A 71,833-nucleotide genomic window follows, 5' to 3' on the forward strand; every position below is an offset into this window, starting at 1 on the left:
TACGAGACGGAATCGTGCTTGGGCCCAGGATTTTGGGAAAATGAATTGAAGTTGACAGAACAAAAATCAAAGTCATGACCAGCCTACAACCACCCACAAACGTGAAAGGAATTCGTAGTTTCTTAGGTCACGCAGGGTTCTATAGGCGCTTCATTAAAGATTTTTCTCAAATAGCTAGACCTCTTACGCGTTTGCTTTGCAAGGAAACAAACTTCGAGTTCGATGATGAGTGCTTAGGCGCGTTTCATAAATCAAAGAAGCCATTGTCTCCGCTCCTGTCGTGCAAGCACCTGATTGGGAACTCCCATTCAGAATCATGTGTGTTGCAAGTGACTATGCAGTCGGAGCAGTTCTTGGCCAACGAAAAGATAAGAAAGTGCACATAATCTACTACACAAGCAGAACTCTAGATGAAGCGCAATGCAATAATGCAACAACCGAGAAAAAACTTCTAGCTTTTGTATTTTCATTTGAGAAATTCCGTTCTTATCTCGTAAGATCTAAGGTTATAGTTCATACTGATCATGCGGAAATTAAGTATTTGATGTCTAAGAATGACGCTAAACTGAGGTTGATTAGATGGATCCTCCGACTGCAAGAATTCGACATTGAAATTTGAGATCAGAAAGGAGCAGATAATGGAGTTACAGACCATCTTTTACGAATTCGAGTTGAAGATAGATTGCCTTTAAATGATAGTTTGCCAGAAGAAAATATCTATGCAATAGATACAACCCCCACCAATACCAATACCGCACCACCAAGGAAACTCATGCGAAGATCAGATGCTTTCAACACACCATGTTTATGCACATAGCAAATTACCTAGCAGCTGATGTAGAACCACCACAATTTTTTGGTTATAGGAAGAAAAAGTTTCTGAAGGATGTAAGACATTATTTTTGGGATGAACCTTATCTCTACAAAAGATGTGCTGATGGTCTATTCCGAAGATGCGCGGCTAAAGAAGAGATGGAAGGAATCTTATTCGGATGCCATGGCTCGTCTTACGCAGGACATTTTACAACCTTCAAAACAGTTTCAAAGATCTTACAAGAAGGTTTCTGGTGGCCTACTTTGTTCAAAGATACTCAAGCTTATATATCGCGATGCGATAAATGCCAAATGATGGGTAACATAAGCAAAAGGAATGAGATACCTCAAAATTTTATTCTCGAAGTCGAAATTTTTGATGTCTGAGGAATGGATTTTATAGGACCATTTCCTACTACTTTTGGAAACCAATACATCTTGGTAGCAGTAGACTACGTCTCTAAGTGAATTGAGGCAGTTGCTAGCCCCACCAATGATGCGAAAGTCATCATGAAGCTGGTATTTGTGATGTCTAGGTTAATGCATTCGACTTCAAATGTTTTAGTATAAATATGTACATAATTTCTCTCTAATTCTCTCACACCCTTTCTAAATTGTTTAACTCTTCCTTTTTCTTCAAATGAGTCATACGGTACTTCAAACTACGTCTTAAATACATAAAACAGTGATCACAAGATTTTAAACTATTTAAACTAAATTATTTGGATAGTAATATGTTGTTATCTACATTTTTCTATACTATTTTCACAATCGTGTCGTCAAATATTAAAATGTAAAGAAATCTAATAAACGAATATACTCAATAATAGAAAAAATGATTTCAAACTACTATTAAGTTTTCAAACAATAAAATGGAAAATTATATCAACCCACGCAAGGCGTGGACAAGTTCACTAGTTTGTATTAAAAACGAGTTATAATTAATGAAACAAATTCAGATTTCGTTTGGTGATGTAAACCATTTTAAAATTTTTTGGTATATTTGAAATCGGATTCTCGGTTTGATTTAAGTGAAAACGACATGAGATTTTTATCAAAGAAAGGTCTAATCTCGAATTCAACTGTTTTACTCAAATTAAACTGAATTAAAACTTATATTAAAAACCAGTTGGTTAGTTGTAATTATCGAAACAAAATCAGAATTCATTTGGTCAGGTAAACCATTTGAAATCATTTTTAAAAAATCTTGGTATATATATTCAAAATAGGATTTTTGGTTTGATTTAAGTAAAAATTCTCAGTTTGATTTAAGTGAAAATGGTTTGATTTAAGTGAAAATTTTTGGTTTGATTTAAGTAAAAACGACAAGTAAGTAAGTTAGACGAATAATAATATGACACTTCATCATTTTTACCAAGAATCACTGTGAGCGCAACACATCAGATTAATATTTCACCTATAACGGTTTGATTTAAATGAAAATTTTCGGTTTGATTTAAGTGAAAACGACACGTCATCAAGTTAGACGAATAATAATAAGACACGTCATCATTTTTTCCAAGAATCACTGTGAGCGCAACACATTAGATTAAAACTTCACCTATCTATATACTTATTTATGTAGTGATTTGCTTACGTGTCGCGCTCACAGTGATTTTCACAAGCTTTCGCTTACGTGTTAGCTCTAGAATGAGTTTCAGCTGCAAAAAGACCGTTTAGTCCTATTTTGCAGTTACGTGTCATTTTTATTGGTTCTCATTTGATGACGTGTCAAAAAAAACTTAAAACAAACCGGACTAAATTATTATGGTTAAATGCTTAATTTCATACTCAATCAAACCGTTTTTAAAATTAGATTAAACCAAAATTTAGGAAAAAAAACCAAAAACGTTTTTAAAAACAAAAATTAGAAATTTACCATTTCTAATGTCTTCGAAATAAACAAAAAATCTTACTAAAATGTTAACTAAAATATTAACTAAAATCTAGACATCGATTTCTTATGGTTTAGTATAAAAATAAGCCACTTCTCACTACTTCTTCCACAACTTTTATTGGTTCTTAACTGATGATGTGTAAAAAAAAATCAAAACAAACCTGTCTACATTTTTATGATTTAATGTTTAAATTTGTAGCCAACCAAACCGTTTTTAAAATTGTATAAAACCGAAATTTAGAAAAAATTAAACAAATATGTTTAAAAAAAAAGAAAAAAAAGGAATCTATATCTCTTAGTGTTTATCATTTCTTATGTTTCCCTAATTTATAAAAAAATCTAACAAAAATGTTAAAAAAACAAAAAAATAGAGTCTATTTAAAAAGTTATAGAATGTCATTTCAAAAAAAATGATAGAATATCACTAATTATTATAATGTTTACGATTTTTTATACTTATTTGTGTAGTGATTTGTTTATGTGTCATGCTCACAGCGATTTTCATACCCTTTCGCTTACGTGTCAGCTCTAAAATAAAATTTGGTTGTAAAAAGACCGTTTAGTCCTATTTTGCAATTACATGTCATTTTTATATTGGTTCTTATTTGATGATATATAAAAACCCTTAAAACAAACCGGTCTAAATTATTATGGTTTAATCAAACCATTTTTAAAATTATATATAACTGAAATTTAAAAACAATTTAAGAAAAATTTTTTTATTAAAAAAATGAAATCTATATCTCTTAGTGTTTACTATTTCTTACTAGATTTTGACCCGTGCTGTGCACGGTATTATGTTGTAATCAGTTTAGATATCTAGTTTTAACGTATGTGGACATACTATATTTATAAACTAATGATTTATACTACATTCTATATAATTTAGAGTTAGATTAATAGTTGTGTATAGAGGAATGTTGTATTGTAGTTGTCTTGAACATTTTTTTGTTACTGTGTTATATTATTTTGTTGATTATTTGTTAGTTATTAAATAGTAAAATATTATTCGGTAATTCATATTAGATATTGGTGCGTGTAGACAAAAAAATAACGAATGTGATGTAAAATGGCATACGCATATGAATTCATTATCGATATTAAAAAAATTAAAATCATGGAAATAATAATAGAATTAATTTAATTATGAATTAAGAATAATGTATGAAATAGAAATACATTAAACTTCATAATCCGAATATGAAAAACATGAGTTCATTCCTCTTATTATTACTAATGCAAATTAAAATGTAGAATCGTAGATAAATAATAATAGCAAAACTCTACTAATCCCTCACATCAGAATTTCCAGATGTGTTTTCCGCAGTCCTTCTCTTGTTCCAAAGGCTGTATAAACAAAAGAAAAAATAGTAAGTTACGATATGAGCAAAAATAATATGAAAATATAGATATCCAAATTATTTACTATATTACTCGAGTCTGAAACGGAGGACTTCATCGATCGGTGGTGCAACAATGAAACGGGATAGACTTCCTCCATCGTAATCATAGATAGTCATTTCATCTAAGCAAATATTATATGTTAGGAATATTATTAAAAAGTAATAAAACAATCTAATATGAACTATTATTTAAACGTACTCATATTTCTGTGAACAACCCAATCCGTCAAAACACATATGGCGTATTGTCCTTTCATAAGTTTGCAATCACACTTTTCTTTGATGTCATATGCCAAAACACCACGGGCAACGCAATCAAGCGTGTAATCCCTTAAGAAAGGAATGAATATAAGTTGTATAAATGAAGAAAAAACAATAAACTTTATACTGTCTATGACAGACTTACTCAAGATCTCTTATACGGAAATAAATGGTTGGGACCATTGTTCCATCTGGATGAACAGCAGTGACAATGTTTCCAATTGGTTTATCAAGAACACCTAATAAATCTGTTGGAAAATATATCAGATTTATAAATTTTTATACATGAAAGTAGTTAATAAACAAAAAAGTATAAATAAATGAAGCATGTGTATTTTTTGTATGTTATATAATCAAATATGTACCGATTGGGTAGTAGTGTGTGTATGGCTTATTGTAAACATGACTGAAATCTGTCAACTTAATGAATGGATCTTCTGTCAAAGGTCGAATGGTCGAGGCCTTTGTCTGATTGTTTAGGATTATTTGAAAAGCATGTCGAGTCATTCTTTCTTCCCAGTTGGAATTAATCACACCAAACTTAGAAACTTCAACCCAAGCACCTTCTAAGAAAACACGTTCAATGTATGAAAGTTGAAGGTTGTCAACCGATGCAGCAATTTTAGATCCCTAAATTTTTCATAAAAGTTTGTGTAAGAAAATATGAATATTAAAATACAAAAATTTAATATATAGTGCTTTTATAAAAACTTACATCTTCATCTACCAAAATGAAACTCATTCCTGGGAGACCATTTCCATCAAAGGATTTCCAACGTTTGTAAATCTTCACTTTGATGGTCTGTTTGTACTCTTCACAGGCAGTGACATCCTTAACCATTTGATAGTCAGCCATTTTAAGTAGTACGAAACCTTTAGGTTTAGGTTTCTTTGAATGTGTGATGTAAAAAGTTTAACTGAGAAGGCAATATATTATATAGGGAATCGATTTGACAAAATCAATTTGCGAGGGCTCGAATAAAGACGTTTCCTAACAAAAAGGAAATGAATAAATCACGATATATAGAACATATCTACAATATATTAACCGAATCTTTAAAACTGATTATAGTATTTTAATAAGGCAGTATAAATAATTACGTAAAATCTATAGTAGTTATAATCTACAATATAATAACCGAATCTTTAAAATTGCTTTTTATTAGTGTTCTGATAAGGCAGTATTGATAATTACGTTAAAACAATAGTATATATAATAAGATTCGTAAATGAAGCCGTATTTGATAAGAAAAGGTAGTTTAGATTGTAATATTCTTAAATGAAGATACGGAATACTTCGTAATATAAAGTATGTCTAAATTGCTGATAAATTTATATACACAAAATATATAATTTGTTATATTTCTATATATTAATATGTAAACCATGCAATTTTTATGGTTAGTGTTTTAGCAAAATCATATCATTACTATACAGTGTAAATAAACAGATAATTCAAAAACAAATTTTAATAACGGTTAATCAATATTCATATTTTCCATTAAATGATATAGGAAACATTACTTAAAATTAAAAATAAGACACAAATAATCTAAACTGAAATCATTTCATATCTTAACCATAAATCTAAAGTAGTAAACATTAAATAGGACATCAAATTAGCTAATACATATGGATAAGACAAAAACTAAATTAATAAAGTATATACTACCATTTAATTTAATAGACATCCAGATAATTATCAATTGAGATGCAATAGAGATCAACTATAGTTAGAGTACTGATAATAACGAAAGTAACATAACATAGTATAAGTTTGAATAAAGCCAACATAAAACTTAAGTCTTAACATTGCTGAAAGTAGGAGGACATCACTCCTTTTGATTAACGAAATAAAAAGAAAAAACATAAAGACGAACTGATTTCAGACTGATCCCACACTAAGCATCCCTTGCCCTTAGCTTATCCCAAATCCTGAACCAAATTAGAAATTACAAAAATAAATAAATATGTATATGTATAATATTACATGAAAGAAAGACTAAAATTAGTATAACATTTTATTACTTGCTCCTGAGTATGAAAACTTCATCAAGTGGTGGATAAGCTATGAAACGGGAAAAATTTCCTCCTTCGTAAGCATGTATGACCAGTCAGTCAATACACATATCGCATATGGTCCTTTCATTATGTCACAGTTACACCTTTCCTTGATTTCATAGGCCAAATCACCTTTAGCGACACAGTTAAGTTTGTAGTCCCTTCAAGTAAACAACAAAAAATAGTTAAATACATATAATAATCATTTAGATTTGTTAACTTACTAAAATCCTTACTCAAGATCTCGGATACAAAAATTAAGGGTTGGAACAGCTTTTCCATCAGACTGAACAACATCAACAACATCTCCAATCTCCTTATCCAAAACACCAAGCAAATCTGTATGTAAAACCAAAAAAAATTACTGCATGTCTACATAACTTTACTAAAATTACGTATAAAGATTCCATGAACAACAATAAGAAATTAATGAATTTATTAGTAATTTAAAATAGAAAGTATACTTACCAATAGGATAATAGTGAGTATACGGCTTATTGTAAACCGATGCGAAATCAACAAACTTAAGGAAAGGATCCTCAGTCAATGGTCTGATAGTTGAAACCTTTGTCCTCTGAGTGAGTATGATCTAGTACGCATGTCTGGTGGTTCTTGCATTCCAATTAGAGTTAACTAATCGAAACTGAGAAAGTTTAACCCATCGACCTTCTTGTAAAAGTTCTCCAAAGTAAGACAACCCAGCGTTGCAAACGAAAGCAGCCACTCGGAAGCCCTGAAAGAGTATTATTAATATTCAAACAGATATATGAGAAATGTCCAGACAGACAAAATACAAAAAAAAAAAAAGTTCGATGCTTACATCTTCATCGACCAAGATGAAATCCATTCCAGGGCGGCCTTGTGAATCAGTTGATTCCCATCGTTTGAAAACCTTAACTTGGATAGTTTGTTTGAACTCTTCCCATGGAGTTAAGTCTTTCACCATCTGGTAGTCAGCCATCTTAGTTGTATTACAGATCTTTTGGTAGGGAATGTTTCAATTTATGGTTAAGGATGAAGTAAAAGACGACAGAAGATGGTAATATATAGAGAATATTGAGTAGGTTAAATCGTGATGGTTGGAATAAATGTATTTATTAAAAAGAGTTAAACGGTTTGCTTCTTTTGGTTTGCTATAGGGATATGTTCAACGAATCTAATTGAATCGGTGTCAGATTTGAGAAGAACAATTTTTTGATATTTGAAAGGAAATAAAGGAAGTTACTGATGAAAAGCTGCAAGTGGAATACTATCAAATCAATTGAATATATTTGCTTTCTGATCAGAGACTATAATAAGAATTTGGACTATAAATCAAACGATGCATACTTTGGAAGAATCTAGTGTATTAGTATAATTTTTGAAAAATGGAGACTTTATAATTTTTTTTTTAAAAAAAGAAACTAAATCTTACAAAAAAAGCTGTATAAGATATCGATCAAATCTGTATGAGTATTTTTATTTTGCATGCAGAGAATAGATAAATAATTTCCTTTTATATTTTCATATGTTAATATAAATTAAATATATCTATACAAAATGTGGTACAATAATCTTTTACATATTAAAGATCGATATCAATAATGGAGACTTTCTAGTTTTTGTAAAATAAAAAAATCAAATTTTACTTAAAAGCTGCATAAGATATCGATCAAATCAAATTGACTATTTTTACTTTGCATGCAGAGAATAGAGTAATAAATTCTGTAATATACCAGCCAACAAACAATATTTAATAACGTAAATTCCATTAATATTAAACTTATAAATATAACAAAATAATGAAAGTTCAATGGTAAATCAAAACATTAAAATTATAAAACATAAACTATATATTGTGAATACCGATTAACAATGCCAATAAAAATATCTGATACGTTATAGCTTTATAATGCAGTAATATCAAAGAATATTTGAATAGCATAATAGTAAAGAAGTTGTAATCATCTTATATTTTAAGTTCAATGATAGAAAGAGTTCATAATAAAAAAACATCTCATAGTCTTGAGTGTTTTCCAAACATATATCAATCACACATAACTTATAAATAGAAAAATAATCGAGACAAATAAAGATAGATTATTGGATCAGTTTCTATTCTTCACGGATGATGTACTTGCTTCATCATCGTTCGCACCTAAATCAATAACATCGGTAGGTTTTTGTTGGTTGTTCCAAAACCTGTTAATAATAAAACTATATTAATTTACTGCATTCTAATAAAAAATGATACTATTGTAAAACTCTGAATAATGGCTTACCTTCTAACGAAAGTTTTGGCTTGTGGAAGTTTAGGATAAAATTCGATCCTTGAAATCCCTCCTCTAGACCTAAGATAGTACCCACCTATAACGATAATATATATGTTATAACATATATCTATAAATAAACAAACAAATGTTTAATAATAATCACTACTTAGAAATAACATAAACTAACCTTCTCCATGTTTCACAGACCAGTCGGTCAACAGACAATCAAATGGTAATTGTTTTTCAGTGAAAATTTTGTCATTGAAATCAAGTGCAAGTGATCCTGATGCAACACACGATAATAATAACCCCCTATATAGTAATTACAAATTTTAAGTTAGTGAAAACAATGATAATTAGAATAAGGAAAAAGCATAAAACTTAAAATGGAGTCTTACTTATCATCCTTGATAGTGAAAGAGATGCTGGCGGTTTTCTTATCTTGTCTTTCAGGGTAAGAATCATCAGTAACTGTGACCAGTGGCTCAATATTGACTACAAAACCCATAATATCTACAGAAAAAATTACAAACTTATATGCGACATTAGTATATTATTTTGTATTTGAACAATTTAATTATTCAGATATTTAGAAAAGGAACAAATTATACCGATGGGAAGTCCAGGCTCAGTTTTGCCACCAAGAACATCAGAAAATTTTAGAAAACCATGAGGAGTGTCAACTTCGATAAGATCAATGAGATCAACTTCAGTGTTTTGTAAAAATCTAATACAACTTCCAATTGGAGAATTTGGTTCCTCCGACGTCTCATCAAATACCACAAATTCAGAAAAACAAATCCATTGACCTTCTTCAATTAACATGTCGAAACTCTTGATTAAATCGGGAATATAGAGAAAAGCTTGAATAGTTTCAGCCTGGATAATTTAGGATATTTAGAAACTATTAAATAATGTTTGAATTGTAATTGAAATTTTGATACAATAATACATAATTATGAACAAATACCTCTTCATCCATCAACATAAACTGCAAGGAATGACGTTGGCTAGGATGCTTGACATGCCATTTCTTCAAGACTTTAACTCTTATAGTCCAGTTCGTTTTATCGGGATGCAGATCTGAAATCAGATGATATTCCTCCATTGAATGAAAAATCCCGAGTTTAAACAATTAGAAGCGTTAAGAAGATGAAAATGGAGAGAGATATATGTGAAAGAAATAGTAACTGATGGTTTAAATGAAAGTAGGTTTGTGTGAGATTTTGTAAATCTAGAAATTGATAGTTAAGTTTTATGTTTTTTCATTTATATGAGAGAAGATGGTAAACGATATAGTCGAATATATAAAATATATATATATACGTAACATTTATCAAAGTTCTACAATATTCTAGACTATCGAAACTAACAATTACACAGCCAGTCAAACCCTATTGATTACCAAAAATACAAACAGCTTTCTTGCATTGTGTTTTCAAATCAACAGGAAAAGAAAAGAGAATATTCGATTACAATCGTTATAATCTACCCTGTACAGCTATATAATAGATTTCAGTTTTAAAATCTTCATAATGTATGGTATAAATCTACAATAAATGAAATGTATATTCGCATGTATACATAATATGGAAAAGGTGAAGGTTTATAAGACAGTTGGCTAAATTTTAAGAAGCGGTTAATTTGACCTAAAACATTATAATAATAGATTATTCCAGAAGCCATGATATTTTATTAAATAAGTAGAATGATTGAAATACATAATAGTATTGGCATATAATCGATGAAGACGTAAACATTGAAAGATTTAGGTAGAAATTGAATTACTAATGAAATATAGCCATCAAAATAAGTAGATTCAGAATAATAAAAGTATTGATAGAAGTCGCTTCATAGAGGACTCATCCGATGGAGATTTGACAATAGGAGACCAAGATTGTAATCTGTATAAACATGGTAAAACATTTGTAGATGTTGATAATATTTAATTGTACATCACATATAGACAAATGTTATATAATTAAAGACGAACATAAATTAATAGGAATAAAATATACCTTGGTATGAAAACATTTCAAATAAAACTGCATCTTACACCATTAATACTCGTTCTGCTTACTATATATTGTAATAAAAAGAAAAAGAAGTCAATATGTTAGAGAAATACCATATATACATACCATGAAGTACCAACCTTCAACAATTTTGATCGGTATTACTTGAGTAGAAACAATGAACTGAATGATATAGTTCGAAGTAATCCTGATATCATTAAAGTTGTTTGGAATAACAACAAAGTCACTAATTTCAACCCAATAGCCTTCCTTGAGTACATCAATAAACAAATGATTGTATTTTGGGATTACTCTTCCATGGATTGTATGATCCTAAGAATTAAAGATAAATATAAGATTAGAAATAACACTGTAATTTGAACAGTGTCAACATCAGTATTAGAGTTGTATAAGTAGTTAGAGGAATGATATAATGAACAGGTTCAAAATACAATTCCAAGAAACCTGATCTATTTGAAATTGTAGAAGAGTCATTGACAATTAAGCCTTGTGTTATGTTCTCTTTATTCGAAGGGCGAGCGTAATCTGGAATTGTTAAACAATGTTAGCAAGAAAATATAAAGTTCAATACAAATACAATACTTATGATTACATAAGGAACTACAACTAATTGCGATTAAGTTGTTGTGTCATGGTAGACTGAGAACTCCTTTCCGTGTTGTTTGAGTTCGTGAGATCTCTAAGTATTGTATTAAATGCAACACGAACAGCAGGCTGGTGAGTTGTTTTACTTGATTGCGCATTGTTATTATCATTATTGATGAAATCTGTAATTTTGCATGTAACATACGATTGACAACAAATACAAATGCTAACAAATGAATAGTATAAATATTCTAAAAATAGTATGTTCGTACCAACCAAACTTCTATCTTTCTTTGATTTCTTTGATGATCGTCCGTCTTCGGTAGCTGAATTTTCACCGAGAACACTACTTTTTCTCATATCTCGTTATTTGCTTGAGATACTTGATTCAAACATAGTTATTTCCAATATAGTAGATTATATTGGAAAGAAGATAACAATAGTGGAATGTTTCTCAATTATTGCATATCAAATACTCCATAATTTGTAATCTAGTCTATATACAGGCAATCAAATCAGGGGTAAAACCATTAAATATATTCGATTAACGAATTATTTTTAAAATCATTAGTAGGAGTTTCTTAATATTAAGAATAATTTGAAATTCAGTTACCATAACTAACATTCAAAATATTTGAAAAACTTCATATAATTAATAACAACTTCAATTATTTCAAATTATACCAATAAGCGGGAACTTTTAAAATTTTCGAATCATACATTCAACTTGGTACTAATTAGAGGTAAAACACTTACATATATTCGCTTAACTAATTATCTTCAAAATCATTAGTATGAGTTTCTTAATAGTAGGAATAATTTGAAATTCTGTTACCATAACTAACATTTAAAATATTTGAAAAACTTCATATATTTAATAACAACTTCAATTATTTAAAAATTTACCAATAAGCGGGAACTTTTAAAATTGTCGAATCATACATTCCACTTGATACTAATTAGAGATAAAACACTTACATATATTCGCTTAAGTAATTATATTCAAAATCATTAGTATGAGTTTCTTAATATTTTTCTTAATTTGAAATTCTGTTACCATAACTTACATTCAAAATATTTGGAATAACTTCATATCTTTAATAACAACTTAAATTATTTCAACATATACCAATAAGCGGGCAAATCTAATATTTTTGAATCATACATTCCAATTGGTACTAAAAACAGTATTAATAACAATAAAAAATTTATTATTAACAATCATCTAAAGTCATAAAAATTGCACTAATGTGTTATCGTGTGTCAATAATATCTAAGGTTTAAATGACCGTAAACATTTTAATGGTGTGTAGACATCAGAAATAACAGCCAAAATTTAGATAACCTGCTTTATTAATAATATTGCAAAACATCAAATTATTAAATTGAAACTTATAAAACGAACAGCATAAAATATGAAAAATTCAATTAAGAAAATAAAGGAAACGAAATAGTAGACAAATGCAAGCAGGATGAATAAAGATATCACACTTCTTCAACCATCTGGTTTTTCTTTCTTGACCGGCTTCAGCACAGTATGTTTCGCATCATCTCCATTGTTGAAATCATTTTTGGTTTTCTTTGAAGCTACAGAAAGCTCCCCACTGTCATTTCCGATCTCTTCACTATCATTGCTTTTGCGTTTCGAGGACGGTGTCTTCACATCCTCATAGTCATCTTCAAGCAAGAGTGGAGCCTATAAGTTAAAGAAAATTAATTAAAAATATCTAGTATATTATAAAAAGTATGATCTTCAATATATAGAAGAATATCTTATAAAAAGTATATTATAAAAAGTATGATTATGGATCCGATATCGAGAAGAATACCAACCTCTGTAGTGAGAGATGTCAGAACGTGTTCTTCATGTTTAGCCTCAATAGTGTTCTGTGAGCAGACACAAAATATTTTAGTAATAAGAGATATGCGTTATAAGTTGAACACATATTTGTATGATCTTATGTTCATGATCTGAGACACAGAAATTTCTGAAAACTCCTTCACCAGGTCACTTTGTGTAACGATCTTCATAACCTTGTAAGTGTCACTATTGAAGACAATGTTTGAACTTTCAATAGCAACCTTAAAAAGATAAGTCTTCCCACATATGTTGCTCAGGGACATAGGCAAAACATTCGGATCCTGAATCTATAAAAAAAAAATTATAGAATAACAATTAAGTTAACTGATAATGACAAAAACGGATTGATATATAGACAGTTGATGAGAAAAATATACCTCATCTACCGATTGAGTAAGTTGAGAGGCAGTCTGATTGACAACTTCCATAGCAAGCTTATCAAATAAAAGAAATTTTGTTTCTCCAGTGTTATCCATTACACGAAATATAAGCATGAACCTGCATATTGTAAAATCTAATATAAATACAAATAATATTAATAAATGTTACTAATAAGATGTAACATTATGTACTTACGCTGGAATGACTTCTTCAACATCAGTATTACATTTACCACACTTCCATAACTGTTTCTTGAAAGGTCTACCGGGATATTTCTCCCTCATTGCATCCATATCATGAGGAAAAACTTTTTTTGAACAGGTTTTACAGGACATGTAATACCAACCAAACTCGGTGTCAATTGACATGATTGTAGCCATGGTAACACATTTTCCAACCTAGAAGGTAAAAATATCAGATTTCATTATAGAATCATTTTAAATGGTATAAAACAATTACAAACAATCGAAAATATTTAACCTCAGATGCAGCTATTATCTCACTTATAGTCCTTCGAGGACTATGTAAGAAGAAATCATCACGAACAGAGATAGAACTGACGATTGTCAACTGATTTGGATGTGTGTAGGATAGAGTAACACCATCAGCAGGTAGCCTACATCCAGATTAATAAGGAAACGAATATATTATGTATGCAATGTTATATAAGATGATTTAAAATTTAGGGTCTAGTGCAATACTTTTCTTTGAACGCTAAAACCTCAGGGATATCTGGATTAGTTAAAACAGTTGAACAATTGTAACAATTCCCAACACTCCAAACACCTGGATGACTTATAAAAACAGTTAGTAGATGAGGAAATATTTAAATATCATATGATTTGATGATGTTACCTTGGTAAAGCCTTAGCTTTGAAAACCGCAAGACAATAACAAAAACAGCTTCGGTTGTATTAGTTGTCAAACTCTCCAGATTTGAAGCATAAGGTCCCCATAGCACACAGTTTAGGCGAACATTTCTACACATGTTAAGTTTTAAGGATTTAGTTGTACTAATAAAATCTAAAGTATAAAAACATAGATTCTTACTCAGTGTCTCTGATTTCTATGGTAAGTCTTTTTGTCTGCTTCTTGTTAACATTGAGGATTTCGACCTTCCCAATACTAACAATCTGACCAACAACATCTGTAATTAAACATATTAGAAAAATCGTTATTAGTACGACCATCAATATATAGTTATTACATCAAAAATCTATTAAGAAATCCGGATTGAGTTTGCCCTCATGAATGTCCGAGAATTTGACGAATTTCAATCCAAGGATATTAGGATCAATATCCTCGGCTGGTCGTACAGATGTTGTGCTTGCGAATTGGATCTTGTAGACATGAGGAGTCGTATGAAACTTTCCACCATTGTGTGCAACCTGAAAGTTAGTAATGATCTTACTTAACCCTTCCTCCAACACGTTTTCGTGTTTTTTGATGTACTCTTTCTTTAGAGAAACATGCATAGTTTGATTCTGCAAGATACATAAGATTAAAAACATAATTAATCACTGAATGTTCAATTAGTAATACATAGTAGTTCGAATCTAATACAAAAAGAATACAATACAGATTTGAATGAGAATTTACGTACCATATCATCTACAACCACCATTTCCAATGTCTCGACACCATTCAGATACTGTTTCCACACCTTCGAGATCCGTACGTGGACTCTCCACTGGGTTTTGAAAGGCTTAAGAGAGTATAGGTTTGTTATAGAAGCCATTGGAAAGAACTTTCAAGGCTGTAGGGAGTAGATGTTTTTGGTATATGAAATGACTACAGAAACAATCATGTATTTATAGAGAGACTTTTAGGGCTTCGGAACAGTATTTTTTAGTTTGAGGGAATAGAAAGAAAATATTAGTAACAATAATGTTTTAAAAATATATGGTAAGCGGAAATATAGATGGTGGAAGGTATAATTTAAAATTCATAAATTCAAACAGTGCGACAGTATAAATTCAAAATTTTGTTACTATCTTTGTAGTTTGTGATATTAATTTATAGATTTCAGAATATATTTTAAGAATATGCGAATTTGTTATGGATAGAGAATAAATAAATTGATTTGTTTTTAGATAAATGAGAGATATAGACGGGAAAGTGATAATTACTTTAGGGTTTAGGAACGAAGAATATCTCTATGGTTAGCGCTGATATAGGAGGTAGTGGGTAATTAGGAACGGAAAATATATGGTTAGAGAATCTTAGAATTTATTATGGAGGGAACTTCTTAACTTTTGAAACTATTTCAGAAATTATTTAAATATTCGTCTTTTTAATATTATACTCGTGTGTAGCTTTTACATTTCATGAATTTTATCCTATAATCTATTCGACTCATCTAGTAATATAAATGTGAATAAAACATTTATACTTTCATAAATTTGTATATTCACATAGTAATATAGTATTAGAAAAGTAATATAACTTTGTAAGCAGAAATCCGTTAAATATACAATTTAATAACTATAAAGAATAATTGTAAAGCAAGTTTTACATTATCGTTTAAGGGTATATAGTAATAGATTAATTGTTTTTACTAATTAACAACCAATGAATTATTGTGATGGCTTTATATAATCGTTGGAGACAAATAAGGAAGGCAATATTGTAAAGAATGTATTACCTCTAACATTTTTTGTATTCGAAACAAATGAATTAATAAATTCAGCAAATGCTAACTTTAATTGTGGTGCTGCCAAGTGTAATTTTGTGCTTCCTCTTTAATATACTTTAGATGTTTTTTAAAATTTAGAAAAAATCTAACAAAAATGTTAAAAGAAACAAAAAATAGAAACTATTTAGAAAGTAATAGAATGTCGTTTCAAAAAAAAAATGAAATTAAAAAAAATATATAACAAAAAAGTAAAAAAAAAAGAAAAGAAAAAATATATATATATCTAATTAATGGAATGACTGTATTTGTGATGTTTAAAACATATAGTGATCAAAATCGAATAAGTTCATACGGTACTTCAAAAAATTACGTCTACAATATATAGAACAGTAATCAAAAGATTTCAAAACTATTTAAACTAAATTATTTGGATACTACTATATTTTTATTTACTCTCTTCTATACTATACTGTTTTTAGATCATGTCTTCCAACATTAAAATTGCAAAAAAAACTAACAAAAAAGTATACTCAAGAATAAAAAACAAATGAATCTAAACTACTATTAGATTTTCAAACAATCAAATGTAAATTATATCAGTCCGCGCAAGGCGCTGAAAAGTTAACTAGTAATGATATAATTTTTTCCAAGAATCGTTATTAGGGCAATACATCAGATTAAAACTATACCTATAATGATATAATGATTCCATATCAGTAAGATCAATAACTTTCAATTTAGGTACTAGACCGCTTTTGATCAAATTTCAATCCTGTTACCGTTAAGATCAATAGGGAAAACGGCATATTCCTCCACGAACTTTATGCCTTCTGAAAATCCATACACGAACTATTGAACCATGCTTATAACTACATGAAATATTGAAATGCGGCCAATTTCACCAAAACTGTAAACGGTGTTAATTTTCCGTCAATAATTAATGATGACATGGCTGACACGTGGCATGCCGGTTGTCGATTTTTTTATTTATTTCAGGGATCAAAACGACGTCGTTTTGATATTTCTTTTAAAAACTGCATTCAATAAGACTTGAACACATGACCTTCCAAGTAAGGGGTTTACCACCAAACCAACTGAACTAAAGACATTTATAAACTTTAATAAAGTAAAAATATTTATATTGATATCCAACTAAGATTAACATCATCCTTGGTTGATAATTTGTGTCACCTAATCCTCCCTTACTTCACTCCGACTTATAGAGTCGTCATCTACGACTTAGTTTGCACCAGGATTGACGTTGCCGGTGCTAATCATGGATCAAAGCAGATATTCGGATAGTTTTGAGATATCCAGATCTTTATCCGGATGCGGCGGATCCGAGTTTTAATTATCCAGATTCGTATCTGGGATGTTTGGATATCCGAACTTTTGAATATCGTCTAAATATTAAGATATTCGCGGATATTTCGGATATCCGGATCCGGATAAAAAATATATTAAAAATCTAAAAAAATTAAAATAATAATAAAATTTAATTTAATTTAATATTTTGTAAAAAAATTATTAGAAAAAAAATATTTTAATTTAATTTGAATTATTTATATATATAAAAATCTCAGTATATTACATAATTATCAATAAAATATAATTTTTAAATATATTTAGAAGTTAGAGATTCAAATACGGATATCCGGACCTAATAATTTAACTATCCGGATACAGATCTGGTGTAGACGGATATTGATTTTTATTATTCGGATCTGGCTCTCTTGGATATCCGAATTTTTTTATAGCGGATCGGAGAAAATCAGAGTGGATCCCGAATCAGATCTCGGATACCAAATAATAATTCTAGCCTTAGCCGGCGAAAACTTAGTCGTAGAGGACGACTCTGTAAGTCGGAGTGAAGTAAGGGAGGATTAGGTGTCACAGATTATCAACCAAGGATGATATTGATCTTAGTTGATATCAATATAAATATTTTTAGTTTGTTAAAGTCAATAAATGTTTCTAGTTCAGTGGGTTTGGTGGTAAACCCTTTACTTGATGTTTAATAGTTCGTGTATGGATTTTCAGAAGGCATAAAATTCGTGGAGGAATAGGCCGTTTTCCCAAGATCAATAATTTGCAATTTCATGTACCAGACCGGTCTTTGATCAAGTTTCGATCTGGTTATGAAATTAAACCGGATCTTTCTGAGCCGCCTTAAATGCGTTACTTTTTTAGGTTTGATAGCTTCACTCTCTTTTTTAGCCGGAAGCCTCTCTGATTCGTCTTTCCTCTCACTGATTCTTCGAGAAAACCCTAATTGTCTTGTGGTCTTGTTGTTCCGCCATGGAAGACGGAGACGGGAACGCCCCCAGGCTGCCAATTCCTGGCATGAGAAATATACTAATCACCAGTGCTTTGCCTTACGTCAACAACGTCCCTCATCTCGGAAACATCATCGGATGTAATTGAAATCCTAACCTCTTTACTTTCGTATCATTATTCGTATGCGTTTAAGTCGTCTTCTTCTCTGATTGCATGTGTTTCTCTTTTGAATTTCGTTCTAGAGACTCTAGATGAAGTCACTGTTATTGTTCAGATGTAAAAATCAGTTTCAGCGTTGAACTTCATGAGAATCTGATTTTGCATTGATTGACACACGAATGATAAGGACAGCTAGTGACTCAAATTTGGTTTTATTTGTTCTGCTTGTGATGATGGATGTTTTCAGGTTTCTTGCTGGGTTTAAGCAATGTTTTTGTGTGTTTTCTTCGTCTTACAGGTGTTCTGAGTGCTGATGTGTTTGCTAGATTCTGTCGTCTCCTTGGCTATAACGTGATATATATATGTGGGACTGATGAATATGGGACTGCAACTGAGACCAAAGCTCTGGAGGAGAATTGCACCCCGAAGGAAATCTGTGACAAGTAATGTATCTTGATTTCTTAGTCTTTGTTGGTGTTCTTTTGTTGTTGCGTAGGTTGTGTTTCCATTTTTCTTACTAAAATTACATAGAATTTATCTGTGCTGATGGTTTATGGGATTTAGTTGTTTCTTGAAGTAGTTTGTTCTCAGTGGATTTGCGATGTGTAGGTTTATGAGATTTGTCTCAAGATGAAAAATTTGACTCTTAATTGTATATCGTTGTTCAACTTACGCGAGAGAAATATACAAAAGTTTTAACATATTTCAGAAATGGTTTTGGAGAGAGTCTTTTAGCGATCTTTGCACTGTAGCATCCATGTTTCAGAGTCATTTCTGATGCTACCATGTATTTTTTTTGTTTGTTTGTGCTTTTAGGTACCATGCCATTCATAAAGAAGTTTATGACTGGTTTGAAATAAGTTTTGACAAGTTTGGGCGAACTTCAACCCCAGAACAGACAGAAGTGAGCCAAGCAATTTTCAAGAAGCTGTTTGAAAACAACTTTCTTTCAGAGAACACCATGCAGCAGGTGAAGAAATTTCCTCAAATGCCAGTTAGCCTTAATCTATCGCAAGAGCATCCATATGTTCTTCTCAAGTAGAAAGAACTACACCACTCAGTTAGTGGGGTATTAACTCTCACGTCTTTGTGGCCCATTTTTTCTTCAGCTTTACTGCGATACATGCCAGAAGTTCTTAGCTGACAGGCTTGTTGAGGGATCTTGTCCACATGAAGCATGCAATTATGATTCTGCTCGCGGAGATCAGTGCGAAAAATGTGGAAAGCTCTTGAATCCTACTGAACTCAAAGATCCGAGGTGCAAGGTGATCAATGCTTGTGATTCATTTTCTATTGATACAAACTTTTATGTTGAAAGACGTGGCGCAGCTGAACTAGTTAACAAGACAGTTATCATGCAAGAATTTTTCATTCATTGTGACTGTACATATTTGTTCCATATGTTTATTATATATATTAATGGTAATGGCTAGCTGATTTTGATTGTCCTGTGCATGCTTCGTTTCTATTCATTCATATCTTATTTGCCTGACTCACATATCTCTGCAAGATAGATATATTCACTATTTTTTCTGATTTCTTATAGAGGGGCAGGACTATGGTCTGTTATTATAATTATTGTGAATACTTATGTTTTCTCTCTCTAATAGGTCTGCCGAACCACACCCCGAATTCGCGACACAGACCACTTGTTTATTGAGCTTCCATTGCTGGAAGATAAGTTGGAAGAGTATATAAACGAGACATCTGTTGCTGGATCTTGGAGTCAAAATGCTATTCAAACGACAAAAGCATGGCTTAAGGAAGGCCTTAAACAGAGATGCATTACAAGGGATCTAAAGTGGGGAGTTCCTGTTCCACATGAGAAATATAACGAAAAAGTAAGAACATCACTGCTAGCCAATCTTTTTAAACATATTAAAGTACACCTACTAATTCGAATTATGGTTATAGGTCTTCTACGTCTGGTTTGATGCTCCTATTGGATACGTCTCAATAACATCATGCTACACATCTGAATGGGAGAAGTGGTGGAAGAATCCTGAGAATGTGGAGCTTTATCAGTTTATGGGGAAAGACAATGTGCCCTTTCACACTGTGAGTATATAACATTTCAGAAATTTATCTAGCGCCAATGAGTTATTAAAATGGTTTTAGTTATTTCTCTTTCTTTTCTTCATCTTTCTTTCTGATATAAAAGTGGGGAAAAATACATGCCTGGTCCTAAATTTCCAGTGACCATGTCTTGTTGTCTTTTGGATAACTTGGAAGACACATACTTCTGATATTTTTGCTCTTTTTTTTTTCTGTCATTATTGCTAGTTGTTATAAACGTTATATGTGGCATATATATGCCCGTAAGGATTTCATGGCATAATCTTAGACACCTGATCTGACTATTGTCATATTTCCAATAGCCTTGCATTCATCTTATCCATTTTCTATTCTCCCTTCGCTGGTGAGACAGACCACATGTTGTGTAACTGCTGTGTTTTTGGGATAAAAGATTGTGCTAGTCCCAGGGTTAAGTTTTGTGATCATTGTTATCCGGTAATGCATATAAAATTAGGTGTTCTGGTGATCACGTCTTTGATGTCTGACCGTTTTATTGGATGTGATTTATATTTTCTTGCTTGGTTCTTGTCTTTTCTGAAGCTATCCTCAAGGTACCCTCCGAGAAAGGTTTATATTTGTAAATCTGACTGTTTCAACTGCCAACTGGTTGTATGCAGGTGATGTTTCCATCTACGCAGCTTGGAACTGGGGAAAATTGGACAATGATGAAGACAATCAGTGTGACTGAATATTTAAATTACGAAGCCGGTCAGTTGATTTTTCGCCATGGAGGCTAAGTGAATTTATTTTAAATTAATTGTGCTTTACTTTTTCTGCCATTCATTGAAAACGAGGACATGTTTTTTGTATGGGTTCAGGAAAGTTTTCCAAGAGTAAAGGTGTTGGAGTCTTTGGTAATGATGTAAAAGATACAAATATCCCTGTCGAAGTATGGAGATACTACTTGCTGACCAACAGGCCTGAGGTAACTGATGGCTACTACAAAATGGAAACACTTTTTTTTGTTCTTCATTAATCATGGGCATGCATACGTGTGTAAAATTCACCAACACTAAATTGCTTCTGGGGATTGGCCATCCAGGTGTCTGACACATTATTTACATGGGACGATTTGCAAGCAAAACTGACTGGCGAGTTACTGAACAACCTTGGCAACTTTGTTAACCGAGTTCTGAGTTTTATAGCAAAGCCTGAGCCTGCAGGTTGGTTTTTTCTTTCCGAATTTATTGGGCTTCCTTATGGGTGGTAGCTGTAGATTACTTTTCAGATTGACATATCCAATATAAAATATGGGATGTGCTGTATTCTTGTATTGAAGCCAGCCAGTTGGTGTGCTAGTCAGATATATGTGAGCCGTGGGACACCAATCCGTTGTCAAATATTAGCGTGTGATTATGTGATTTCTGTTTACAGTTTGTTTGAAAAAAAATTTGTAGTTTAGAATACTATAAAGATGCATCTAGCTTGCAAGAATCTGACACTATAATTCTGTTGAGATGATAGAAATCTCATTGTGAAGTAGTGACCTGGGACGATCAACTGGTCACAGAACATATCTTAAGATTTACGTACTTTGGAAGAAGTGAATTATTTGACGTTTCCAAAAAAAATTATTTTAGCATGAGGTTACTGAATAGGCTTAGTATATGAAATTCTCCTATAAAACAGTAAGAACACTCGGATGGGAAAAAGTTGCCTGAATTCTGGCTACCTTCTTAGTTATGCACTTGATAATACTGGGCCAAAGACTTCCATATCTCTATCTCTGATGTTTCTCCTGCCTTACTTCATTATGTACTAACTGATGTGAAGGTTATGGATCTGTCATTCCTGATGCTCCTGGTGCTGAATCTCATCATCTAACGAAAGTACTGGCCGAAAAGGTGGGGAACTTCGTGAATCAGTATATTGAAGCCATGGAAAAGGTGAGGAACATTATATGGACTTTGGTCTGGTATGGCCATCTTAGTTTCAGTGCCTGGTTGGTTATGTTCTAAATAAAAGGTCTTGTTCATTTTATGCAGGTTAAGCTCAAGCAGGGGCTGAAAATTGCTATGAGCATTTCGAGTGAAGGGAACGCATATTTGCAGGTAATTCTATTCTTGTATATTAGCTTAATTAGCTGTTCAGTCTAACCAACTATGCTGTTTCTTTCTGATGTAGGGAAACCAATTTTGGAAACTTTACAAGGAAGATAAACCTTCTTGTGATATTGTTTTAAGAACTGCTGCTGGTTTAGTACACCTTCTTGCACAGCTGTTAGAACCTTTCATGCCATCATTCTCTCGTGAGGTCGGTTTGATTGATTGTTTCGGAAACAGTGATTTTATTTAGTTTTAGTAGAATGCCAAGAGTTATTTGTGGAGTTTCTTGCATTTTGTAGGTATTTAAACAGCTTAATTTGCCTCCACATTTTTCCCTCTCTGCCGAGAAGGTATCACTAGCAAGTAAACCTTGGGAGATTCTGCCTCCCGGTCACAAGATAGGCACCCCTCAACCATTGTTCAAGGAATTGGTACGTAGCTCTCTGGTCTTATCCATATAAAACCGGGTTTGTTGTATATTATAATGCCATATGGCATTTGAGTTACATCTTGTGAAATGATATGATCACAGAAAGATGAAGAAGTGCAACAGTACAGAGAAAAGTTCGCTGGAAGTCAAGCTGATAGACGTGCTAGGGATGCAGAAGCAGCAAATATGGCGGAGCAACTTAAGAAAACAAAACTTTCAGGTTCTATATTCTTATTTTCAAAATGCTGATAGGCATATTCGTAAAGATACCGAGCTCATCGTAGTAATATGTGGCTCAGTAACTTAATTATTTACTCTACTGCTGTTTTTTTCTCCCAGATGCTAAAAAGCAAAAGGCATCAAAAGGTGCAGGAAAATCCCAACCTCAACCGGCTGCTGATCGCGAGATTACTATGGCAAGACTTGATATCCGAGTCGGTAAAATTCTAAAGGCTGAGAAACATCCTAACGCAGATGCATTGTATGTGGAAGAAATTGATGTTGGTGGAGAAATTCGCACCGTTGTTAGTGGATTGGTGAAATATATACCTCTTGAGGAAATGCAGGTTTGTTTCAATCTCCCCAATCAAACTTAATTTTTCCCAATATCAGTTGAATCTTTCTTTCGATCTGAAACTGTTTCTTTCTGGACAGAACCGCATGGTTTGTGTTCTTTGCAACTTGAAGCCGGCGAAAATGAGGGATATTATGTCACAAGCAATGGTTCTTGCCGCTACGAGTAGTGATGGCAGCAAGGTAAAGTGCACAAGAAAGAGTCTCTGACCTGTTCATAGCTCCGATATTTTCATTTCGTTTATACATTTTTTTTTCTTCTGGAAACTCTCAGGTGGAGTTGGTTGAGCCCCCTAAATCTTCTAAGATCGGAGAGCGAGTTAGATTTCCCGGGTTTGAAGGTGAGCCAGACGATGTTTTGAACCCGAAGAAGAAGATTTGGGAGACACTTGTGGTGGATCTGCACACAGATGAGAACTTAGTGGCTTGCTACAAAGATTTGCCCTTTACTACAGATGCAGGTGTATGCAAGGTTTCATCAATCAGCAATGGCACAATCCGGTAAAAAAGCAAGTCAAATCTTTATTATTATTCTCCATTTCTTTATTTCTCTTTGAGGAGAAACACGTTTCTGAGTTTTTTTTTTTTTTCCATTTGAAGAATTTGATTCTATTAACAAACATGGTCTTGTCAACTCAAACTCGTTACATTTTTGGTTCTCAATTAATGATTTTGAGAAACAAAATGATTGTAACTTATATTTTTAGTAAAACTTGGTAGGGCTTTTGGTATCATGATCAGCTTTTTAAATTGTGGACCTGGACCGATAGTATCCACATAACTTGCGTTTAAATTTGATAAAAAAAAAACTTGCGTTTCCAAAATTTATGGGACTAGTTGAGGCTTCGATGTTGTTGTTTATAAATAATTATCGCATTTTCTGAAAAAGTCATAGTCACATCATTTCTTTTTTTAGTCGATGTGTGGAACTAAAATTTTTGGGCCAACTTTGTGATTAAAATTTATTTTTTGCGGAACATCAATCATAGATTAAAGTTAACTTTTTATTGTATTTTATAATTTCAAATTTTGATTTCACTTTTAAAAAGGCACAAGTCTATATCATCGATTTTGTTTTATTCATAAACTTTCCTTAGAAATTCATTTCAGATGATTCAATAGTTTAACTTTTTCTTTCAAATAATACCGGGTTTAATAAGATATTTATAATCTTAATTGACATTAAACTTAAAAATCTCCCATTACATTCCGCAATTTGTTTCTCATTAGTCATTACAATCACTCTAAAGTAGAGAAACAAAAACAACAAATTCAAGAAAAAATTCCATACTTATACTTGGTTTCAGATTCGTCAAGCTCAACCAGCTCTACCATGGACAAAGAGTGTTTGGTTCCCTAACACAACACCAAAATAATATTTTCTCATGTGGATAGCAATGCATGATCGCCTAGCAACCATGGACCAAATACAAAAATAGAACTCAACTCAAAGCATCCAATGTATTTTCTGCGAAGATCCTATGGAGACTAGAAATCATCTCTTTTTCATGTGTGCTTAATTCAAGAGAAGTTTGGAGCCTCCTCACCCGAGGTCTCATGAAATCAAATTACTCAAAAGATTGGAACAACATCATTGCATTCTTATCGCATACCACACATGACACATGACTACATTCTCCTCTTCATTATGACTGAGGTATGTTTTCCAAGCGGTTGTGCATAGCTTATGAAGGGAAAGAAATAATGTAATTAAGAAGACATGGAGAGAAGCCATCGCCACCAGCGCGACTAGTGAGCTAAACTTTTTTCGAGCACAAGGAGATAAAAAGTTTTGAGGAGAGTATTATTATTATTTATTTATTTTTCCTAAAGGACAGTATTATTCTTTGTTTTAGCACTATAAGTCTATAACTTTTTAAGTAGATTTTCAGTTCAGTTCTTTCAAAAACTCATCAGACAGTATTTTTTTTACAAACGTTTTTGGTCGAATACAATTTTACATTCAGTTCAAAAACCAGAAGTTTTGAATTTACTGACAATCACAAGTTTTCGATAGCTTAAAATTATGGCTATTTGTTTTGTTAATCATAAAATTTTGGCTTGTTTTTAGTACTTTCGGTAAATTTTATTTTATTTTATCAAAATCCCGGCTATATATGTACAAATATGTTAGATTTTCTCTATAAAATCAGAGTATATATATAGTCCATACATATAGGTCTAGAGTTGGTTTAGACCACTCAACGAACGAAGCCAAAAGTCATGACTATTTCATAGTATTTTCGGCAAATTGTTTTTATTATATGATTTCAGAATTCCACCTACATCGTATGTACGAAAATGTTTTAGATTTTCTGTATAAAGTCAGAATGTATAGTACTATGTTAGGTCCATGGTTGGTTTAGACCACTCAATGAATGAAGTTAAATAAAGATTTGTGTAAACAACAAAATAGATCTGTACAAAAATGAGTGCGAGTGCATGAAATTATTAACTATACGTTGTTGGGGGTGAAATTATAAACCATACATTGTTGGGGAGGGACGTTGGGTAGGTGAAGATGGTCCCTCATATTTTCTAGAAAATGTACCAACAACAATTAACATAATCTTACGGACTAAACACTTTTAGCTGGATCCGCGTCTCTGGGCTATACAAAACCTTCACATTGGCGATTGCAGGCCTGTTTCGGCCAAGTTTCTAGAGATGCATGCTAATGGAGACCCTAAACATGGTATGGCAGGAATAAACGACGATATTGTAGATACATTTAGGAAACAATATGCCATGGTCATATACAAGGAATTAGTAGTTCCTTTTCCCATCTGTCTCTCCTTAGCTTTAAATTGACTCACACTTTTGGTTGTATAATTATGTATATATCTTAGGATGTTATGTTTCTATAGGCTTTACTTATGATCTTTCTTGTGATGTTTTACTACATTTGTATGCCATTACTTGATCAAACATGCTTCTTATGCCACATAAACATACTGATTCTCAGTATCATTAATCATCAAGACCATATAGAACGATTTTCCATATGTATCCAAACATCCATCCATCATATATTATCCACACCCGTAGTCTACGCCTATGGTCAAAAATGCTTCTTACACAAACTCATTCACAATATCATTAATCAGCAAGAGTATACAGATCGAATGGCCGCCAAGCTATCTATCCAAACACCCATCTATGAGTTCTTATTTACACATATAAACCACATCTTTGACCGACACAGACATTAGTGTTAGCACCAATGAATGAGGTGGTTGCACAACGGAATCATCTGTGCAACACAAGATGGGCTTAACCCAGAAACGATGCAGTGTGAAGAGTAGCTGATGTGGCATCATGTAAGTAGAGCTAAAGGAGTCAGCAAAATTGTATTGAAGGATCTAAAATCTAAGAAAAAGGAGATTTAGAGATATCACGTAGTGGAAAATGAAGATTCTCAACTTGAAAAGTTGAACAGTATATAAAGCTTGTAACATCTAAGCTTTAGGGTTAGCCGTACAAATTGGGAACAGAAGCACAAGAATGTTCAAGGTTCTGTGGCAAGTCAAGTTATGATATTGTGTAATTCTGTTTAAACAACTTGTAAGAATGTGTTTAAGTGATTTCTAATAAAGCAAATAGAGTATTTGCAGAATCCGTTTAACTGTTTTGTATGTGCTCTCCATCTTACAATTAGCTGATTAAACATGCTTTTTATCTCACATAGAAATACTGACATTGGACGGCTGTGCCTGTGCACCAAGCTATCTTTCAAAACATCAGTCCATTATATATTGGCTATTTAGGTAATTTTACATACGAAGAAAAGTTTTGGTAAATACTCTTTGAGTTGACAATCACAATAATGCAAGTTTGCGATAAATTAAAATATTGGCTATTTGTTTAGTTAACCATACAATATGGCTATTTATTTCAACATTTTGACTTTTTCATAGTACTTTCGGTAACTTTTATTTTATTTTAGGATTTCACAATTTCGGAAATATATGTACGAATATGTTAGATTTTCTGTATAAAATCAGATTGCAAAAGTCCATATATATAGGTCCAGGGTTGGTTTAGACCACTCAATTAACAAAGCTAAATAAAGATTTGTGTAAACTGCAAATAGATCTGGACAAAAACGAATGCGACTGCATGGAACCAAATATTCATAAAGCTTACAACGTAGGGGAGGAACGTTGGGTAGGTGAAAATGTTTTTCAGTTCAAACACGTGAGGTTTCCTAAGTAGGTATAAAGGAAAGTACGCAATTATAAAATTTGATCTTGGTTTAGTTCGGTTTAGTCTATTTGGTTTGGTTTCGTTAAGAAGAAAAAAAACCGCAATCAATAATTTTCTATATATTAAGGAGCTGTTGTGCTGTTTAAGTACCACTCAAAAGTAGTTAGTGACAACCAAAAATGGAAGATATTATCATCGGCGTTGTGGCACTCGTCGCGGTTCTTCTCTTCTTCCTTTCTCAAAAAACGAACACCAAACGGTACAAGCTGCCTCCCGGTCCAAAGGCGCTTCCCCTGATCGGAAACCTCCACCAGCTTCAGCAGACTAACCCACAACGTTTCTTCCATGGATGGGCCAAAAATTACGGTCCGATCTTGTCATATAAGATAGGAAACAGAATAATGATGGTGGTATCTTCGGCTGAGCTAACCAAAGAGCTTCTCAAGACGCAAGATGTCAACTTTGCTAACCGGCCTCCGCACCGTGGTCACGTGCTCATGACCTACGGAAGAAGTGACATGGCTATGAACCACTACACACCGTTGTACCGGGAGATGAGGAAGATGGGCATGAACCACTTGTTCTCACCCACTCGTGTGGCCACCTTTAAGCACGTGCGGGAGGAGGAGGCTAAGCATATGATGGCTAAGATCGAAAAGGCTGCGGAGAGATCTGAACCGGTCGATATAAGCGAGCTTATGTTGACCTTCACGAACACGGTTGTGTGTAGGCAAGCGTTTGGGAAGAAGTACAATGAAGATGGGGAAGAGATGAAGAGATTCATCAAGATTCTTTATGGGACTCAGAGCGTTTTGGGGAAGATTTTTTTCTCTGACTTTTTCCCGTTTAGTGGATTTCTCGATAATTGGACAGGCCTCACGAAATATATGATGGACTGTTTTGAAAGACAAGACACTTACATTCAAGAGATTATCGATGAGACGTTAGATCCCAACAGGGTCAAGCCAGAAACTGAGAGCATGATAGATCTCTTGATGGAGGTCTACAAAGAGCAACCATTCGCCTCCAAGTTCACTATAGGGAATGTCAAAGGAGTGATTTTGGTACGTACATTTCTCCGTTTTTTTCTATTATATATGTTTTGAATCGTTGCTTGTTTTACAAGGAATTATTTGCTTGCGTTTCACTCTTCTTTTTGTTTTGTGTTTCAAAAGAATATAGTGGTTGCCGGAACTGACACGGCGGCTGCAGCGGTTGTGTGGGGGATGACGTATCTAATGAAGTACCCTGAAGTGAGGAAGAAAGCTCAAGCAGAAGTGAGAGATTATGCAAGAGAGAAAGGTTTAACGTTCATTACTGAAGACGACATCAAGAACCTTCCTTACTTCAGAGCCTTAGTTAAAGAAACATTAAGGATTGAACCAGTGATTCCTCTCCTTATCCCTCGTTGTTGCATTCAAGATACCAAGATTGCTGGTTACGATGTCCCCGCGGGGACCACAGTCAATGTAAATGCGTGGGCTGTGTCTCGTGATGAGAAGGAGTGGGGCCCGAACCCTGACGAGTTCAGGCCCGAGAGGTTTCTTGAGAAGGACGTTGACTTCAAAGGCACGGACTATGAGTTTATACCGTTTGGGTCAGGCCGGAGAATGTGCCCTGGAATGCGTCTTGGTGCGGTGATGATTGAGGTTCCATACGCGAACCTTTTGCTCAACTTCGACTTCAAACTTCCTAATGGAATGAAACCAGAAGACATCAACATGGATGTCATGACTGGTCTTGCTATGCACAAGGCGGTTCATCTCAAGCTTGTTCCCGAGAAGGTGAGCAAGTGACAGATTATAATAGTTCAATAAATCTATTACTCTGGTCTCTGGTTATATAATAGATGTTCCTAGCGTGTATTATATATTGCTTCATGGTTTGGTTTCTTTGTTAAGTGAAAATCGTCTCGCTTATAATTTTTCTTTTAACATCAAACGACTTACTCAAAAGGAGCTAGTGTGGCAAACCACACGAGTCTCCATCGGGTTCTAGATAGGCGACCCATAAGGTCGTCTCGTCTCGGTACATAAGAAAAAAAATCAAAGCAAAAGAGAACATACATAATTGAATTTGTACTTTTTTTATTCAATTAAGTTGATTCCCTGGAAAATGTTGACCACTCATTGGTTTCATTAATCATCTTCCAGAATTCCCTGCAATCCATTCCAAAACAAAGCTTTAAACACATAGTGAACTGGCAAAAGCCTATCCAAAGCAACTTAACGCGGCTCATGTATTCCATAAACCATCACACAAGACAAATGTTAGCCGTTTCGATATCCAATGGAATCACCAATCTTTGGCCCTGATGTAATTTATATGGCTGCTCATTTGCCTTGTACCATGCTTTTCATGTTAAGGACAGAACAATTATATTAATTACTTTGAAATCCAATCCCCTTTATCATGTCCTTGATTCACTCCCTGTAATTAGTTTGTCATTACTAATTCAATATTGTGTAATTATTCTAGCTATTCTCTTTATCTTGTATAATTATTCTCTCTATTCTCATTATCTTGTACAATTATTCTAGCTATTCTCTTTATCTTTATATATATATATATATATATTTATATGTGTGTGTCCTATGGACATTGAATAAAATATAAGAGTCAATAAAACTTCTTCCTATTCTAAATCTCTCATCACATTATCATTGCATTATGCCATGCATGGGATCTTTTTACATAATATATATATAGTTCTAGAAATTCTTTAAAAGAGTTTCTCATGTTTTTTTGCTTTCTAAATAAACCATATAATACATGGGACTAGATAAGGCACGGCCATTCTATCAATAGGTGTCCTCTTTGGATAGCATTTTGTGTCATAGGTGGCAACTAGATCAACGCATTATTGATTTATGAGAAGTTCCTATCGAAGCTCACTACAAAGTGTAAAGGAAGAAACTTTTTGTAAAACAATTAAAAAAGAATTTTGTATGAAAAAAAAAAAGAAAATTCATACATGTGAAAAAAATGTATGGGAAACACTCGCGGTGCCAAGGGAGTTTGATACTAGAGCCCGTGTCTGAAATGCTTGACAGTATTCAAAATTAGCATCGTTTGTGGATTTATCTTGTCCTAGGACAAAAATACTATTCTAATAACTTAATTATATAAGGCCTAATAAGTCCATTACTATTTCTTAATAACTTAACTATATTAAGAGATAGTAATGAGATTATTACGCCTTGTATAGTTAAGTTATTAGAATAGTTATTTTGTCCCATATTGCTAGTTCTAAAGTCAAAGCTAATTATTATACATGTATATATATCTACTTTTAAGCTGATGAATAAAATCACTTCCGAGCCTAAGACTACATAAAGTTTTGGTTTAACTCTTGAATCATAGTTTAAGGCTACATAAAATTTTGGTCTACCTCTTGATTCAAATTCTTGTTATAAGTTGTGCTGTATTGAAAAGCAAACCCACGAGGTTTTGCTCTTCTGTTTTTGGTGGTGAACTCGGACCAACGAAGTTCGGGATTTCTACAAAGCCATAGAAGCTTGAGATTTCTTTATTCGGTGGAGAAACTTTGGAAATTTCTCTGTTTTTTTTAGAAAATATGAAATTTCAGAGTCGAGGAATTATGTGTTCTCGTTTTTTGAAATATGGTCATAATGTGAGATCATGTATATGGATATCTAGATTGGTGGCTGGAAGAGTATGGAAAACCTACAAAACGTGTGTCACACACTGAGGCGTCATAGGTTGATCCACAAGCTGTGACAGGGCTCAAGAAAAATCAATGGCATAAGCTTGTTCGATGGCTTGATTCGAGATTAGAGATGGCAAATCGTGTGAGTGATAACAACTATACAGATGAGTGGATTATTGATAGTGGTGCGTCGTACCATATGACGGGTACGTTAAGTGGTATGTTTGATGTGCATAAAGTCTCACCATGTTTAGTTGGTCTGCCTAATGGAAATGTTGTGGTTGCTGATAGAGAAGGAAGTGTGGCATTAACGAAGAAGTTAACTTTGACACATGTGTTTTTTGTCAAGGAACTCAAGTGCAATCTCATCTCCATGTCATAGATTATTGATGCAATGAATTTCATTGTGTTTTTCTCCAAGCAAATGTGTTGGGTACTGGATCCTGCTTTGCAAATTCTGATTGCAGTGGGTGAAAGAAAAGATAGATTGTATTTTCTTCAAATTATTCAGAAGATCGTGAATGTGGCGAAGGTCAATAAGTTGGGGTCTTTGGAACTTTGGCACAAAAGGATGTGACATGCTTTTGAAAAGATTTAGAAGATTGCCAGAAGTGGATCAAAAGAGTGTTGGTGTTTCTGATTGTGATGTCTGTTTCTGAGCAAAGTAGTGTCGGAATGAATTTCCTGTGAGTATAGAGAAAAGCAAAGAATGTTTTGAAATGATTCACTGTGATTTGTGGGGGCCATAACAAACACAGAGCGTGTGTAGATCCTCTTATTTTTTAACTGTTGTGGACGATTATTCTACAGCTGTGTGGGTTTTTCTTCTTGCTGATAAAACACAAGTTCAGAAAACAATGATAGTTTTCTTTGCTCTCATTCAACGTCAGTTGAGAAACATGTAAAAAACATGCAAAGTGATAATGGTAGTGAATTCATGGGTATGAATGAGTGTTTTCGTACATCAGGGATAATTCATCAAACTTTGTGTGTGGGAACGCCTCAACAAAATGGTAGAGTGGAGCGAAAACATCAACATATACTGAATGTCGCACGAGCGTTGAGATTTCAGGCAAATTTACCAATAGAACTTTGGAGTTATTTGTGCTTTATGTGCTGCGTATCTAATCAATCGTATGCCTTCTGTGTTACACAATGGTAAGAGTCCTTATGAAATCATATTTGGAAAAACTCTTGATTATAGTGAGATACGAGTTTTTGGATGTTTAGCGTATGCTCACAATCAGAAACGTCATGGAGATAAATTTGCGAGTAGAAACAGAAAATGCATATTTTTGGGATACCCTTATGCAAAGAAGGGATGGAACTTATCTGACTTGGACACCCATGAGATCTGTGTTTCTTGGGATGTCAATTTTATTGAGGACCGTTTCCATATTTGGAGCTAAAAAATGCACAGCTGGATGAGCCTTCTAATTGTGATCAAACGAGGTTATATGTGGATGATAATGGTGGATTTGACGATATAGTACCTGCCTTGACAAGGGAAATTATACAACCTCTCACAAGAGATACAATGACACAGACTCTGGTTGTGTGTCAGACAAGATTGCAGAAGAAGAAAGACACACTATAGGAAACAAAATACGCGATATCTTAGGAATTACAGTGCCACATACTGAACCTGCATCGGTTACACAGTCTGAGAATGTGAAACCTGCTTTAGTGACAGAACCTGCATCGGTTACACAGTATGAGAATGTGCAGTCTGCTTTAGTGACAGAACCTGCATCAATGACACAGGCTGAAACTGTGCAACAGCCTGGATCAACAGAAACTTTGGGACGAGGGATGAGAAAGAAAGAATCTTCTGTCAAGTTACGCAATTATGTGTGCAATACGACATTTACAATGAATACATCCACTGAAAGTCAGGAGATGAGTAATGATTATGGTATGAGAATTTATGTGAATTGTGAAAGGTTCTCTGTGTCACACAAGGCATTTTTGTGTAGTATAACTGAAGGAGTTGTGCCGAAATTTTTTTCTGAGGCTATGAACGATCCACGATGGAGAGAAGCTATGAGACTGGAGATTGAGGCTCAGGAACGAAATCAAACATGGCTGATTGAACAGTTACCACCAGATAAGCATGTAATTGACTGTAAATGGGTTTACACAATTAAGTAAAATGCGGATGGCTCGATTGAAAGGTATAAGCCGAGACTTGTGACATGTGGCAATCTTCAAAAAGAGGGGATTGATTATTCTGATACATCTGCGCCTGTAGCAAAGATGAGCACAGTTCGATTGGTTCTTCAAGTTGCCGCTGAGAAAAATTGGGAGCTACATCAAATGGATGTGCACAATGCATTTCTTCATGGGGATTTGGATGAAGAGGTGTTTATGAGGGTACCTAAGGGTTTTGGTGCTTCTAAGAAGGGTATGGTATGTCATTTGCGCAAGTCGTTGTATGGTTTGAAACAAGTTCCACGATGTTGGTTCGCGAAACTTTCGAAGGCACTCTTGGGGTATGGTTTTGCACAAAGTAAGGCTGATTACTATCTTTTCTCATTAGTTAGTGATAAAGTTCACTTGCACGTCCTAGTGTATGTGGATGATCTTGTGGTGACAGGAAGCTCTCCTGAGGTGATACAAAAATTTTAAACATATTTAAGCAATTGCTTTCATATGAAGGATTTAGGAAAATTGAAATATTTTCTTGGATTGGAAGTTGCGAGAAATACAAAGGGTATATACTTATCACAGAGAAAGTATGGTTTAGATATTATTGTTGATGTCGGTTTGCTTGGTGGTAGACCTGTAGAGTTTCCAATGGAGCCAAATCATCAGTTGGGAAGTTTGACAACAAAGATACTTGCTGATCCTGAGAAATATCGAAGACTGGTTGGAAGGTTGATTTACCTAGCTGCAACTAGACCAGATATTGCCTACTCCGTGCACATATTGTCTCAATTTATGAATGAGCCAAGAGAAGATCATTGGATGGCTGCATTGAGAGTTGTTTGTTACTTGAAAGGATGCTTGCAAATAGGAATTTTATTGAAATCTGATTGTAATTTTCATCTTACAGCTTGGTGTGATTCAAATTGGGCTGGATGTCCAATCACACGGAGATCTTTGAGTGGATGGTTGATACAGTTAGGAAATTCTCCTGTGTCATGGAAGTTAAAGAAGCAAGATGTTGTATCATGCTCTTCAACTGAAGCAGAGTATCGAGCTATGGTTTTGGCATTGAAGGAGTTGAAGTGGATAAAGAGTGTGTTGTTAACAATGGGTATTGCACATTCTGGTCCAATGAATTTATATTGTGACAGCCAGTCTGCCCTTCATATTGCAGATAATCTTGTGTTTCATGAGAGAACGAAACATGTGGAGATTGATTGTCATTTCATTAGAGACGATATACAGGCTGGAATTGTTCAAGCACAACATGTTTCTACTACTAATCAGTTGGCGGATATCTTCACTAAAGCACTTGGAGGACGTCCGTTCAAAGGAATTTTGTGCAAGTTGGGCATTCGAGATCTCCATGCTCCAACTTGAGGGGAGAGGGAGGGGGGGGGGTATTAAGAGATAGTAATGGGCATGCCTTGTACAGTTAATTTATTAGAATATTTATTTTGTCCTACATTGCTAGTTCTGAACTTAAAGCTAATTATTGTACATGTATATATATTTGCCTTTAGGCTGATGAATAAAATCACTTCCGCAAATTACTTTGACATCTTACACTTCATGCATTAGTTAACACACATTTGTCAGTGTGTTCCTACTCACCTCATAAGCCGATAGGGTTTATCCACAAAAAAATTAACACATGATAATTTAAGTTTTTGCTATTATTTATTATTTTTACGGCAAGCCTTTTTTATTTTCACTTTAGAATTGTTTAATAAATATTAAATATGATGTTATAACATTTCGAGAATTTAGAAACATGCCCTTAGTTGCTTTGCTGATTATGGTTGTGCTTCCATAGGAATTTATGGTTCCAAATCTCTTATTATATAAACGGAAAACTAAAGCAATATAAAAGCAGTTTGAATTTTTCTAAAAAAATGTGTGTTGTTTTATTCTTAAATCTCTAAACTTATCATATATAACTGTTGGGGTTTTTATTCATAATAAGGTCGGGCAACAATTGATTGCCACATAAGGTAGTACATCTTATGAGAGGCTTTGAGTTTCTTCCATATGCTTGGATCCGATGTTAGGTTTATGTAATTAAATGGTTAAATTTAGTATGTTTGTGGCTATCTAATATTCTCATTTGACCATATATTGACCTAATTTTGTCAAATCACTGAGGGGTTTATATTTTCACACGGTAAATTCATTAAGGAGTTCATCAAGTTAGTGACAGTCATAAAGGGGTTGACCTTGTGGTACATGCAGGCCGGTCTTTAAGGGTTCTCACAAATCCAAGGGTCTTCCCACCTGTTGCTTATTTAAATTCGAAAAGAATCTCTTGTCTGATATTAACTTCTAATAGGAGTATGGTTTACTTTGGTTTAATTTAATTAGTCTCAGTATGATGTATACCAGATATATAATGAACTATATATCGTAAACCATGTAACAAACGTTTCCACACTCAATACAACGACATTTTCTCTCTCTTGTTCATCTTCTTCTTCTCTCATGATATGGTATCAGAACGTTGAGATTACCTCTCAACAATCTCCGATCTCCGATCTTCGATTTCCGCTTCTTCTTCAATCCCATTTGACCTAATTCATTCGGATTTCATCCGATTGAATCTCTACTCAGGTTATTCCACCTGATTTCTCAAAATGGTTACTCTTCGTTGTACATCTTGTCGCATAGCTTGCGGAGCTTCATCGGCGACAAAATCCATCAAGTCGGGAACAAATTCGCGTATTCCGGCGACTTCTGACCCATAACCACTTATTCCGGTGATGCTATCAACACACCCATCTCCGGCAAATGTTCCGACACCAAATTTCTTAGCTCCTTGACTTTGTTCCACCAACATTTTCTCAAATAGCCTTCGATTTCGATGGAATCCAGTACTCTCCGTACTTCCTGGCCATTGGTGACAATCCAGGAACATCGTTAATCTCTGAGGTACTTGATGGAACCAACTTTAACACCTGGAATTTAGCTATCACTATTGCCTGGGATGCTAAAAATAAACTAAGTTTCGTTGATGGTTCTTTACCATGTCCTCCTGAGAATCATCATCATTATCGATTCTGGTCAAGATGTAATTCTATGGTGAAATATTGGATTCTGAATTCGGTCACCATACAAATCTAGGGTAGTATTCTTCGATTCAAAGATGCTTCTGAAATCTGGAAAGATTTGATGACAAGATTTCACGTCACAAACCTCCCAATATCCTATCAGCTCACTCAACAAATCTGGTCACTTCAGCAAGGATCCACCGATTTATCCACATATTACACCAAGCTGAAGACCTTATGGGATGAACTTGATGGATCAGAATGTGTTCAAACTTGCCAAACTTGTCAATGCTGCAAGTCAACAGCCATTAAAGGAGAACACACAAAGGTTATTAAGTTTCTTGCTGGACTAAATGAGTCGTACACCAATGCTCGGAGTCAGATAATAATGAAGAAGACAATTCTGGATTTAGCAGGCGTGTACAATCTACTTGATCAAGACTACAACCAGCGAAACATTAATCATATACAAAATGCTTCTGCTTTTAACGCTTCAGTTCTAGAATCTGCTTCTGTTAATGCTTCACATTCTACACATCCTGGACAGAAAACAAGACCTATTTGCAGTCAGTGTGCTTCTGTTAATGCTCGCCTTGTAGCTAAAGGATATACATAACAGGAGGGAGTGGATTTTTTGCAGATACTTTCTCTCCAGTGGCAAAGATGACCACGGTTAAAACTCTTTTTATTGTAGCTGCTGCAAAGAAATGGAGTTTAACTCATTTGGATATCTCTAATGCATTCTTAAAAGGTGAACTGGATGAAGAAATTTATATGACTCTTCCTCTAGGATACACACCAAAGCAAGGGGAATTTTTACTTCCAAATCCTGTCTGCAAGCTTCAAAAATCTCTATATGGGCTGAAACAAGCTTCAAGACAGTGGTTCCTTAAATTCAGTTCCACTCTCTTGACACTTGGTTTTCAAAAATTACATACTGATCACACCTTGTTTGTAAGAAACATTGCAGGTCGATATATTGCAGTTCTTGTCCATGTAGACGCCATAATCATTGTAGCAAACAATAATGAAGACGTTTCCCAACTTAAAGCTGATCTACAAACACGTTTCAAGCTACGAGATTTCGGTGATTTGAGGTACTTTCTTGGTCTTGAGATAGCTAGATCAAGCTCGGGAATCTACATTTGTCAAAGGAAATACAATTTGGAATTGCTAGAGGAAACTGGTCTTTTAGGTTGCAAACCTGCTAGTATTCCCATGGACCCAAATGTGAAGCTCAGATCTGATAGCCCGTACTCTCTTATTGATAATCCGGAATCTTATCGGGGTTTAGTTAGAAAGATGATGTACTTGACTATCACTAGGACTGATATAACCTGTGCTGTTAATCGGCTATGTCAGTTCACGTCTGCACCTAAGAAATCTCATCTTCGAGCAGCACACAGAGTGATGCATTACTTGAAAGGCAGTATTGGTCTTGGTCTCTTTTATTCAGCAGATTCTGACCTATGCTTAAAAGCTTTTACGGATGCTGACTGGGCTTCATGCACTGATACTAGAAGATCTACTTCAGGTTATTGCATGTTTTTGGGTCCATCCCTTATCTCGTGGAAGACCAAGAAGCAGCCGACTGTTTCACATTTCTCCACTGAATCTGAATACAGGGCTATGAATTTTGCTAGTCGTGAAGTTCAATGGCTCATCAATCTCCTAAGTGAGCTACAAGTTCCTCAGACTAAGCCAGTTGCTTTCTTCTGTGATTCCACTTCTGCAATCAATATCGCCAATAATCCAGTCTACCACAAGAGAACAAATCACATAGAGCTTGATTGTCACCAAGTTCGGGAAATGATTGATAGAGGACTCATCAAAACACTTCATATTCGAACTGACTTCCAACTTGCAGATGCTTTCACAAAGCCTCTCTTCCCTGCAGTTCAAGAAGTTAATGGGCAAGATGTCTCTCCTTTCAGTCTTTGTGCCATCTTGAGGGGGAATAATAGGAGTATGGTTTACTTTGGTTTAATTGAATTAGTCTCGATATGATGTATACCAGATATATGATGTACTATATATCGTATACCATGTAACAAACTTTCCCACACTCAATACAAGGACATTTTCTCTCTTTTGTTCGTCTTCTTCTTCTCTCATGATAACTCCAATAAGAGTTTCACAACAGATACTATCCTCCATCTCTAAAAAGGGATGTTGTTATGGTTGCTTTTAGATAATTGATATACTTATATTATCATATTTGAAGGACCATTCCAATGAAGGGAAATACACATTTTAAATTAAGGAGGCACTAAAAACTTTGGATGTGCACATTTTCTCCCATGTAATCCAGTGAATGCCATTCCTATTCAAACCTAAGATCTACCGAAACTTGGCAATATAGCAAATTAGTAATAGTTAAATTTTTGCAGATGTCTAGAAGAAGACATAAACTAGACATGACATAGTTATATAACCTTAATATATAGACTGACACAATGTGTATTTGGTTTATTACCAATTTTTGTTTAATATCTAATTGGATATACTTATCTAAAAACGAAAACAAGTTTATAGAAGAACATTAAACTATTAAGCTACAACAGCCTCAACAATTTTGAGAAGAAAAAAAAACAGATATCGGAAAATATGTTTTGTATTTGGGTTTTGGAGGAGGCTAAGATATAGGGGCATTGCCAACAGTTGGTCTACTTGTTGATTTTGCTATCACAGCTTTAAGTCTTGCTTTTGATAGAGCTACATATGAAAATATTCTCCTTTTTATCATCTTTCTCTCTGGAAGTGTTCTAATCTGGTTGTTCTGAGATCAGAGATTTAATCTAAAGTGAGAGATATGTAGTGAACATAAACATATGATGGATCCTTGATCCAATGAAAAGATTCACTATACACCAATAACCAAGTTGGTGATGGTATGTTAAAGGGACTATACCTTTTTCTGTGAAAGAAACTACCAGAAAAATATGGCCACCACAAGAAGGTGATAACTATGCATGTTCTAACTATTTAACAAATTCAACTATTCAAGCACTAAGCATGTGTCTTATGAAACTCATAAGAGGTCTATAGAGGTCTATAGTCACAGAAATTCAATGAACAATGATGCACTAAGAAATAACTCAGACATGAATAGCTAAAACCTCTTTGATTGATTACTAGCAATCAAAACGAGGAAATGTAATGTGATTGAATATGTTGGGTTTGTCAGTTTGCCAAATTGTTCCTCTGAACGCAAGATAATCATTTTCTTCAGCGTTTTACAAAGTCTTTTTTGCTATGTTCTCCAAAGAAACAACGTACATTCGTTAGACTCCACTCTATTGACTTGGCTACCAACCTCCAATATTAGATATATATATATATATATAACTTCTCACGAGAACTCCAAAAATAGGATGTCTAAGCACTTCCAATGCAGTGCACTTATAGTGCAGTGAGACTATAAATAAACCCTGAGCATCGAAAGGTGATCTGCCACACAATTCTCAATACCTTTCTTGTTTTTGACTTCCATATCAAATTCTTGAAGCAACAAGACCCATCTGAGCAATTTTGGCTTATCATCTATCTTGGCCATAAGATATCCCAAAGCAATTATTTGATAAAGTAAGACCACAATTAATAGTCACATATGGTGGTACATCTTATGAGAAGCTTTGAGTTTTCCCCAATGCTTGGTTTAAGGCAACCCGATTGAATGGTCGAATTGAGTATGTTTCTCAGTATCCAATATTTCCATTTGACCAATTGAGTAACAATATTACCATCAAATTAATTTATTTTTCTATACTGAGAGGTATTTAGTTTTCCCACATTAAACTCATTTAGCAGTTCATAAAGTTAGAAGTCATTTACAGGTTGAACCTGTGGTACGTGAGGACATGCCGGTCTTTGAAGTTTCTCATGAATCAAAGGGTCTTACCACATGCCCATATAAGATTCAGAAAACCTTTTGTCTGATACCTAACTGCAATAAGGGTTTTTAACAAGGATGATATATACTTGATCCATCCATAAGAAGGGATGTTGTAGTAGTTGCTTTTAGAGAGCTGCTAAACCTATATTATCATTATTGAAAGATCCTTTCAATGAGGGGAAAGACGTGTTTTGAAGGAGGTACCAAAGCCGTTTTGCCAATGAGGTCATATTAAAGTTAATTAATCGCACGAAACACAGCTCTTTCATAAACTTTTGGGAAAACGTATAATGAGATATAAGTGAGCTTATGCTGACATTTACAAACTCAGTTGTGTGTAGGCAAGCGTTTGGTATAAACAAGGGTTAAGGCTAAAACACCGCTTACTTTCAGTATAAAGTATCCGATTTAGGGGTTGGCTAGTCCTGGTTTGGAGCTCTAGGACATTCAAAGATCCTTTCTTTGATGTATAACGAGGATGGGGAAGAGATGAAGATGTTCATAGAGATTCTTTATGGGAGTCAAAGCCTTTTTGGAAGATTTTTTCTCTGATATTTCCCTTATAATCGCTAAGTTCTCCATGATCTAACAAGCCTCATAGCTTATATGAAGGACTGTTTCGAGAGGCAAGACACTTATATGCAAGAGAGATTATCAATGAGATGCCTGATCCCAATAGGGTTAAGCTTGAAACCGAGAGCATGATCGATCTCTTGATGGAGATCTCCACAGATCAACCATTCGCCTCCCCGTTCACTCTGGAGAATGTCAAAGCCGTGGTCTTGGTACGTAAAACATCTCTTTCCTTTTTGTTATCTATGATGCATTTGCTTGCGTTACAAGTCTTCGTTAGCTTGTGTTTCACTCTTCCTTTTGTTCTTTGTTTCAAAAGAATATTGTAGTGGCGGACTGGCAGGAACGGACAGGCAGCTTGGTGCGCCGGCGGTTGTGTGGGGGGGGGGGGGGATGACGTATTTAATGAAGTGACACCAAACGAGATCAACATGGATGTTATAACTAGTCTCGCTATGCACAAGTTAGAGCATCTCAAGCTTGTCCCACATCCAGAAAGTAAAACTGACAGTTTCATTTGCAATTTTCATTGATGTATTTCGGGATTCTTATCAATATGACTAGATTGCTACCAAAAAATAGAACTAATTTTTGATGTTGTATCTTTGTTACAAAATAAACCTCATCTACCATGGTTGGAAAGAAGAAGAAATACGTCAGCTGGTCACTGATGAAGATGCTGAAACCATTTTCTCTATGCGGGTTGGTTCACGGGATTCTGCTGATTTACTGGGTTGGGAATATACCAAAACTGGTATATATACAGTTAAATCTGCATATTGGTTGGCTACTCATTCACCTAAAGGTCACAACATAATAGCTCTTCCGGGTAATCGTCATCTCAAGTCTTTGATATGGAAATTGAACACTGCGGAAAAAGTTAAGCACTTCATATGGAAATTGGTATCCTCTGCTTTACCAATTGGAGAGTGTTTGAAAAGACGACATATAACTCGTAAGTTCCGATGTCCTCGGTGTTTAAATGCAGGACAAAAAACTACAGAACATTTATTCTTCGAGTGTCCATATGCACAAATGATTTAGAGAGCATCAAACTTCCCTAATCAAAACCTCCGCAATACAAAATACTACAATAGATTCGAAATCGGAATCTATTCTCCAGCAACAAAATCCAATGCCAACAAAGGTTCATCAACTAGCTATATGGATCATGTGGAGACTATGGAAGAGTCGTAACATTCTTCTCCTCTTTCAACAGAAAAAATATTCCCTGGAGAACAACGCTGACTTTAGCGCAGAACGATGCCAAAGACTGGTTAGATTCACAACAATTTATTAGAGATACAATGATCCCTACACAGCAGAGTATCTCACGACGACCCGTTCTTCATGTGCAAAAAACATGGAAACGACCGGAAAAAGACTGGATCAAGTGAAATTATGATGGATCATATCTAACACTTAGAAGGAAATCCAAGGCTGGTTGGGTAATTAGGGATTATCAAGGAGATTATATGGGGATGGGTCAAGCTGAAAGTTCACAAGCAAACAATGCTCTAGAGAGTGAGTTTCAAGCCTTGATTATTGCTATGCAAAATTGTTGGATTAAGGGTTTCAAAAAAGTTATCTTCGAAGGGGACTGCAAAAATCCGGTCAAGCTGGTTACAAAAGAATCGCTGAACTCTGGAGTCTTTAATTGGATACGAGAAGTATGGCAATGGAGTAGGAAATTTGAAGATATCAAGTTTCAATGGATCTCAAGAGATGGAAATTTCCCAGCAGATATTTTTGCAAAGTCTGATATCATGGATAATCAAAGCTTTTGTTTATCATTTTTATGTTCCAGATGTAATTACTATGCTCTGCATTGTGACTAGGTTCTTTAATCTTAATAATTTTCAGAAGAATAAAAAAGAAACCTCATCTAGCAATTAAAAAAAAAAGAAGAATCTGATTGGGTTTAAAATGCAACATTGACCACGTTTCGCTGGTTAGGCATGAGAATCAATAACCGGAGAAGACCTTCTTGGCATAACTTGACAGGGTTCCTATGCTGTGTGAGGATTGCATTACTGTTTCCTAACAAAACATGAGCAATAATGTAACTCTCTCCTTTCTCATTTGCAAACTGCCATTCCCTCACAGTCAAATTGAAGTAGTCTTTCCTTGTAGACACCGTTGCTTTCACCTCCACGTACTCTATTTTACCACCTTGGCTTTCGATCAACAGGTCGTAAGGTAAACCGGTTTCGCTCTGCTCATTAACCCATCTAACCTGAGCCTCCTTGCCGTATTTTGCAGCAAAGTATCTGTAAGCGATTTCTTCACCTTTTTTACCCGTCTGTAGCGCTTGTGCAGCCCAAGGTGTGCCGGTGTGAAGTTGATCTCTTTCGCTGAAGTCAGCTGAGACGGAATTGTTCCATCCATGAAGAAGGTTTGGATTGAGGTGAAAATCAGCTTGATTCCCTGACGTTGAGCTACTGTTCGTATGCATAGATTGCAATATATTTAGCTGAGTAGCTTGTGCACTTGTGCCTGCACTATTATCATATCCAGCAACCAAGTTTGTATCGGTGATCTCAGTCGGTATTTGTTTTTCAAGAGCCTCTGTTACATTCTCTTCGCTGCTGCTAGCCTGACCAGAGGCCAGCTCTCGTTTAGAATCATCAATGTGGGTCTCGCTAGAACCATGTCTTGTTTTGGAACTTGAAGGTAACCAGCTCAAGGTTATTCCAGCTTTTTTCTTGGCTTTAAGAGCAGATTTTAGGACCCAGATCTTTTCACCATCAGGAACCTTCTGAACATTTTGACTGTTCAAAATGAATGATTCCATTTGCTCCTCTCTCAATCCAGATTCTGCCATTGTTTTGATCAAGTGAAGGAAATTTGCCAAATGTAGATCAGGAACTCCGTTGAAAAACAGTCGAGACAGTTCCATGAACAATGAATGAGAATCCAGATGTGGTGTTGTGTACAGAGCTTTATCCTGGAGACAACAAGATCAAAAATATAACATATCAGTAAAGTGAGCAACCTTCCGATTCTGAACATAGCACATGCTAATTTTCCAGAGTGGAACATACAATTCTGAAGTATTACAAAACCATTGTTGTGGCAGAAGTAAAGATCTACTTGTATATAAACAGAGAGGAGTCTCGAATAGCCTCAGAGCCAATGTCACAACTCTATAATTCAAAAATCTATTGGATAAATCATTGCAAGAAATATAAACAAAAGAAGACATACCTGCAGAAGAGAGCTGCATTTGAACTCCTTTTTAGAGCTTATGTCATATTGTGGTATGACGTTCTTATAGCACAACTTCTCAACAACAAAGACTTGTAGCCGCTTGACTTGACTATGGACAGTGTTTTTTGTTTGGGTATACTTCTCATGATGCAGAGTAAACATATATCGCTGAGCATAAGGCAGAGCCCAGTTCACAAGTGACACTGTTACACTATTATCTCGCAAACCTTCATATTTCGCTTCGCGCTTTACCACCTGGAAAAAAAATACGTAAAATATCACAGGTTACATTGGAGGTGTAAGGCCATTGAAACTTGTGTTACATAATAGAGAAGGCAACAGGCATATAAGTTCTACACTGGTAAACGTTAAAGCTACATGATGATGGTTCTCGCAGATGATTTTTGGAGTACAGTGAAACACATTTCACGAAAGGCTTACTCTTGCCGTTACATGTAAATCTAAGTGCTTGAATATTCGATATATGTTTGTGCAAGGAGAGGACTAGTTACCTCAGAAATACTTGGAATTCCCAAGCTGTGCATCAGCACAGATACTTTTGTTTGAAGCACTTCTTGCTCTTCGTCCACATTTTCCCCAAAGTAAATAAACTGAATATTATCCTTCTTTTTAAATCTTTTCTTTAACTTCTCATCGTCACACCAACATACGAGACCAAACGATGAGTGTAAGGAAACCCACTTATCACTTTCAGTAGGAAGGACAGTGAAGTCGAGTTCTGAAAGTCTCTCTTTAAAATGAACAACATCTTCGGAAGATTTTCCAGATTTCAAATCATCACTCCACTTCAGGAAAATTTTGAAGACCTGGAAATGAACTTTAACACTTTAGCAGAGAAAAGAAATTGATAGACGATAAACAGGACGAGACTGATTTAGTTAAGTAAATAACTTACAGCCTTGGCAGCACATGAGGGTGACACATAATGGGCGAACTGCCCTAGAATTTTAAGGTACTCTTGAAAAGAAGGCGTTTCAGGTACTCCACACCCATTCACAAAAAAGTCATGGAGACCTGGATAGATATTGCACAATGTTTTCCGATGCAATGATTCCACAACGCTGCTGATCTGCGAACCGATATCTTTTATCTCATCTAAAACGCCAGCAGAATCATTCCAGTAAACATCATCAACTGACAAGAATATTCCAGATATCAGATCATTCTGCCTACTTCCAATTTCGTGTGGGACAAAAACAGAAGGGAATGTATGGAGCTTTTCAGTAATTTTCTGCTTTGAATCAGCCATTTCATTCCACAAAAACTTGTAAAATCTGGTTGTCTGAGAGATGCTGCAAAATTAAAGACAACGTTGTACACCGTTAGAAAATGTAGCAAAGAACTGACTAGGCGACGCATGATGCAATAATAGAGAGGAAAAAAGAACTCATTTCAAAATAGATTATATGGACAATTTGTCTTTAAGTCCACGGTCTCTGTTCATACTAACCCAAAAAAAGTCATTAAAAACTGTAGAACTCGATGTTCCTGTCATCAGAACTAATATTTAGTGCTAACTATGCATCATAATCAGCAGCATAGTCATAGCAGTATATCATCCAATGCACGACAGTGAACAGTAGCTTAAATACTTCCTTATTTGTAACAATGAGAAAAGAAAACAGTACTTAAGAAGCACAAGGAATGTAGTTAAAATCAGAAAATTAATCTAGAAGAAATAAGAGGCAGTGATGAAAAACAATAGCACAAAGTTATAGTTTCTTCATAACCATATAGTTGTACCTTGATTTGAAAGAGTCTCCACAGTGTACCCAAGCTTCTAGGATTTCCAGAGCATCATCAAGGCAAACTTTGGTCTTGAAACCAATATCATTAAGTAATTTGACACTTGTAACCTGTTCCACAATAATACGAAGTTAAGCAAATAGATGGAAGAACTCCTTCGCTGAGTTAGACAATGTAGGAGGTCCATATGGTAGTAATTATCTAGCAAGACTTAAGATATTTAAACAACACCCCATCCCACAAAGAACCCACACCTCTAATTAAGTTTTATACGTCCGTTTAAAAAGACTCAAACGCCAATTTATTTGCTGCTTGTTTTAGAAATAATAGTTGTAATAGCAAGCACATTTAGTAAGAAAGGACCAAACCAACCTTCGGTACTGCATAGGGCGCATTCATGCCAAGTATTGACCGCACACCATCACAATCATGATAGAGGTCTTTTGCAAGATGAAATTTCTTGTCCATGCTTGAAACTACCCACTGAGAATCACAAATTACCCTCATAAATGAAGACTTTGATGATCTGATGACACCATTTGTACCCAAGTTAAAGTTAACAGTTGTTTTTCCATGGTAGCAATCATCCCACAGTTTATCAAGGATTTCCAAAAGATACTTGCAACCTTTGCGGCCATTACTTTTGTGCAAGAGAGACAAGAGATCAACAAGTTCCGGGGATTCCCAGTCTCTAACAGTTAACTCGGGAGATAACAAGTTGGTATCATACTTTTCATAATTCGAAACAGAATAGAATTCAGCAATGCTCTTTTCAACTTGAACCACTTGAACAAAATCAGCTATTCCAATCTCTTGAAAAAATTCACGCCACTCCTTCAATCCACATGCATAATATTTTGATGCTGGATGTTTCAAGTAGGTACCATCAACCTCATGCCACGATAAATCCAAGTTTTTGGTAAGCTTCTTCATGTTAACTTGGTTTCCAAATTCTTCACCGAAATGAATCGACGCCTCAGCTAGCTGTTTCAACCCATAATTTGATAATATCAGAGCTTTGCTTCTTAACTCAGAAATAATATACTTCCTCTCGTTGTGACAAGCATGGCAGCCAGATCGTAGATGTGTCATCACAAAGCATAAGTAATCTACCATTAAACCCTCCGGTGTACCTCTACCCTTTGCCTCAAAGGCTGGTAATATATGCACTTTGATGATTTCATGTGCTGACAGCTTTTGAACACCAACTGCGCAAAGCATGTTGACCAGGTCATCCCCAGCGTGTTTTTCATCAACAGAAGACGCTAAAAGAAGGGAATGATCAGTTATACGGAGATTTCCATATAATAGAGGAAATGCTTCAAATACATCACCAAGATCAGACCCAGTGGAGTCATGGTGCAACCATACTGCGCCTTCATCTAAAGAGGTGAACCTACCATTTGACAGGGGAATAAATGGGATCTTGTGAAGGCCGTCTATAAGAGTCTTATCTATACCTAACTCGACATTACCTTGGCTAGAAGATCGGAATAGAATGTAAAGTTCAGTAAGAATAGACGATAACCACGCAAAGCCCATTGATTTCAGACAATCTTTCTTGTGACTCAATGAAGAAAGAATCTGCACCAAAGTCTTAGGTCCATAGTCTTCAATGCCCAGTGCCCTTGACAGGGAATCTGACAAAATTATATCTTTGTGCAAAAAGCCCAGAGCAAGATGCTCCTGAAGCAATCCATCCTTAAGAAGAACCCTTATCTTTTCATTCCAGTTTCTTAAAACCTTGCAAGGAGGAACCCATTGTTCACCGTCTCCCTCAAGCAGCAAACAATTTGTTGTTCTCAATCTAGATATAATAGAACGAGGGAGAGAAGAAAAGAACCCATGCACTTCCCCAACGAGAGGTACGAGCTGCATGTATGAGGACACAGCTTTACCTAGACTCTGGGTGAAAGAAGGAAGACTGCAAAAGGAACTTAGAGCACCCACAAACAAACCCGGAAACTCTGACAACAACCACTGGTTCCAAGGACTATCCTCATCAACATCCTCCCTCGATGATGTAAGAATGAAATCCCCTTGTATAATAAATTTCAATCCATAAGTTCTTAGAGGAAGAAAAGCAAAAACGGGTTCTTGAATCAAACATGATCTGTAAGTTCCATCCTCCAGCAAATCAAGAGTAAATCCTATGGAAATCTCGGTTGTCTCAACGCCATCACGAAGATTGGCAGACTTTAGTTTCTCTGATGCCACAAACCATGTCATGCTATTTTCCCCACATGAAACCTTTACGATATTCTTACTCACAACCTCTTTCCTCATGATCACGATAGAATCCTCAAGCATGTTTCTGTATACTATGCACTGGAGGCGATGTAGGAAGAGTAATAAAGAAGGATGAAGGTCTGAAAACATAGGCTTAATGTGATGTACTGTTGTTTTTTCGGAATCAATGGCTCTGAAAGGAAGTGTAATGCAAGTGTTCCATCTTGCATCCTTCAGTTGTAAAGCACGGCCAGATAACATGTTGGTAAGTGATTCAATATCATGAGGAGGTACGACAGTGGGTAAAATGTATCCAATCTGACCCTCACTTATATCAAACTTAAAATGGAAACCATTTGAGTGGATCTCAGGAGCATCAGAAACCTGGAAAGCGAACACAAGAAAGAGTGTTAGAATAGATTTTTTTGAGAAAAGAATTTGCTATAAACCCTCTATAACATGAGGTTGAAGTTCATATACGTCATTTCAAGCTGCCATGTCTTTGAAGACATGTTTTTGAATAATATTCCTATAGCCAATTTCTTAGCTTAGCATACTATAATCCTAAACTCATTAAAGCTTGGGTTCAATAGTCGCATAAACAACAAAATCATACTCTATAAGATGAATTATGTTTGCCATACCCGAAACACTGATTTGAAGCCAATTCCTTTCTTCCCTATGTATCCACCAGATCCTTTCTTTGTTGATCGACCAACATCACACAGGGCCCGGATGTTCTCAGGCATGAAGCCACACTCATTGTTTAAAACAACAATACCAGTCTTCTGAAGAATGAATGTGAGTGTGGGTTCCACATGTTCAGGGTACTTATTGTCATCTGCATTTTGAACCTGAAGCAACAGTAGCAAGAGCGTCAGAGATTGACAAATTGAATGTCCATTAAATCTCTCTTATTTACACAAATAGTGATAAAGAAAACATCTAACAACCTATGCTATTGTCTACTTCAGCAGAAGAGAAACCCATAGATGTCCCTCACAAGGCCAATAAACATTTTAATACTGATTAACTCTCCCCAATACAAAAAAAAAAACAAATGATAACGGAAACATCTACAAGTTGACAGCATAACAGTATTGCCTAATTACTAATCATCTAGGCAGAGTAGAACTCGGTTATAGGATGCACATATGCACAAGACTGCACCAACTATGTATTCAAGCAAACCCGATTAACATGCTTGTAAGAGGATTTTGTACAAAGAGAAAAAGAAGGCAAGAATTCTCACGAGTTCGAGAATAAAGTGGGAATCTTGAGAATACAATTCCTGGGACAAACACTGAAGTGCTCTTCCTAACCGAGCATGTTGTTTCTGCAGCATACTCGTCTCAGCACCAGAAGAACTTGAATCCAGCCCAAACTCATCCCGTCTGATTAAATCAATAACAGAGGCTGGATTATCAAGAAATTCAGGTGCAGTTTGAGTGAAAGCCTCCCCAACAGAATCACATAAAGCCCCATCACCACCAAGAGTGTGACAAGAGTCATAAGGTTCTTTATTTTTTTCACACGATTTCTCTGATACGATCATGCATCTTTGGTCAGAATTAATTAGGTCCTCCGATTCTTTTTGCATAAAACCTGAGCCAGAATCTAAGTTGGACGAGGCATTTTTCACTGTTGCAGAGTTCGGGGAAAATGATGAGCAAAACTCATGGTAATCATTAATCCACTCAACAATGCCTAGAACCAATCCGGCATCATGCAGCATGATGCGCTGCTCTGTGTTCTCGCATGCAGACAAAACTCTTATAGGAGCATCTTTAACAACAGAACGTAGTCCCGATAACAAGACATCAACAGCTAAACTGCGAAACTCCCCAGGTAAATAGCCCAGACAATCAAGAAGAAACTTTGAGGCAGCATAATCACTTTTATCCACTTTAGTTTTCTGTTCTACAGCCACAAGAGAATTTATATCATTTACCTCCATCTCCACAGAATGGTTATCTAAAAATACTTCAAATGCACGTTTGGCGTAGCATTTTAGAAGGGAAAATGGTAAATGTGTTCGTCCATTCAGTGATATCAACGACAACAACTGCGCAGCAGTACGGTAAGCAGATCCTTGAAGAGCAGCCTCTAAGAATGAATCTGCTGTTGCAGAAGGATCTGTCCGGATAGTCTTACCATCCCTTGTCACTAGACACAACAGATCTTTCGAATTAATCTCATTTAAACATTCCAAAAGAGGACCATAGTATGGAGCAAACTTAAGATCCCAGTGACACCATGAGTTTAAGTCTGACAACAACGGAACCCTAAGCAAAACATCTAAGACCTCTTTGGATGAAACAGCACTAAGAGGTCTGCTTCTTGAGTCAGTATCATTTCCTACTGTCAAGGATTCTTCTAAATGCTTACTGGCCAAAGAGTTTTCCGCGCCCAACAATGTTGCAGAAAAGAGAACACATTTAGAACCAGATTTCTCCTTGTAGCTACCAATGATTCTAGTGAAATTTTCTTCTGAATCGTTTCCTACAACCTTGAAACTGATTGATGGAAATTGTTCTGCAAGCATTCGAGCTACCATCTGTCTAGATATTACATTACCACCTGAAAATTCCGAAGCTTGCGATAACAATAGAGTCAGCAGATTTTCATTAACGTGGACCTCCAAGGGAGACTCTTCCTGTAATTCTCTAGCTAGAAATCTTTGAAGGTGTGTTGGTAGCAGCAACATATGTTTTTCCAAGAAAGTGAAAAACCCACCCCAACCAAGAGACTCAAAATCCTGTACTTGAAATTGCTCTGCCAACAAAACCTCGCAAGTCTGTAGCTTCCTAAAGATACTAATGTGCTTCTCTCCAGAAATATCATGCTCAAAATACAAGGAAAGCCTTCTTATAATGTCTTCAACAGTGTTGCCTAATACATAAAATTGATCAGATTGAAAGGTGCAAGATAATGCATTCTCAGAAAACAGCATCTATTTTGAGTAATACTTATCATGATTGTACAGTGGAGCTTGACCATACAATTTGAATAATAATTTTAAAACAACAATAAACCAAAACTCAACATGAAGATAGAGACCAATTATATACTCACTGTGTTTTGGAGGCACAACAAGCTGAGTTTTGTTTAGCTCACTGTTTTCACTTGGCTTAATATCATCTACTTGATTTCCTGAGCCTGGACTAGTCATATCACTAGGGCTCGTTGTTTGCAAATTATCATATATGCTATCATACATCCCACGTTTCATTGAGGTTACCTGCAAATGCAACACAAGAGGGGAAAAATAAAATGAAGCAAAAATAAGAGAGGATGGATATTGGAAGCTCATCTCCACAATAAAAAATCACTGCACGCAAGCAAATGAGAAAACATCAGCTTTTTTCCATACATTTTTCAAATGAAATAACATAATATGAAACGCTTCCATAGCAAGTTAGCGTTCATTTTAACGGAGAAAAAAAAAACAGAGAAAATTTTCCACTTCTTTCTGCTCAAAGTGAAGAAAAAGTTGTATTCTTCCAGAACAACAAAAAAACAGCGCTTGGCATAAGCTTTGCTCTGGAAGCGTTTCATATTAATCTTATCTTTAAAGATACTCATTCTACCACAATGGGGAAAAGAAGCATGTCATATGTAGTGGATAAAAAATCACATAGAACAAAGGGGTCTTGATAGAACAGAGAAAGGTAATCAATCCACAGAAAACATCTATACTGTTCCAAAAGTCACATAAAAAAAAAAAGCTGGTCTTGATTAATAAAGAAAGATCAAAGTCAATATACAGAAAACAAGAGCATTCTTTCTCTAAACAAGATGCGAGACATTTCAATGTTCTAAAATAATTTCCTACGTTATAACGATGCATCATATTTCTTTGTGTTAGTTGAACATTACAAATCAAAAATAAGAAGTCACAGAGCAAAACCCGTACTCAAATACGGAAAACAACTGCAACTTTTTTTTCAGAAAAAGAAAATGAAATATCAAAAATAAGAGATTATAGTCCCTGCAACAGATTCCCCATTGCACCTATAAGTTTTGTGCACCCTTGCCGTTTTGTTCTCTTCTGATTATTTATAGGAGGAAAATCTGATTGCCAGGAAGAAACAAAGACACTTGAAGAAAGACACGGAAGCGTTATGAATGATCCACATAGTAGTATTTTTATCCTTTCCCAGCCTGCATCAGTGACATTGTGATGTGCTCAACTGCTCATACAGAATCAAAGAGCAAAGCTGAACTAGGGAAGTTTTCTACATTTGCCGAACTCAACTCCAAGACTTTGCAACTGGGTGCTAAGTCTCAAGGCAAGAGCAAGAGGCTTGAACCACACACACACACACACAAAAAACACAAGGAACAGAAAAAATAACAAGGGAAACCGCTTTAAACCATGTAGTTGTAGAAAAGACAGAAAAAGAGTAAAGCAAAAAGTAAAACGGGTAAGTGCAATAGAAAACGAGTTTGTATATAAATCGGGATAGCAAGGGTGAAACTATCTCCCATCCTATTCGAAAATAATTGCTCACTTCACACAAACCTAAAAATCATAAACCACATCATTTGGCACCTTCAAGGTGACAAAAACAACAGCTTTTGCTTCAACAAACTTTGATCGATGAAAAACAAAAAAACAGTGCTGATATATTTTAAGGAGGAAACTCTTGAATGTAGTAGCCAACCATCCTTTTGTTCTATCCAAATTGCGAGGAACGAGAAAACAGCCAAACCACAGAGAAAGAAAAAAAGCAAGTGTTTCAAAGACAAGAATACATCTTTGGATTAGGAGGCCGTCCAAGTAAGAAAAATGTGGACAGGATATACAGAAGAGGCATTATAATGAGTTAAAAACAGGACAGGTTTTCTTTGAGAGAGGTAATTTCTGAAATAATATTCTTCAATTGAACTATTTAAAGAAAGAAAACAAAGAAAAAATACATCCCAAGAAATCACACAAATTAAACATGCAAAAGTTTTAAACTAAAAGTAATATGACCACTCACAGCGACATTTAGTAATCCAACAAATGGAAATGATGACATTGCTTTAGCTCTTTTATTCTGGGCTCGTACTTCAGAGCCACCCAAGTTGTAAAAAGACAACATTCTCTCGACACACTACAAACAATAAACGAGAGTATTAGAAAAAGAAAAACAGCATGCGGCCTCCGCTCCTTGCTTAAGAAAATTCACTCTCGGATTCAAGCAAAAAGATATATCTGATATATGATTTGAACAGTCCTACAATCTCAATATACCCAACGTGGACTTACTGTAGAAATGCTAAGCTCTTTACAGTTGTCCTTCCAAATTGAAATGAACTCTCTCAAAGCTCCTTCAGTGAGTGTGAAATCAGCCTCATCGACATTGAAAACCTTCTTAGCATCAGAATCATCAACTGATTTAGGTATCTCTTGATTCGCATTCCCACTATGTAATTTAGAGGGGGCTCTTCTACGCACTTTGGAAGAATCAGATTTTTCATGATTACTTTCAGTCTTCCTTTTCTTATTGGAGCCCCCAAGCCGCTTCATTTCTTCCGCAACAGATGGATATGGACAACTACTGATATGGTCAGAACTACTAAGATTTTTAACCTCATAATCAATACTATCATTCTCATCTGAGCTTGATGAATCAAATCTTATATGCTTGCCACAATAATCCTTATGATGTAAAGCAAACGAGTCAGCACGCTCAGAGACAGTAAGGGATTTATTTCTCGATTGTTTCTTTGATGAGGGGATCTGATACTTCTGATGCAGTTCAGTCAGTAAAATTTTCAGTGTTTCACCTTCTTGTCTCTTTGCGTCTTGAATGAAAGATACATACATCCTATAAAAATGCATTGATCACATATAATCAGTTAATGCAGTTCATACTAGGAATAAGCTGAGAACGAAATATCTTACATAACTAGATCTATCGCAAAAAAAAAGAACAAAAAAGAGAACATATACAACCAATTAAAACAATAGGATGAGTCCAATTTCTACGTATAAAAAAAATCAACAAATTTAAGACAAACTCTCACATAAATTGCTGGAAAAGATAAAACCCTTAAGCAGGTTTAGATAATCCAAGAGAAACGATATCATACCGCAAACTCTGAATACGCACACCAAGTTTATCCTTGCTTGAAACTGATTTTTTATCAGCAACGAAACTCAGGAATCCATCAAGCTTAACATCATCTGTGGTGCACATATAGCTATCAAGAAACGCTATTATCTCCTCACTAGTGATCTGAACTGGGTCAGAAGAGCTGGATATGGATGGAAAATAGAGCAAGACTAGTGGATGCTGCGTCAAAGGTCCCAACTCTAGATCATCGAAAGAATCAACAAACTCGTTTCGGCATATAGCCACTTCCAAATCATGTAGTGTCACGATTCTTCTAGCCCCAACATAGCAGTGAATAAATGCATTAACCTACAAGACAATCAAGAAACGCACATCATTGCTAAAGATTCAAAGGCTTGACAGAAGGAGAAAAATCAAACCTGCACACTAACTTCATAGAGAAAGATTCACTCACCTTGCCTTCAAGGGCCATAAGTTGGCGAAGTGAAGGAACATCTTGCATTTGCACACCCAAGGAACGCCATGAATCAGCCTGAAGCTCTTCTAGAACCGATCGCGACACTCTAGTCGAAGAGACGCTCTCTCCAGAAGCAATCACTGATTTACGCGTCTTGTCGACGGCTTTATCGATCCGCATGACTTCTACTTTGCGCTTTGGCTTTGAGGAAGACTTCTCCGATGACCCGTTACCTCCTTGGATTCTAGACCCGCCACTATCATCACCGATAGCGAAATTAGAATTGGGGACCTCTTTGACGACCACATCAGTCCCCTGTATAACCTCTTGACGCCTTCGTTTCAATGAAGAGCTCTCGAAAGCTCCAGCTCCAACTCCGGTCGATCCACGGTTCTGAGAGACATCAATATCGATACTAGGGAGAGACTGGGGAGGGAAAGAGAAGCTTTGTCCATGAGATTGAAGGTAAACATTAGCGCCGGCGCCGAATTGGTGAGGGATTTGACGGAGAGGGAAGTTGAGATTCTGCTGGGTATGGAGATTAGCATTTCCGAAGGTGAAGCTAGGTAAGTCTGGGAAATTAGGGCGGTAAAAACTCGCCGGAAACTGAGGCAGAGGGTATCTAATTGGTTGTTGATGAACATTGAAATTGGGAAACACTGGATTCGCCGATTGAGGAAGATAACCACCGGGAACACCGTTGCCTCTGCCGCTCCCACCGTTCCCGGAGGCGCCTAGAGACCAGGGACCGTCGCGATTCCCTTGCATTCGTCGGCGAGGGAGTAACGACGAAGAAGTTTTGAAAAAGAAAAAAAGGTCTAAACAAAAAGAAGAAGAAAGGGTTTTAATAGTTTGTGGCTTCGGTTTATATATGAGAGGAGAGTGAGTCTAAGTCTCTGTTTGCGTCGGAGGGGTTAGGTTTAGGGTTGTTCCCCTTATGACCGTGCGTTTTGCGGATCGATTCAGGGTTTCTAAAAGGGATTTCAATTATTATTTTTGTTTAGCTTGTTAAAAAAAAAAGTAGGAAAAAAATGATTTTTCTCTGTCTAAAAATTAGATACAGTAAAAACTCTATAAATTAATAATGTTGGGACTTTGACATTTTATTAATTTATAGAGTTATTAATTTATAGATTTTAAAGAAAAAAATATTTCCTATTTTTTATTAATTTTGAAAGAGATTATTTTTAAAAAATTATAATCTTTAAGCAATTTTTTCTAATGTTAAAGATGATTTCTAAGAAAAATTTAAGTTTAAGTTAAAATAAATAAAAACATCATTAAATTCATATTTTAATAGATTATCTTATTTATATGTTTATATTAAATTATATTTATGGTAATTATTAATTTATAATATTAATGGGATCATATATTTACGTATGAGTTTTGTTAAAATTATTATCTTATTATCTTATTGAATCAAGTTATATTTTGAACTGGCCCAATTCAGAACCTAGAAAAATTATTAATTTATAATATTTATTAATTTATCGAGTATTAATTTATAGAGTTTCTACTGTAGGTTATCGTAACTAAGGATTAGATTATTAAGTAAATGATTTTTCACCACAATATTTATCTACCCTTAAGGTGATGATGTGTAGATTTCATCACCTTTTATTTGTCGTAGTTTATGTTTGCTTCCCCTTAGAGCATCATTATCGTAGTTTCTAACTGTGTTTCTTAGGGATTTAAATAAAAAAAGAAAAACCAAAAATACAGAAAATCAGAAATATCGATTCTTATTTAGGATCAAAAAGAACCGATTCTTATTGCTACGTGTCTTCGTTGCATTGGTTAAAAAAAAGACTGAAATTTTTTTCTTTCTTCTCTTCCCATTCTTTCTTTCTTCTTCTTCGACGATTCCTCTCCAATTTGATTCGTCTCCGCTGCTTGCCTTTCTTGAACATTTCATTTCCAATTCTCTTTATTTCTCTAGATTCGAACTACTAGTCACCACTTTCGTATCCACGTCTGAGCCGTAATCGGCGGTTACGAGTGAACGAGACGAAGAACCAAACGTCGTCGTCGTTGGCTTCGAAGGAGAGCAGCTGTGCGCCGGAGAGAGTGGTGGCCTTAAAAAAACCGGTGCTCTTCTCTTCACAGCGATGCCTCTCCGTGAAGCCGGTGCTTCTCATTTGCTTTTGCTTCTTTCTACTTCTCATCTGGTTCTTCTTCTTCATGTATTCTTCTCTTCTTTCTTACCATTTTCGTGTCTGCTTCTTCGTGTCTGCTTTGCTTCTTCATCGTGTCTGCTTCTTTCTTACCATCCGATCACACCATCTCTTCTACTTTGCTTCTCATCTGCTTCTTCTTCTCATCTGCTTCTTCTTCTCTTCTTTCACTTTTGCTCTTCTCCTTTTTTAAGAAACCTAATGAAATTCTACCAATGTACCATTGAAAATATTGGGTTTTTTAAGGAGGTTTTTTAACTCATGTTTAACAATAAAAAATTGTTAAGAAACTTATGAAAGGTTTTAGGGATAATGATGGTCTTATAAATAGATGATACTTCTCCATTTCATTTTGGATGAAACTGAAGTTAATTAAAAACTTCTTCTTCATATATCGTCGGTATACTTCCACTCACTTTCTCTCCTTCTTATACATATTATATACATACATATATATAAACAAATCTTGCCTTATCAATTATAGTTTACAAAACGTTATCAGCACGAACGTTTTTCGATCCGTTCTTATATCCAAAGAGGTAAGATTTAAATTTATATTTAATTTATTTTAAGTTTATGTATTATTTTGGGATGATAAGTGCCTTCCCCAAACCGTTAATTTAAATTTATGTTCAATTTATTTTAAGTTTACGGGATGATAGGTTCTGTCTTCCCCGAACCGATCGTATGATAGGCTATGCCTTCACGATCATATGATTATATGGTAGACTATGTCTCCCCAGATCATATTAATGGAGTGGAAGGCTAAGCTTCCTCCTTGATTTTATATTTGTGGAGTAGAATATTATACCTCCTCCTCAAAATTATAATAGGTTCTGCCTCCTCAATTATATAGAAAATTCTGTCTCTATATTGTCTAAGTATATATTTTTATTATACATGCATATTCAAAAGTTTTTTTATCATATTTCTTTAAAAACAAAAACTTTAATTGAATTTCCGCTAAATTTATGATATACATACAGTTATCATGTCAAATTTAGCAAAGCTCGAAATCCTTGCCATTGATGTGTCTGGTAAAAATTACATGTCATGGGCGTAGATGCAAAAATGCATCTAAGAGGAAACGGGCTTCTCGATACCATCAATAAGTCGGAAACGACATCAGATGAGAAAAAGGCGAAAGCCATGATATTTTTGCTCCACCACATCGATAATAGTTTAAAAGAGGAATACATCACGAAAGAAGATCCTGCAGATCTTTGGCAATCTCTCAAAGATAGGTTTGATCACCAGAAATATGTGATCTTACCGAAAGTCAAATATGAGTGGTTGAACCACTGGTTCCAGGATTACAAAAGTGTTGGTGAATATAATTCAGCTATGTTCGGAATTGCTTCCAGGATGATGTTATATGGACATGAGGTAAGTGATTTCGACATGATCGAAAAAACTCTCCAAACATTTCATCCTGGAAATGTAATCCTGCAACAACAATATCGGGCAAAAGGTTACACCACTTACTCGGAGTTGATGCAAGTCCTCCTTGTAGCTGAACAAAATAATCAGCTCGTGATGTTAAACCATCAAACTCGTCCAACTGGATCATCGCCATTCCCAGAAGCGAATGTTGCGTCATCCAGTGAAAATATTAGAACCGAACGAGGACGCGGGCGCGGTCGAGGCCGTAACCGCGGTCGCGGACGAGGTTGGGGACGAAGAAGACAAAATGATGTTGGTAGGGAAGCAGGAAAGCAAAAAGAAACTGCTTTTTACAGATGTGGCATGAAAAATCATTGGGCAAAAACCTGTCGTATGCCAAGACATTTAGCCGATCTGTACCGAGCATCACAAGATGCCAAGAAAAAAGATAAAGGAAAGAATTTTGAAACCAATTTCATCTCTGATGAAGCTGGACATTCCTTTGATGGCATAAGTGATTATACTCGTCTTGATATCGCTGATTTCCTTGTTGATCCTGAAGAATCAACGGATTCAAAGCGATTAAGATCGATGTAATATAAAGTCTTCTTGAAGAAGACAAGAAAAACCAATGTAATTTTAAATAAGAATGTAATATATTTTTGTTAACAAGAAAAGGTTTTTCTTGATATAAAATAATTTCTAAAATCATGTTTTGGTTTATAAATGCATTTTCTTGCATATTGTGATTCAGAACATGTCATCGTTTGAGATTCAGGATGAAGATACATGTCTAGCAGACAGTGCTACGACACAAACTATACTTAAAGATAAAAAGTATTTCTCCTGTCTCAAAATAAAGAACTCTGCCGGAAGCGTGAGTACCATATCTGGTATGCAAATATTATAATAGACTCTGGAAGAGCTAATTTTTCAATGCCAAGGGGGACAAAGTTTGAAACAAATGATGCGTTATATTCCTCCAAATCTAGCAGAAACTTGCTAAGTTTTTAAGATATCCGAGGAAATGGATATCATATAGCAAGTATATATAAGAATGGCATTGAGTATCTTTGCATTATATCTGAGAGGAAACATGTATTGGAAGAATTACCAATGATGTCCTCTGGGTTATATTGCACAAAATAAATATGACTGAATCCTATGTTACAGTAAATCAAGGGTTTACTAGTACATTTAAAGTATGGCATGAAAGATTTGGCCATCCTAGATCAGTCATGGTGAGAAGGATTGTGCAAAATTCGAGTGGCCACCCATTGAAAAACCAGAAGATTTTTCAATCGGGAGAGTTTTCATGTCAGACATGTTCTCAAGGAAAACTCATAACTAAGCCCTCACCAGCCAAAGTTGGGAATGAATCCTATGTATTCTTATAAAGAATACATGGTGATATATGTGGGCTGATTCACCCACCGTGCGGGCCATTTAGATATTTTATGGTATTAATTGACGCATCTAGTAGATGGTCACATGTGTGTCTATTGACCACAAAAAATATGGCTTTCGCAAGATTCATTGCCCAAATAATCAGGTTGAGAGCGCAATTCCCTGATTATGCCATAAAGAAAGTAAGGCTTGACAACGCTGGTGAATTCACTTTAGCGGCCTTTAATGACAATTGTATGCCATTAGGAATCGATGTTGAGCATCCGGTTTCATATATTCATACACAAAATGGCATGGCTGAGTCTTTGATAAAACGGTTGCAGTTGATTGCAAGACCGTTAATATTGAGAACAAAACTCCCAATAACTGTATGGGGACATGCTATATTACATGTTGGAGCATTGGTCCAGATGAGGCCAAGTGCATATAATGAATATTCCCCAATACAGTTAACATCTGGCAAGGAGCCAAATGTATCACATCTTCGTATTTTTGGATGTGCGGTCTATGTCCCAATAGCCCCACCGAAAATAACAAAAATGGGGCCACAAAGGAGATTGGGAATATATATCGGCTATATGTCACCAAGTATTATAAGATATCTTGAACTGATAACTGGAGATATGTTTACGGCACGTTTTGCCGACTGCCACTTTGATGAAAATGAATTCCCAGCATTGGGGAGAGGATCAAGAGAATCACCAAAGGATATCACATGGTGTACACAAACTTTGGCTTATCTTGATCCCCTACCCATCAACGCGAGGCGGAAGTTCAGAAAATTATACATTTGCAAAGCTTGGCAAACCAGTTACCTGATGAGTTCACAGATACGAGAAGAGTGACCACTACAAGAAAACAATCGTTTTCCAACGGTCCATTACGACGGTTTTTAAATCGTCGCAAACTTACAACGATTTTACGACGATCTTACGTCTAATTTTAAAACCATCATAACACTGTCGTATAAAAAAATCGTCGTAAACTCGACGTACAATTTACGACGAATTACGACGATTATACATCGATAATGAGAGATTTGCTAGTAAATGTAAAATCGTCGTAAATTCGATACAAAATTACGACGAATATACGACGACTGCATTTCGATGTACATATTACGACGATTTTACGTCGAAAAAGAAGTTAGGTGAAACACATTTAAAACATGTTTACCTAACAATTGTAGATGAAAGATTTTATCGCATAATCGTCGTAAACTCGTCGTAATATTATTGTTGAATGTAAAACCGTCGTAAAAAGTCGTCGTAAAAGCGTTGTCAAGCCCGAAATTTTCCTATAAATAGATCTTCATTCCTTCATTCAATCACAACACATCATCATTCAAACATAAGAGCATCTTCATCTTGGAGACCCATTGTAGGTCTCTTAAATTTTAGTATAGTGTTGTAAATCCTTATATATTGGGTTGTCCATTGTTGGAAACCCGAATTAAGAGTTATATTACTTTGAAAAAAAGAAGTAATAATATTATAAGGTTAATTTACTCCATTCACGTGGCTAGACGTGACACAAGAGACCACCTCCTTTATTGTCTAATCAATAAAAAGAGATATTATTTTGAGTTTATTTTCAAGATGTCTATATACGAGCTAAGAAGTTGGTTGTATATGTGTAAAGATTCAGATGGGGCGTTGACAGAAGAGTTCAAGAACGGGTTAGAAATATTTATGTTTCAGGCTACAAATATGGAGAGAACGAAAGATAGTGGGAAGATGTTTTGTCCTTGTTTGAAATGCAAGAATACGAGGTATACACTAACCAAAACCGTGTGGACGCATTTATTAAATAGAGGGTTTATGCCGCAATATTTTGTTTGGTATCTACATGGAGAAGGATATGGCAGTAATACTCATGGGAATGCTGGTAGTAGTAGTAATTATCAAAGTCATGTTGATATTGATGAATCGAATTATGGTCATCAGCCTAATCAGTATCAATATGATCAAAGTGTAGATCATGATAGGATGCATGAAATGGTGACTGATGCATTTCATGAAACGCATGAGGAACCTAATGTAGATGCCAAACGATTTTATGATTTGTTAAACAATGCTAATCAGCCAATCTACGAAGGATGTAGAGAAGGCTTGTCTAAATTATCGTTGGCAGCTAGGATGATGTCAATTAAAACAGATCATAACCTGGCTGAGGTTTGCATGGATGATTGGGCTGATCTTCTGAAGGAGTATCTACCGGAGGATAACTTGGCAGCGGGAACATACTATGAAATTCAGAAGTTGATTTTTAGTCTTGGTCTACCTTCTGAGATGATAGATGTATGTGTTGACAACTGTATGATTTTTTGGAAAGATGATAATCAGCTAGAGGAATGTCGATTTTGCCAAAAACCAAGATACAGGCCGCAAACTGGTGGGCGTAAAAGGATACCATACCAACGTATGTGGTATTTCCCTATAATTGATAGCTTAAAACGGCTTTATCAATCTGAAAGGACAGCTGCATCAATGAGTTGGCATGCAGAACATACACAAGTAGATGGAGAAGTTGTTCATCCATCAGATGCGAAGGCATGGAAACACTTCAATATGGTATACCCAGATTTTGCTAAGTTCAAACGGAATGTCTATCTTGGTCTGTGCACTGATGGTTTTAGTCCATTTGGTATGTCTGGTAGACAATATTCATTAGGGCCAGTAATCCTAACTCCTTATAACCTTCCTCCAGATTTGTGCATGCAAAAGGAATTTCTTTTCCTAAGTATTTTGGTTCCAGGTCCAAATCATCCGAAGCGAGCTCTCGATGTATTTCTGCAGCCACTCAAACATGAGTTGAATCAGTTATGGTATACTGGCGTTCGTATATATGACTGTTCTACGAGGAAATATTTTACTATGCGGGCTGTGCTTATGTGGACAATAAGCGATTTCCCCGCTTATGGTATGCTATCAGGATGGACTACACATGGGAGGCTATCTTGTCCTTATTGTCTTCATCGAACTGATGCGTTTCAGCTAAAACATGGTAGAAAAACTTGTTGGTTTGATTGTCACCGGAGGTTTTTACCGGATAACCATCCATATCGGAGGAACAAGAGGTTATTTATGAAGAACAAAAGTGTACATGTCCCTCCACCCGTTAATTTAACAGGAGCTGATATACAGGCGCAAATCGATCATTGGAGGGCAGAGGAAACAGTAACGCGTGGGGGGAAACTTGCACACTCCTGCAAATATGCCTGAAGGTTATAGAGTTCATCATAATTGGCACAAGAAAAGTATCTTTTGGCAACTACCTTATTGGAAAGATCATCTGCTCAGACACAATCTTGATGTCATGCACATTGAAAAAAACTTTTTTGATAACATCATGCATACAATTATGAACGTAGCGGGAAGAACAAAAGACAATGGTAAGTCAAGATTGGAATTGCCTGATTTATGCAACAGAATTGAGTTGCATCTACTGAGAAACGGGAAAGCACCAGTTCCTGTATTTCGGTTGAGTGCAGATCAAAAGTCAGCATTGTTCAGATGGGTTTCTTCTGACGTTAAATTTCCTGATGGGTATGGCTCTAATCTTTCCAAATCTGTTGAGAAGGGGGTAAAGTTTGCTGGGATGAAAAGCCATGACTGCCATGTGTTTATGCAACGATTATTTCCATTTGCATTTGCTGAACTCTTGCCCAAAAACGTCCATGAAGCTATTGGAGGCATTGGTGCTTTTTTCGGGATCTTAGTACACGAACATTATCAGTTGATGTAATATCACAACTGGCATTGAATATTCCAATTTTTTGTGCAATTTGGAAAAGATCTTCCCACCATCATTATTTGATGTTATGGAACATCTTCCTGTTCATCTCCCACACGAAGCAAAGCTCGGTGGACCCGTTCAGTACAGGTGGATGTATCCGTTCGAGCGTTTCATGAAGCATCTTAAAGGTAAAGCCAAAAACCTAGCTAAAGTGGAAGGCTCAATTGTGGCGGGAAGCTTGACGCAAGAGACTTCACACTTCACTTCATACTATTTTGCACCGAAAGTACGAACACGCAAAAGAGCTACTCTTCGATATGATGATGGAGGAGTTGGCCATACATATGCCGTTGAAGGTGTACCTGACATATTCTCGCCGATCGGACGTCTTAGTGGAAAACTAAAAGATGTTTGGTGGTCCAATGAAAAAGATTATCACAGTGCACATACGTATATCCTGTTAAATTGTGAAGAGTTGTCATCGTATGAAAGGTACTTTTTAATTAATAATATCTTTATATGAGTTGTCAATATTAATAACTATATTGGTGTTTTTCTCAGCACATTTGTTGATGAGGTTAAAGATTGCATATCTGGGGTTTCTGAAACTGAAATCAATGATCGTAAAGATCAACACTATGCCCAGTGGTTAAAAGGACAAGTACGTATAAAATTTTAATTAAAAGACTACTTTAATTTGCTATATATCCAAATCAAGAAATTAAAGCAGAATTTTTTTCTTATTAGGTGGACCTGAATGATCCGGATGAATTTCCAACATGGTTCCATGAGTTACTACTAGGTCTGATGGCAAAAATAACTACAGCCTCAATATATTTCACTCGGGGCTATGTTTTTCACACATACCGTCACGGTGCAAAGCGGGCGACAACTAACTATGGAGTTTGTGTGAGGGGTGAAATCGATTTTTATGGAGTTCTGCAAGAAATAATTGAAGTAGAGTATCCTAGATTGTTAAGGCTGAAAATTGTTCTCTTCAAATGTGATTGGTTTGATCCAACTGTTGGAAGAGGGGTACGTCTAAACAAGTTTGGAGTTGTTGACGTGAACAAATCACGACGGTACAACAGGTTTGAGCCATTTATATTAGCTTCTCAAGCAAAACAGGTAACGTTTCTGCCATACCCTCGAGTTCGATCAACAGGAATTTCATGGTTAGCTGTAGTTAAAGTGGCTCCGAGGGACAAGATTGTAGGGGTTGAGGATGTTCCACTTCAACAGGACACTTGCGTAGATCTGTCTGAACCAGATGTTGATGAGGAGATTTTCTTAATAGACCCTCGGAACAGGCAAGTTGAAGATCTTCCCGATGATACAGAAGAAGAAGGTGATGATGAGTTTGCTGAAACCGATGATGACGATTTGGCGGAAGAAGACGGTGATGGTGATGAAGAAATAGAGGAAGATGAATCTGATTGAGTTTCATGCATTGTATTTAGTGAATGTTTGGGTTTATGTAATTTGTAACTTTGTTTGTTTGAATTTTTTAAAAACCCTAAAATTCGATTTTACGACAGTTTTACGACGGTTTTTCTAAACCCTAAACCCTAAGTCTAGGTTTTAAGCCCTGAATGAATAGGGTTTCAACATTACGACGTCTTTACGACGAACCATCGTAATATCGTCGTAAGGTTACGACGGTTTTACGACGAGTACACTATTTCGTCGTAAAATCGTCGTAATGTTGAAATCCAAGAATTTGAATCTTTTATATCTTATTGGTTGTAAGATATTTCACAAATGTTTTTGATTGGTTATCTTATTTTATATGAAATGCTATCAATCTGATCAAAATCAAAAATTTGAAAAAAAAACATACATATTTACAAGTTCATGCATGTTTTCGTAAATGTTAAGTGAAAGGTTATATATTAGATTACGGAATTTCAATTTTTACTATCTCATGTCACAAATCCATCATACATGCAAAGTTGTAAACCTTTTGTTATATGTTAGGATACAATAACCTTTGCATTGTTCTTCATTCAATATCCCATTTATAAGATTTAGGGTTTACTCACTTTTTTAAAAAACTTTGTAAAACCGTCGTAATATAATCGTAAATTTACGACGGTTTTACGTCGAAGTTCTCTAAAACCATCGTAAAACCGTCGTAACGTTTGCACCGGATAGGCTCTTGATCCGAGGTACGATGTTATAAATGTTTAGACGTTACGACGATTTTATGACGGTTTTGGGTAAAATCGTCGTAAAACCGTCATAACGGTCAAACGCTCCCATCACGACACGTGTCATTTCATGCAGTGGACCGACTGTTATACAACCGAATCGTCGTAAAATCATCGCAAAGTTACGACGATTTTATGACGATCACAAAATCTATATAAGGGACGCGAGTTTTCCCCCTTTCGTCGCTCATTCCTCTCTTCTCCCCTCTCTCTCTACAATACTTTCTCTCTCTAAACCCTAACCCACTCCCTCTCTCCCTACTCTCCCAGCCAATACTTGTAAGTTTTTTTTTTAAATTAAATTCATTACATATTCTTATACATTTAGGTTCGGAATTTAGATTTAGGTTCGGAATTTAGATTTAGGTTTCGGAATTTAGATAGGCCCGGATTTTGTAAATTTAAATAAATATTTGCACAATTAGTAACAATTTTTTTTGAATTTTGTAGATTCTGTCGATATGGCTCCTCGGGCTAAGAGATTTCACTACCGACAACTGGTCGATTCTGACGGTTCGGTCCCGTCTACCTCGGCGACCGGATCAGCCATCCCGGAGTCCTCGGGCACACAACGGACGGTTTCCCAACCGGTCGTTGTACCGCAGCCGACACCGCCTCCACCACCACCAGCCCAACCAGCGGCTCCCATACAGACCGAGCCTGAGGCTGATCCGATCCCGTCTGTACCGTATGCCCAGTTTACGGTACAAGATCTTCTGGCACAGCCGGGTCGTGAGACCATGAACAAACTCGACCCGGATCGAGCTCCGGGCACATTTTGGTACGTAATTTTTTTCTACAATATTTTTAAATTAATTAAGAATTATTCTTATATATTTGAAATTAATTTACTTTTGTCTTTTGACTAGGTTTACGACCGACAATGCAGTCGGTCGTAACGTTGCGGATATCATCAAGGGGTTTTTCGTACAACCCCATACCAGCTGGAAGAAGCTGGATCAGGCCACACTTGACACTTGGTTCAAGTGTTTTGCGGTAAGTAATTTACAATTTCGTTTAATTTTAATTTTAAATATTAATTTTTTACAATAATTACTAACTTCTTTTTTTTTCCTAGCAAAACTGGCATTGGGAAACATCCGCACACGGACGTGTGGAGACGGCTTTCAAGGAGAAGGTCAAATTCCGCCTCAACAACACCGTTTCCGACTGGAAACGGAAGTGGGAGGTTGACGGCGACAAGGCCAAGCCGACGCCTATGGCCAATACCGTCTGGCGGGGCCTTGTCCAGTACTAGTTGGATCCGCACAACCAGACTACGGCCGTCAAGTGTTCCGGATCTAGGTAAGTAGTTAATTCCAATAATATTTACATTATTTGTTTTCATTAATTCTTATAATAGATTCTAATGAAAATATTTTTCAGGAACTCTACTGACGATGCGGGAAATCGGAAGAACGTTCCGCACACCTCCGGCCAGATTCCTTTTGTCGGAAGACGGCTTATGATGGTAAGTAAATTAAAATTACTAATTTTTTGTTTTCAAATAATTAACCCTTATTTGTCGATACTAATTTTTTAATTTTGATTTTGTAGGTCGAAGATAATGGAGGAGAACTTCCTCCGATGACAAAGGTTTTCGCCGAGACGCATAAGAAGCAGAACGGCGAATTCACGGATCCTCGGGCGGAGGAGATCTACAACGCCGCCTGTGCGACGATCGAGGAGCGACAGACGCAGCTGACTCAGCAGGCGCGTCAAACGTCTCCCGGAGGTAGCTCGGTCCAATCGACCCCGGCGCTGACGGTGATGGACCAGATTTTCGAAGAGGTAAATTTAATTACTATATTTAATTAATGTAACTTTAGTTTTAAATTGAATTTCTAACCATAATGTTTTTAAATATTTTTAGGTTGCCCCAAAGAAAAGGGGCGGGTATTAGGAATGGGGTCCATCCGTGATACCCTGAGAGCTACGGCGACTGGTCACGTCCGGGTCCCGGATCCGGTTATCCGCCAGGAGATCGATCAGATGCGGATCCCTTACGAGACGAGGATCGACCAGCTCTACGGTCTCTTCGAGATCATGGGAGCCGACAACCCGGTGCTCATGGCGGAGTTGGAGAAACTGCGGGCTGATGGGGTTGTCAAATCGTCTGCCGCCGGGTCATCCACTAGGACGCAACCGCCGGTGCAGGACGAGGAGATGTTCCGATCTCTCGGGGTTGAGCCTTCTAGAGCTGGAGATGAGGCGCCGGCGGAAGCATCAGACCGAAGATCCGGCAAGGAACACGTCCAGGACGATGGGGAGGAGGCCGGTGACGGGATCGACGATATAGATTTAGATTTAGATTTAGAGCTGTAGGGTTTTATGTAAATTACAATTAATTTTAATTTGAAGATTTAATTTCAATTTTTAATAAATTTTAAATTGTAAATTATTCTTTTTAATTTAAATTTTAATTCGAATTAATTTTTTTTTTAAATTTTCAATTATATTAAACGTCGTATAATCGTCGTAATATCTTTATTTAAAATCATCGTACATTCGTCGTAAATATTACGACGAATTTACGACCAAAATGTACGACGACAAATACGACGATTATACGTCCGTGCTTTACGACGATTTTACGACGAAATGATTAAATACTTTACAATTGATTTACGACGATTTTTGCGTCGTACATTTTACGACGATCTTACGTCGACCATTAACGACCACTTAACGACGGTCCAGGCGAAGACCAAGTCGACGCAATTCGATGTAAACTCATCGTAAACTGTACGACGCATTTACGACGATTTTGTTTCCCTCGATGTTACGACGAAATAAAACCGTCGTATATTATACGACGATTTGTCTATTACGACGATGACTTTACGACGATTTTGAAATCGTCGATAGTTCGTCGTAATAGCCCTATTACGACGAAATAACGACCATTTTGGCCGTTGTAAAATGATGTTTTTCTTGTAATGGACGAAATCATATATCCCTGCTGCTAATATTCCATCAAAAATAAATATTCTGGAACAAGTTATTGATGGGAATAAAGCAACTGAACTGCGGGTTCAATTAAAGCGCAGGAGGCCGATGGGCTTGAAGGATAAAAATCCTCGAAATAAAAAGAAATTAGGAGACAAGGTTCCAGAAGAACCGAATAAAGAAAAATGTCTTGAAGACATTGGTGAAAAGGTTATAGAAGAACCATATAAAGATATATGTCCTGAAGACATACATGAAGAGGTTCCAGAAGAACCTGTTAAAGAAGTTCGTCCAGAAGACGAACATGATACTGAAAAGTATGAGATTTCCATTAACTTCGTCCAAAGAGTGCTATTATGGGCTAGAAGTGAGATAAATGATACAAATGGAATGTTCTCCTTTTTGGTATCCAAAGAAATTGATAATGAAAATGATGATCCAGACCCAAGGTCTATGTTAAAATGCCAGAAAAGGCCTGACTGTGAGAAATGACAGATGGCCATGAGAAATGAATTAATCTCCCTGAATAAAAGAAATGTCTTTGGACCTATAGTCATTACACTAGAAGATGTAATGCCAGTCGGCTGCAAATGGGTCTTTGTGAGAAAAAAAAATGAGAAAAACGAGGTCACAAGATATAAAGCCCGACTTGTGGCACAAGATTTTTCTCAAAGACCGGGAATTGATTATGAAGATACATATTCTCCGGTCATGGATGCAATCACATTCAGGTACTTAATGAGCCTAACGGCATCTAAAAATCTAGATATGTACCTTATGGATGTTATGACTGCATATCTATATGGATCACTTGATAATGACATATATATGAAAATCCCAGAGGGAGTAAAGATCCCAAAATGATCAAAGATGCCTGAAGCATCTAAAGATATATGTTTGGTCAAATTACAGCGATCACTTTATGGATTAAAACAGTCCGGACGCATGTGGTATAATCGCTTGAGTGAATACTTGTTGAGCAAAGGATACATCAACAATGCGATATGCCCTTGCGTGTTTATTAAGAAATCCTCATCAGTATTTGTGATCATTGCTGTATATGTCGATGATCTGAACATAATCGGAATTCAAAAGGAGATTGATGATGCATGAACTCACATGAAAGAAGAGTTTGAAATGAAAGATCTTGGAAAGACAAAATTTTGTCTAGGGCTCCAGATTGAGCGTTTCCAAGATAGAATATTTGTGAATCAATCAAATTACACCAAAAGGGTGTTAAAACGCTTTAAAATGGATAAAGCAACTCCTTTGAGTACTCCAATAGTCAATAGATCACTTGATATTAACAAGGATCCATTTTGACCTTGTTAATATAGCGAAAACGTATTAGGTCCTGAAGTACCTTATATGAGCGCTATCGGTGGGCTTAAGTATCTTGCAAATTGTACTCGACCAGATATAGCCTTAGCTACTAATCTACTTGCAAGATACAGCTCATCTCCTACGCGCAGACATTGGAATGGGATAAAACATATTTTTCATTATCTCCAAGGTACAATTGATCTGGGTTTATATTATCCTAGAAACCTCGAAGTTGGTCTAGTTGGTTTTGCAGATGCAAGATATTTATCAGATCCGCATAAAGCTCGATCGCAAACTGGATATGTTTTCAAAATTGGTGGAACAGCGATTTCGTGGCGTTCTCAAAAACAGATTTTGGTTGCCACTTCTTCAAATTATGCAGAAATCATTGCTCTCCATGAGGCATGTAGAGAATGCATATGACTCCGATCTATGACTCAACATATTCAAGGTGCAAGTGGAATAGTCATTGATAAGAAACCAACAAAAGTGTACGAATATAATGCTGCATGTGTCGCTCAACTCAAGGAAGGTTTCATCAAGAGCGATCAAACAAAACATATTCCTCCAAGGTTTTTCTCTTACACTCAAGAACTCGAGAAGAATTAGGAAGTTAATATCCAATATGTTTGCTCGAGTGAAAATACAGCAGATGTCTTTACAAAGGCGCTTTCCACTACATCATTCAGAAAACATGTCCATAGTATTGGAATGCGCCGACTGCAAGATCTATGAAGAAAATTTATATTCATCATTTCGAGAGGGAGATTACGATACTGTATTCTTTTTCCTTTGTCATGGTTTTTATCCCAATGAATTTTTTCATGATAAAGTTTTTAACGAGACATTATGTAATATGTTATTAGTGATGGATAATTAAGAGGGAGTGTTAAATAAATGATTTTTCACCAGAATATTTACCTATCCTTAATGTGATGATGTATAGATTTCATCACCTTTTATTTGTGGTAGTTTATGTTTGCTTCCCTTATAAATAGATGATACTTCCCCATTTCATTTTGGATGAAACTGAAGTTAATTAAAAGCTTCTTCTCTTCATATATTGTCGCTATACTTCCACTCACTCTCTCTCCTTCTTATACATATTATATACATACATATATATACAAACAAATCTTGCCTTATCAATTATAGTTTACAAAATAGATAACTTTTTTTTTTCAAGTTTATATAATAAACGACTATTTTTCATTACTCCAACACCTAGTTCGATACACATATATCACCCTCTACAAAGAGTTTCACCCACTCTGACATTATCGAGTACAATTTGGGAACATAATTCAAAAATGAAAGACTTTCTTGCAATTCAATCAGACACAGTTTTCTTCTCTCACTTGGAATACCACTCTCTAGTTTTAGAGATTTTGGAGCATATGATTTGTGTCTTATAGAACTGCATGTATAGTAAAGGTCATGACTCTTCCTCTTCAATTGCTTTAATCAGTTCCTTGGAATCTGATACAAAGATTACATTGTTGTAGTTGAAAGACGATATTAAAGACACCATCCATCTTAATGCTTCAGCCTCCGTCTCAAGAGCCGATCTGAGTTTTGGAACGGACCAGATTACCTTTCCTGTATGATCCCTTAGCAACCAGCCAATACCATTC

General features: G+C 35.6%; 7 protein-coding genes across 7 annotated transcripts; 3 read left to right on the plus strand and 4 right to left on the minus strand.

Annotated features, from left to right (window-relative positions):
- Positions 1–3,996: 3,996 nt before the first annotated feature.
- Positions 3,997–5,230, minus strand: LOC112082070. Its single transcript, XM_024149161.1, has 6 exons — positions 5,090–5,230; positions 4,740–5,004; positions 4,520–4,622; positions 4,313–4,443; positions 4,145–4,235; positions 3,997–4,057 (listed from the first exon to the last, which is right to left on the minus strand). Exons 1-6 carry the CDS (start codon positions 5,228–5,230, stop codon positions 3,997–3,999), a joined length of 792 nt encoding a protein of 263 aa, XP_024004929.1.
- A 3,292-nt stretch (positions 5,231–8,522) lies between these two features.
- On the minus strand, positions 8,523–9,795 carry LOC112082071. Its single transcript, XM_024149162.1, has 6 exons — positions 9,658–9,795; positions 9,299–9,566; positions 9,086–9,200; positions 8,875–8,999; positions 8,697–8,781; positions 8,523–8,616 (listed from the first exon to the last, which is right to left on the minus strand). Exons 1-6 carry the CDS (start codon positions 9,793–9,795, stop codon positions 8,523–8,525), a joined length of 825 nt encoding a protein of 274 aa, XP_024004930.1.
- Positions 9,796–12,803: 3,008 nt separating this feature from the next.
- LOC112082072 (replication protein A 70 kDa DNA-binding subunit B-like) lies at positions 12,804–15,025 on the minus strand. Its single transcript, XM_024149163.1, has 10 exons — positions 14,794–15,025; positions 14,601–14,697; positions 14,406–14,530; positions 14,252–14,336; positions 14,031–14,166; positions 13,746–13,948; positions 13,547–13,667; positions 13,313–13,456; positions 13,142–13,195; positions 12,804–13,004 (listed from the first exon to the last, which is right to left on the minus strand). The coding sequence occupies exons 1-10, from the start codon at positions 15,023–15,025 to the stop codon at positions 12,804–12,806; spliced, it is 1,398 nt and encodes a 465-aa protein (XP_024004931.1).
- Positions 15,026–18,388: 3,363 nt separating this feature from the next.
- LOC18030057 (methionine--tRNA ligase, cytoplasmic) lies at positions 18,389–24,477 on the plus strand. Its single transcript, XM_006414794.2, has 17 exons — positions 18,389–18,601; positions 18,920–19,064; positions 19,438–19,591; positions 19,731–19,886; positions 20,232–20,462; positions 20,536–20,679; positions 21,315–21,405; positions 21,516–21,622; positions 21,740–21,860; positions 22,471–22,583; positions 22,683–22,748; positions 22,822–22,950; positions 23,042–23,173; positions 23,275–23,392; positions 23,512–23,738; positions 23,827–23,928; positions 24,020–24,477. Exons 1-17 carry the CDS (start codon positions 18,484–18,486, stop codon positions 24,248–24,250), a joined length of 2,385 nt encoding a protein of 794 aa, XP_006414857.1. The 5' UTR covers positions 18,389–18,483; the 3' UTR covers positions 24,251–24,477.
- A 3,653-nt stretch (positions 24,478–28,130) lies between these two features.
- Positions 28,131–29,892, plus strand: LOC18030058 (cytochrome P450 83A1). Its single transcript, XM_006414795.2, has 2 exons — positions 28,131–29,015; positions 29,127–29,892. Exons 1-2 carry the CDS (start codon positions 28,131–28,133, stop codon positions 29,745–29,747), a joined length of 1,506 nt encoding a protein of 501 aa, XP_006414858.1. The 3' UTR covers positions 29,748–29,892.
- A 13,174-nt stretch (positions 29,893–43,066) lies between these two features.
- Positions 43,067–55,780, minus strand: LOC18030059. The gene is made up of 13 exons (XM_006414796.2): positions 55,010–55,780; positions 54,572–54,903; positions 53,745–54,306; positions 53,476–53,589; positions 51,563–51,728; positions 49,740–51,379; positions 49,132–49,341; positions 46,631–48,871; positions 46,256–46,368; positions 45,408–45,804; positions 45,004–45,318; positions 44,489–44,746; positions 43,067–44,228 (listed from the first exon to the last, which is right to left on the minus strand). The coding sequence occupies exons 1-13, from the start codon at positions 55,778–55,780 to the stop codon at positions 43,203–43,205; spliced, it is 8,145 nt and encodes a 2,714-aa protein (XP_006414859.1). The 3' UTR covers positions 43,067–43,202.
- A 2,480-nt stretch (positions 55,781–58,260) lies between these two features.
- Positions 58,261–59,169, plus strand: LOC112082073. The gene has a single exon (XM_024149164.1). It carries the CDS (start codon positions 58,261–58,263, stop codon positions 59,167–59,169), a length of 909 nt encoding a protein of 302 aa, XP_024004932.1.
- The last annotated feature ends 12,664 nt before the right edge of the window (positions 59,170–71,833 follow it).

The sequence above is a fragment of the Eutrema salsugineum genome, unplaced genomic scaffold (genome assembly GCF_000478725.1).
Source record: "Eutrema salsugineum unplaced genomic scaffold, Eutsalg1_0 scaffold_1, whole genome shotgun sequence".
NCBI lineage: Eukaryota > Viridiplantae > Streptophyta > Magnoliopsida > Brassicales > Brassicaceae > Eutrema > Eutrema salsugineum.

Bases quoted from the DNA above. Each gene is read 5' to 3' on its own strand.
- LOC112082070 (XM_024149161.1), bottom strand. From the start codon at position 5,230: ATGGCTGACTATCAAATGGTTAAGGATGTCACTGCCTGTGAAGAGTAC. The intron at 4,444-4,519 runs GTAAGTCTGTCA...TCCTTTCTTAAG, and splicing joins TTCCGTATAAGAGATCTTGA to GGATTACACGCTTGATTGCG. The intron at 4,058-4,144 runs GTAATATAGTAA...TTGTTTATACAG, and splicing joins GTCCTCCGTTTCAGACTCGA to CCTTTGGAACAAGAGAAGGA.
- LOC112082071 (XM_024149162.1), bottom strand. From the start codon at position 9,795: ATGGAGGAATATCATCTGATTTCAGATCTGCATCCCGATAAAACGAAC. The intron at 8,782-8,874 runs GTTAGTTTATGT...TTATCGTTATAG, and splicing joins GTCTGTGAAACATGGAGAAG to GTGGGTACTATCTTAGGTCT. The intron at 8,617-8,696 runs GTAAGCCATTAT...TATTATTAACAG, and splicing joins GCCAAAACTTTCGTTAGAAG to GTTTTGGAACAACCAACAAA.
- LOC112082072 (XM_024149163.1), bottom strand. From the start codon at position 15,025: ATGCATGTTTCTCTAAAGAAAGAGTACATCAAAAAACACGAAAACGTG. The intron at 14,531-14,600 runs GTAAGAATCTAT...TAACATGTGTAG, and splicing joins ATAGAAATCAGAGACACTGA to AAATGTTCGCCTAAACTGTG. The intron at 13,668-13,745 runs GTAAGTACATAA...TACAATATGCAG, and splicing joins GTTGAAGAAGTCATTCCAGC to GTTCATGCTTATATTTCGTG.
- LOC18030057 (XM_006414794.2), top strand. From the start codon at position 18,484: ATGGAAGACGGAGACGGGAACGCCCCCAGGCTGCCAATTCCTGGCATG. The intron at 21,406-21,515 runs GTCAGTTGATTT...GTATGGGTTCAG, and splicing joins ATATTTAAATTACGAAGCCG to GAAAGTTTTCCAAGAGTAAA. The intron at 21,861-22,470 runs GTTGGTTTTTTC...ACTGATGTGAAG, and splicing joins AGCAAAGCCTGAGCCTGCAG to GTTATGGATCTGTCATTCCT.
- LOC18030058 (XM_006414795.2), top strand. From the start codon at position 28,131: ATGGAAGATATTATCATCGGCGTTGTGGCACTCGTCGCGGTTCTTCTC. The intron at 29,016-29,126 runs GTACGTACATTT...GTGTTTCAAAAG, and splicing joins ATGTCAAAGGAGTGATTTTG to AATATAGTGGTTGCCGGAAC.
- LOC18030059 (XM_006414796.2), bottom strand. From the start codon at position 55,780: ATGCAAGGGAATCGCGACGGTCCCTGGTCTCTAGGCGCCTCCGGGAAC. The intron at 48,872-49,131 runs GTATGGCAAACA...TTCGCTTTCCAG, and splicing joins GCTTCAAATCAGTGTTTCGG to GTTTCTGATGCTCCTGAGAT. The intron at 44,229-44,488 runs GTATGTCTTCTT...TGTTGTCTCCAG, and splicing joins AATGCAGCTCTCTTCTGCAG to GATAAAGCTCTGTACACAAC.
- LOC112082073 (XM_024149164.1), top strand. From the start codon at position 58,261: ATGCATCTAAGAGGAAACGGGCTTCTCGATACCATCAATAAGTCGGAA.